This window comes from Erythrolamprus reginae, chromosome 1, assembly GCF_031021105.1.
Source record: "Erythrolamprus reginae isolate rEryReg1 chromosome 1, rEryReg1.hap1, whole genome shotgun sequence".
Classification (NCBI taxonomy): Eukaryota; Metazoa; Chordata; class Lepidosauria; order Squamata; family Dipsadidae; genus Erythrolamprus; species Erythrolamprus reginae.
The window spans coordinates 297776600-297848688 of NC_091950.1; the positions used below are offsets into that span (position 1 = coordinate 297776600).

General features: G+C 39.5%; 1 protein-coding gene and 1 long non-coding RNA gene across 2 annotated transcripts; one reads left to right on the top strand and one right to left on the bottom strand.

Moving 5' to 3' along the window:
* Nucleotides 1-1381: 1381 nt before the first annotated feature.
* Nucleotides 1382-53374, bottom strand: SEC63 (SEC63 homolog, protein translocation regulator). The gene is made up of 21 exons (XM_070733308.1): nt 52915-53374; nt 38413-38512; nt 37282-37396; nt 32478-32590; nt 31786-31847; nt 30662-30720; nt 29470-29520; nt 28636-28744; nt 27177-27271; nt 26568-26700; nt 25407-25499; nt 21874-22028; nt 20058-20205; nt 17760-17842; nt 15833-15892; nt 13568-13738; nt 12340-12495; nt 11545-11646; nt 8447-8545; nt 5488-5592; nt 1382-2330 (listed from the first exon to the last, which is right to left on the bottom strand). The coding sequence occupies exons 1-21, from the start codon at nt 53036-53038 to the stop codon at nt 2187-2189; spliced, it is 2277 nt and encodes a 758-aa protein (XP_070589409.1). The 5' UTR covers nt 53039-53374; the 3' UTR covers nt 1382-2186.
* A 75-nt stretch (nt 53375-53449) lies between these two features.
* LOC139157007 (uncharacterized) lies at nt 53450-60476 on the top strand. Its single transcript, XR_011557401.1, has 2 exons — nt 53450-53538; nt 60143-60476. It is a non-coding gene; the product is annotated as an uncharacterized lncRNA (long non-coding RNA).
* The last annotated feature ends 11613 nt before the right edge of the window (nt 60477-72089 follow it).

Here is a 72089-nt window from a genome sequence, read left to right on the forward strand (position 1 = left end):
CTCCCCACCTTTTCAAGTCCTGTTTTCTCCCAAGAGATTCCTAGAGAGGCCCCACAGAGGCTTTTCCCTGCCTTTTCCGGTTACAGTTTCGGAGGATCAGGTTTGTAAGTAGAAAATGGTTCTTGAGAAGAAGCAAAAAAATCTTGAACACCCGTTTCTTATCTAGAAAAGTTCGTAAGTAGAGGCATTCTTGGGTAGAAGTACCACTCTGTTTCCAGCTAGCCATACTCTTACTGGGTTAGCAACAAAGCAGTGTTGCTTGAATCACAGCAGCACCTATGACTTATCTTAAAAACATATGCAGTGTTTGTCAAACATGGCTAATTGATAATTGTGAGAGCGTTAATAGAAAAATAAACAGGACTGTAGGGTGGAATAAAATGAAAAACTTGGAAGAAAACTCTAGCAAATCATTTCCCTGCTTCCCAGAAAAATATGTTTTTTCTACAAACAACCATTGTAGATATCTGGAATCATATTTGACTTGCGAGAAATTTCATCTTTTGGGCTATTCTAGGCTTTAGATACAATAAATAATTTACTGCTCAAACTATGTTGGAAAACATTTTGTTGGCAGCAGTGTTTCCAAAAGGAAAATACTTTTATTACAGTTCGATATTCTGAATGGGATGAGCTGAAAAAGCAAAACACTGCCTCTCTGTGACAAATCTTTCTGTATAATACTTGAATGTTACATAATTATAATGTTGTGGATGGCAGTTTACTATATTACAATCAAAGTTTTAAACTCCAAACTTACCATGCCAACAGTTGCTTTTCTTAATAAAACATTTTCACATGCAGGATGTTTTTAAATTTTATTTGCAACTACTGCAATTACAAAGAGAAATATCCATGTAAGTTTGCATTGAAAGTGACAACTCTATTATTTCATAAACAGGGTCACAAATAAAGGAGCCGCTCATTTGGCCTGTGGCTGGTTTCTGTTCTATGAAAAGCTTCCTGCATGATTTCTTTTGTCAAGAGTTTAACAGTATTTTAGTTCTTTGATGTTTAATTATAAAAAAAATATGTCTACATGATTGACATCTGAATGTATTTCTACAGTTTCTAACCACATCAATAATTGTATTTATTTATTACGTGGGAAGAAACAGTAGAATTTATTGCAAGATTTTGCTTCTTCACAGAAAAAAATGTGATCTATATTTAATCAAAAACTATGTTGGAAACATAGTCCACATTAATATTCTCAGTAGAGAGGAAAAACGAACTACTGTATTACAATGCATACTTTTATCAAATTTAATCCAGTTTATTTTGAATGGTTCTGAATAAATACAAAAAACATCTTAGTGTGTCTGTGTGTCTGATTTAAAAGGCTTCTGACAAAATAAAGTAGACTGAAAACCAAGAATTATATATTTGATATCTTTATATTTAGAAAAGGATATTGCCATTGCTTGATATAACATATGGTCCCCAAACTCTTAATATACATACAGGTTTATCAAAAGAAATACTGTATGATTTGCTAGATAGTAGGTGCTTAGACACATTTTTAGCCATTGAGAAATATAGATTTATAACCTGCATGAGAATTAGGGGTAAACAACCCCCCCCCCCCCCTCCATTAAAGGTAGATTTACGTCTCAAAAAATAAGCCTGTGTGTATGACAATATGGAATGTAGCCCTCTCAGGGTAAGGTACCAAGTCCAAAGCAAACAAAATAGACTGAAAGCTATAAGCAATCTTAGCTCAATGTTCTTAACATCACTGGAAAAGCTCTCGCAGATTTTCCCAACATAGAAACTTCAAGTGGATGTTAATTTCAACAGAACTTGTAAAATAAATTGCCTAATATAAAATGTTGGTTTAATGATTGCTTCCATTTAATAATAGCATCTGTTTACTATACTGGACCAAAAGTTGATCAAACAATGTAGCCCACACTTCTGGACATTTAGAATAAAAAAGCTTTTATTTTCAGTTGAAATAAATGCATCCTTTACTTAAAGGCTGTGAAGAGCCTTAAGCAACTCTCAGGTTATATATTCAACTGACTGACAGACCTCCACTGGGAAATTATATCAAGTAAGTATTCATAATTGGTAAAAAGAAACTTGAAAAAAAAAATCTTCGGTTCATCTGCACTGTTTTCATCTTTTCCCGGGACACATTTTTGAAGAGATATCCTGTATCACAAGTTCATTCGTCATAATATTTAGTCATCTTCTTCTTCCTCCTCTTCTTCTTCCTCAAAACTGTCTTCAAAACCTTCACTGTCTTCCTGGTCTTCATCTCCCTCTATCGCTGTATCCCACTGTGGGTGGTTTTCTGGCACAGGTTTTGCTTCGTGGACTTCCAGCTGCAAAGAGTTCAAGTGATTGGAGAAGGGAGGGAAGCAGGAAGGGGGGAAATATAATTTAAATGTTATCATTTGGGGGAAGCTATTAAAGTTTCTCTACATAATATTACAAATTAATTCAAGAGCACTCTAAGGTAAGCAGTAAACTGCAAAATATTTTGCATATATAATAAGTAGTTAAGGAAGTTGTTGTGCCAGTTTCCGTATTAATCAATTTTTTAAAAATCAGACATAGCTTGTGTATTTGTGAATCAAAATACCCAGAAAAAAATTCCTTGTCTCTCAGAAGACTATTATTTAATATCGAAGTTACTTCTAAATCAGAGCTGTTCAATATCACAGGTACCAAAAGGTTTAAAATGGCTGTTCTCAGACAAGAATCACTAATCCCCTCAGAGAGGGTCCGCAACTTGGGCGTCCTCCTTGATCTACAGCTCACATTAGAGAAACATCTTTCAGCTGTGGCGAGGGGGGCGTTTGCCCAGGTTCGCCTGGTGCACCAGTTGCGGCCCTATCTGGACCGGGAGTCCCTGCTCAAAATCACTCATGCCCTCATCACCTCGAGGCTCGACTACTGTAACGCTCTCTACATGGGGCTACCTTTGAAGAGTGTTCGGAAACTTCAGGTCGTGCAGAATGCAGCTGCGAGAGCAATCATGGGCTTCCCCAGGTATGCCCCTGTTACACCAACACTCCGCAGTCTGCATTGGTTGTCGATCAGTTTCCAGTCACAATTCAAAGTGTTGGTTATGACCTACAAAGCCCTTCATGGCATCGGATCAGAATATCTCCGGGACCGCCTTCTGCCGCACGAATCCCAGCGACTAGTTAGGTCTCACAGAGTTGGTCTTCTCCGGGTCCCGTCAACTAAACAATGTCGTTTGGCAGGACCCAGGGGAAGAGCCTTCTCTGTGGCGGCCCCAACCCTTTGGAACCAACTCCCCCCAGATATCAGAGTTGCCCCCACCCTCCTTGCCTTTCGTAAGCTCCTTAAAACCCACCTCTGTCATCAGGGGGAATTGAGACTTTCCTTTCCCCCTAGGCTTATAAAGTTTATGCATGGTATGTCTGCATGTATGATTGGTTTCTTAAATTGGGGTTTTAAAATTAAGTTAAATATTAGATTTGTTTATATTGTCTTATTATTGTTGTTAGCCGCCCCGAGTCTATGGAGAGGGGCGGCATACAAATCTGATAGATAGATAGATAGATAGATAGATAGATAGATAGATAGATAGATAGATAGATAGATAAATAAATAATTTAACTACAGGTATTTATTTATTTATTTATTTATTTGACTTCTATGCCGCCCCTTCTCTGGGGACTCGGGGCGCTTCACAATATATAATAAGCAATATACAATACCTTGGATCCCATTAATTAATTAAAAGTCTAAAAAAAAACCAAAAGCCATAAAAAACAGCCATTCCATTCGCTCAGCATTCTCTCAACAGATTCAACATATTCCTCTACTTATGACCACAATCGGACATTATGTGAATCACTGCAGCCATTTAAGTGAATCATGCAGTTGTCAAGGGACTCTGATTTCCCCCATTGACTCTGCTGGTCGGAAGTCCTTTGGGAAGGCCACCAATAGAGAGCATATGTCCTGGGACACAACAGCTGGTATATATATGCTAATTCTGATCGCATGACCAATGGTCATAAGTGTGAGGACCAGTTTTTAGTGTTTTTAATGACACTATGACTTCAAGCAGTTGTTAAATTAATGGTTGTAAACTGAGGGTCACAGGTATTTTGTCTTATTCCAGCCACCTTTATTATCAAACAGGAATTCAATGCTATGTGTGTGCACACGCTACAGATGATTTATATTGCTGATATTATATTGCATCGGACCAGAATATCTCCGAGACCGCCTCCTGCCGCACGAATCCCAGCGACCGATTAGGTCCCACAGAGTGGGCCTTCTCCGGGTCCCGTCAACTAAACAATGCCGGTTGGCGGGTCCCAGGGGAAGAGCCTTCTCTGTGGCGGCGGCGGCTCTCTGAAACCAACTCCCCCCGGAGATTAGAACTGCCCCTACTCTTCCTGCCTTCCGAAAACTCCTTAAGACTCACCTTTGCCGTCAGGCATGGGGAAACTAAACATCTCCCCTGGGCATGTTAATTTATACATGGTATGCTTGTGTGTGTGTTTGCTATTACATGGGGTTTTTCTTAAATCGTTAAATATTTTAATTAATTGGATTGTTGTGACTGTTTTTACTTGTTGTGAGCCGCCCCGAGTCTTCGGAGAGGGGCGGCATACAAGTCCAACTAATAAATAAATAAAATAAATATTGCTGATCCCTGCCTCACAAATTAAGATTGTTCAGTCCCTGCTCTTAGGGTTTAAGCTTATTTTTCCCCCAATTAAAATATTCAAATAAACTCCACATTATAGTCCTCTAATTACAACATAGAATTATGGTCCTAAGCCATGTCAGGTCATCATGTGACTATGATCCATTTTATAACCTTTTTCAAAAAGGCGTGGTTAAGCAAATGTCACAGTTGCTAAGTGAAAATCACAGTCAAGTTAAAAATGACAGTTAAGTACGGTATTTTTTCACCAGAAATGGGAAATAAAACTCCTGTTTCTGGCCAAACCCACACTGTAAATGGTCATATGACTGCAGAACTCCCAAGCAGCCAGGGCAACAAGAAAACAGAGTCATATGTAGCTCTGGAAAAGTTTATCATAACTTCAAACTGTCATTAAGCAACCAATCATAAACACCAATTCAAACTGTCATTAAGCAACCAATCATAAATTGAGGACTACCTGTATAGGACAATTTGTAGGTACAAGAGGTAAAAGTCTGCAGTTGTTAGTACACACAGCAACACAAGTTCTGCTAAACTTGTAAAATCCTATCCAATTCTCAAACCCATAACTGAGGTTAGTTGGGGGAAAGATCAGAAGCAATGTGAGAAAATATTAGTTTACTGATACTTAGTAGATACTTGGAACAAACTTCCAGCAGACGTGGTTGGTAAATCCACAGTAATATGCCTGGGATATACATATATCCATCCTAAGATAAAATCCATCCTAAGATAAAATACAGGAAAGGGCAGACTAGATGGACCATGAGGTCTTTTTCTGCCGTCAATCTTCTATGATTCTATCTGTGTGAGAAACCTACCTTTAATGGTTTAATCTGATCCAAGCCCATGTAGGAATCCGATCTTAAATAAACGGTATATTGGTAGTTCCCAGGTTTACCCGGTGCAGGAAATTTTAGTTCTACCTGGAAAAACATGTAATCACGTAGCTCAAGTTATAAAAAGCAGAAAAATGAAACGACTTCAGTAAAACAAACAGTATATAACTTTAGAAAGTGCTAGGCTTCAATCTTTCTCGTGCTGAATTGATTAGACTCAACGAGCTATGTACTGTGGCTTAACAAATGTACTTTCTCAAACATAGCAAGAACTGAGGAAAAACCTTTTTTTTGGCCCCCCAAAAAAAAGGTTTGAAAAAAAATGTACTGACAGCCCTGAATATCAAATGTGCTAAATCTGTATAGTTGTTCTCCAATTGCAACAAATTCCAAGTGATCTGTTAGTATAAAATACCTCATTTCTCAATGTTACACAGCGTTAAATTAGGCTTTTGTTATGCAGCAGCTAAAACCTGCAGAAGGAAAAAGGTCTCCCTTAGAATGACTATCTAATTTCTCTGTCAGTACTGGCTAAGTAGCTAAAGAGAGCTTCAGCTCTGACTGAGAAGCTACGAGTCAGGCAGGGTCTAGACCCGTGATGGTGAGCCTACGGCATGCGTGTCACAAGTGGCACGTGGAGCCCTCTCCGCAGGCACGCAAGCCTTTGACCAGCTCAACTCTACCGTGAATGTACCAGTGCCGCCTTTTGGCCAGATGATTTTCGGGTCAGACAAGCTCAGCTTTCCCCTCACTTCCTGCAGCCTGTGTCTTCCCAGATCTCTGGAAGTTCCACCCCAGTGCTATTTGGGCATGCAAGGCTTTCCCCCTTCCAAGCCCCATTTGGGGAAAGGGGCTTTCCCCCCTTCCCAGCACCGTTTGGGGAAAGGGGCTTTCCCCCCTTCCAAGCCCCGTTTGGGGGAAGGGGCTTTCCTCCCTTCCAAGCCCCGTTTGGGGGAAGGGGCTTTCCTCCCTTCCAAGCCCCGTTTGGGGAAAGGGGCTTTCCCCCCTTCCCAGCTCTGTTAGGGGGAAAGAGCTTTCCCCCCTTCCCAGCTCCGTTCGGGGGAAAGAGCTTTCCCCCCTTCCCAGCTCCATTTGGGGGAAGGGGCTTTCCCCCCTTTCCAGCTCCATTTGGGGGAAGGGGCTTTCCCCCTACCCAGCTCCATTTGGGGGAAGGGGCTTTCCACCCTACCCAGCTCCCTTTGGGGGAAGGGGCTTTCCCTGCTTCTCAGCTCCGTTTGGGGGAAGGGGCTTTCCCCCTACCCAGCTCCATTTGGGGGAAGGAGCTTTCCACCCTACCCAGCTCCCTTTGGGGGAACGGGCTTTCCCCCCTACCCAGCTCCCTTTGGGGGAAGGGGCTTTCCCCCCTTCCCAGCTCCCTTTGGGGGAAGGGGCTTTCCCCCCTTCCCAGCTCCGTTTGGGGGAAGGGGCTTTCCCCCCTTCCCAGCTCCGTTTGGGGGAAGGGGCTTTCCCCCCCTACCCAGCTCCGTTTGGGGGAAAGGGCTTTCCCCCCTACCCAGCTCCCTTTGGGGGAAGGGGCTTCCCCCCCTTCCCAGCTCCGTTTGGGGGAAGGGGCTTTCCCCCCCTACCCAGCTCCGTTTGGGGGAAAGGGCTTTCCCCCCTACCCAGCTCCGTTTGGGGGAAGGGGCTTCCCCCCCTTCACAGCTCCGTTTGGGGGAAGGGGCTTTCCCCCCCTTCCCAGCTCCATTTGGGGGAAGGGGCTTTCCCCCTACCCAGCTCCGTTTGGGGGAACGGGCTTTCCACCCTACCCAGCTCCCTTTGGGGGAAGGGGCTTTCTCTCCTTCCCAGCTCCCTTTGGGGGAAGGGGCTTTCCCCCCCTACCCAGCTCCGTTTGGGGGAAGGGGCTTTCCCCCCTACCCAGCTCCCTTTGGGGGAAGGGGCTTTCCCCCCTACCCAGCTCCCTTTGGGGGAAGGGGCTTTCTCTCCTTCCCAGCTCCCTTTGGGGTAAGGGGTTTCCCCCCTTCCCAGCTCCGTTTGGGGGAAGGGCTTTCCCCCTACCCAGTTTCGTTTGGGGGAAGGGGCATTCCCCCCTTCCCAGCTCCATTTGGGGGAAAGGGCTTTCCCCCTACCCAGCTCCCTTTGGGGGAAGGGGCTTTCTCTCCTTCCCAGCTCCCTTTGGGGAAAGTGGCTTTCTCTCCTTCCCAGCTCCCTTTGGGGAAAGGGGCTTTCTCTCCTTCCCAGCTCCCTTTGGGGAAAGGGGCTTTCCCCCCTTCCCATCTCCGTTTGGGGGAAGGGCTTTTCCCCTCTCCCATCCCTGTTTTGGGATGAGAGGCCAAAATGGGGGGGGGTCTCCACGCATGCATGCACACATGTGCAGGGGGCAGGATGTGTGGGAGGGGCATTGTATTATGTGTGTGGACACTTGCACAAATGCAACAGTGCACGCGCACACACTTTCGGCACCTGAGGGGCAGAAAAGTTCACCATCACTGGTTTAGACTCTAGGAAAAGCAGAAGCGGAGACAATAATTGAGATTCACAGGAGTGAGATGGGGACAGCAGAGCATACAACACATAGCTCCATATTGCCTACTTTTATTAGCCAAAAAGAGGGCAAACCCCAACCCTCCCAACCCATCCCACTTTTTAAAAAGTAGAAATAAATGAAATACTAACAGCAGCTAGGATTACTTTTTCACAGTCTTGGAAAAATGAAGAAACATCGCAAGGTGGAGATATTAAAAAGATATTATACTGTACAGAAATGGATAAACTTACATTGAAAATCAAACAGAAAGAAGACACAGATTATTATCAAACAGGAAACCTATTTTACCAATGACTGGGAAAAAGGGGTGGATGAATAAGAAAGGCATTTGCATTGTTAAGCAATTTAAATACCCAAACAACACAATGTTTATTAAGCACTAAGAAATCAAAATAAAATTTATTTTTTTAAAAAGAAATGGATGAAATACTTCACCTCTTCTTGGTCTTTTAGTGTACAGACATGATATGGCATTGATATTAGTGTTTGTTCCTTCCTATCTGCTATATATAGCCACCACCACTCCTGTTTTTCCTATTAAGGAGAGGGAAGGAAGAGACATCAGAGATTACAATCCTGATCTGATATTCATCAACAAAATCTGGAATTGAACTTTTGGAATAGGAACTGCAAGTTGACTCATTCCAAGAGAAATTGGAAAGAGGAATTTGTCAAATTAGGTTCTGTTAGCTTCACTGTGACTCCATCTCATATAAAGCAAACTGTGGCCAAAGAATCAAAGATTTCTCTTTTGACAATTTTTTGGCACATTACTCTTTGACCGGGGTGGGGTGGATAGTTAAAATCTACTTACCTCTCCTACCTGTTCGGAAGTGCTTTTGATTTTTCACCCGCAGAGGGTGAAAAAAGAAAATGGCGGCCTCCAGGCAGGTGGGCGGAGCCTCACGCTTCCGCCACTACTGCTTTCCAAACTACACCTCCCGCTGCTAGCATATGCCCGAACCAGGCTGAACGGGTAGCATTTCACCCCTGGGACATGCCCTTGGGATTATCCAGTTCAAACCTCTACCTAGTCCTAGTGCAATATTCTGTTACTGTGGAATGCTGAATACATCCGGGGGGGAAAAAACTGGAATGGAAGTGAAGACAATTGCCAGACTTGAACCATATTCTGTATAAGAACACAGAATCTGACATCCTAACTAGATGTACCGGCGTTAACAAATGAAAATGTACTCTAATGTTTTCTCGCACAGTCCTAGTTGTTTCTTTCTCTTTATTTATTATTTATTTATTAATCAGATTTGTATGCCGCCCCTCTCCGCAGACTCGGGGCGGCTCACAGCAATAATAATACAATGTAAACAAATCTAATATTTAAGTTAATTTAAAACCCCAATTTGGAAACCAATCATACATACTAGCATACCATGCATAGATTTTATAAGCCTAGGGGGAGGGAAAGTATCAATTCCCCCATGCCTGATGACAAAGGTGGGTTTTAAGGAGCTTACGAAAGGCTAGGGGGGTGGGAGCAACTCTAATATCTGGGGGGAGTTGGTTCCAAAGGGTCGGGGCCACCACAGAGAAGGCTCTTCCCCTGGGTCCCGCCAAACAACATTGTTTAGTTGACGGGACCTGGAGAAGGCCAACTCTGTGGGACCTAACTGGTGTCTGAAGCAAAACTCAACAGGACAAGATCAACTTCCAACAGTCATTGAAATAGGCTGAATGGAAAGATTAGTCATAATTTTGAGAAAATGCATATCATGCTTCCGGGTATCAGACATGTGACCCTATGTAGACAGAGATTTAGTGGTGGGTTGCTATTGGTGCGGTAGGTGGACTCCACGCCAGTAGTGGCCGCCAAATTGCGCAATTTGCGTGCAACTGCTCTGATGCCGGTCCTTCGGGTACCGCTATCTTTTTTCTTGACAAAAAAGACTTTTGGTCTTTTTTGCTTCCCTGTGATGCGGCACACGCTACAGAGAGATTTTGGTGATTTTTTGCTTCTGCACATGCGCGGAAGCAAAAAAATCACCAAAATCTTGTGCGTACACGCATATCCTCACAGGATTTTGGCGTGTTTTTGCTTCCTGCCCATGCGCGGAAGCAAAATCACGCTGGGGATGCACTATGCACGCACGCGAGAATCCTCATGCTCTACACGCTGCACAACGGTAGCAGCAGGTAAGAGAAATCTGTCCCTGCAGAAATTGCATTACAACAAAATAAAACTTTTCTTGGTGAATTGTATTCCAGAAAGTAAAACTTTAAACATCAAAGCATATATTGGGTTAAACTGGATCTGCATTCATCAAGTGGGCAATGTTCCTCAGGCACTAATTGGAGTCATGCTAGAGAATCAATATGCACATGTGACAAGTTGAACATTAAAACAATCTTCATTTTTTAAATGACTGATTAAATAAAAATTCCTCTAAGTTATCTCAATATTGAATCTAAAAGGAAGATACAGGAAATCGGAAATCCAGCCTTATTAACTCCCAATTTGAATGGTTTATCAACCACAGCACACAGCCTATTCACTGTGATTTTACAACTATAGATAAAGAAACCAAAAAGGGAAAGGCACCTCTCAAGATACAAAAAAGAATCATCCACAATAGCAAGACCACTGCCCGATTTAAAGCAGTTTTATGCAATCATTATTTCTTCAAAAATAGCCATATATCTAGGTTCACATTTTAGAAGAAATTCCTCCTCCCTTCGGTATTCAGATGCTTACGAGAACATGGAAACAAAGAAATGAACTGTGTAGATTAATTACATCAGCTTATGAGCACGAACTAAGGTGTATTGTTAAAATTTGGTTTAATATTCTGCCAAAAACACACAATAGAAAACTAAAAAAACCCATCAAAATGATGGGAAACTTGACAGATTATAGTTTCTTCCTTAATACAGTGCTCCCTCACTTTTTGCGGGGGATGTGTTCCAAGACCGCCCGCGAAAGTTGAATTTCCGCAAAGTAGAGATGCGGAAGTAAATACACTATTTTTGGCTATGAACAGTATCACAAGCCTTCCCTTAACACTTTAAACCCCTAAATTGCAATTTTCCATTCCCTTAGCAACCATTCAGATTATTACTCACGTTTATTTATTAAAGTTTATTTTTTAAAAATGTATTAAAGGCAGACAAAAGTTTGGCGATGACATATGACGTCATCGGGTGGGAAAAACCGTGGTATAGGGAAAAAATCCGCGAAGTATTTTTTAATTAATATTTTTGAAAAACCGTGGTATAGCCATTTCGCGAAGTTCGAACCTGCGAAAATTGAGGGACTACTGTATTAACAAAATATACTGGGTATGCTCTCGGTATAATGTTCTTCCACATTCTAGTGAATATGGAAATGCATAAAACAGTATAGCTATTCATAAGAACAGCCACAGGTTTTGCACAATTCCAAGCACTAAGCTAGTTAAGACTCAGAAGGTATTACTGAGGAATTAAATGTTTAAGGCCCAAACAGAAACTGTTCTGAAATTTTGCATTCACTTCACCCTCGGTTCATCTCAAGCTTATTTAGCTATCTTTTTGCTGACCTCAGGAAAGTAGAGAGAGTAAACGGCGTGAGTTATTTTTGACTTGGTTTCCAGGAGAGCCCGTTCTTTTCGTTGTATACTCTGTTGTAATTCTTGCCATTCCTAGTAGAAAAAGAAAAGTATTCTGTTTATTTGTGTCTTCCTTAAGAAAATAACTTTTCTGCAGATTGGGAAGAATATGTAAATTAAAATAGGAATGCAATGCATTTGTATCTTAATAATAATTTGGAATGGCAAAGAGAAAAGGAGGGGCAGAGGGGACATGATAGCTGTATATAGGTATATGAGGGGTTGCCACAGAGAGGAGGGAGCCACTCTATTCTCCAGAGCACCAGAGGGCCGGACGAGGAACTATGGCTGGAAGCTGACCGAGGAGAGATTCAACCTAGAAGTAAGGAAGAACTTCCTGACGGTCAGAGTGATCAACCAGTGGAACAACCTGCCTGCGGAGGTTGTGAACTCCCCAACTCTGGACACTTTCAAGAGGAGATTGGACTGCCATTTGGCTGAGGTGCTTTAGGATTCCTGCTCAGGCAGGGGGTTGGACTTAATGACCTGCATGGTCCCTTTCAACTCTAACAATAAATTAAAAAATAAAAATAAAAACCTACCAATTTTAAAATGCATTTTGCCGATTTCATTGTATACATAAAAACTTTTGGATGGTTTACTATAATAGGACAGAAGTACACATTACAGAGAAAGAAGGTTACATACTTTACAAAGACTTTCTAATTCCATGTTTTATCTAATTTTATTAACTATTTCTGCAACAGATAAAAAAAGAAATCTTACAGCTTCATCATCTTTGCTCTGCTTTTCATCTGGTTCTCTGTCAGAATCTCGGTCACTGCCGTCATCTTTCTCACTTAAGGATTCCCGATTGGTGTCATCTTCTTCAGATTCACTTCCTTTATCAGAAACATCGTAATCGTCATCCTTGACAATTTCCTAAATTTAAAAAGCGTAACTTTTTTACATTCAGACATGTTCACAGCTTTAATTCATCACAGGTGGCAAATTGTAGCCAATGTTGATTCATCAATTATAAAAGCTAAGCAGCATCAAACCTGATTAGTACTAGGATGCAGAGACAAATGACAACCCAGAAGAAGCCAGTGTCAAACTACCTCCCCCTTCTTTTCCTAGCAATAATACAGATGCATCTACGTAATCACTGAAAGTTGAACTTCAGTCAAAGGATGCTTTGTCTTTGATCTATTAGATCAGGGGTGTTAAAACTCAAGGGTCGGATCCGGCCTGTGGGGTGCTTAGATCTGGCCCGCAGGGCTGCCCTGGAAACAGCAAAGGACCAGTCCGCGGTGCCTCTGCCAGCGAAAACAGAGCTTGGGAGGGCTGCGGGTGGCACTCCCAAGCTTCGTTTTCACTGGCAGAGGATTGCAGGAGGCCATCACAGTCAAAAATAGAACTCGGGACCACCACAGGCGCCCCCGACACAAGTGATGTGGAGCTGACCATGCCCACCCTGACACGCCCACCTTGGTCCTCCAAGGTCAAACACAACACTGATGTGGCCCTCAATGGAATTTAAAAATATGTAGTTTTTAGGAGCCTCCTTGTTAGCTTGCTTTGGATAATCTCAAACAGCAAAATTTAAGATATTCTCAATAATAATAATAACAACAACAACATCAACAGCAATGGCATGCTACCAAATGATACTGTACTTAAGGAAGAAGGATATGTTACAGCCTTTTGTAAAATGACAATAAAATAAGGAACCTCTTCCCTTCATTACTTATCAGGATTTCATAATGCTCAGCTACTGTATTCCACAGGCTACAGTCAACTACTATGAAATTTAGCCCATGAGTTCTAAACAGAGGTGTTAGGTCTCATAAAAATCAAATTATTTTGCAGCTTACAATCCACACATAATTTTGCTAATGGTATCGTTCTCCATTTTTCATTAAACTACAAACTGGTCCACAGTTTCTCTGGGATTTAAATATTTCAACACGCCTGTGTATAAAACCCCCAATCCATTCCGATTGACACATACATTCCCAGCAACCCCATTAGCTTGTTTTTGCTTCAGCTGCTTTGTTGGTAGCAAAGGAGCAGGAGCCGGCTTCTTTTTCACAAGTTTTTTCTTCTTTGATTTGGAAGTCTTCTTTGCTCCTTTGTTCTTCTGCTGCCATCCTTTATTCTTCGATTTATTAAGGTCTCCTTGCTGCAAAGGTAGTAACATTTAAAATAGTTCAGTCCTTGAGCCACCCGAGTGCTTTAAGTATCAAAACACAAATTAATGCAGACCTTTTTATCTCAGGCATTGGTGGAGAAAAGGAACTGACAAGGGTGTCGCTAATGTCTATGGGCATCTCGAGAGGGGATAGCTGGCTCTCCAGAAGCTGCCTCACAGTTATCACAACACCAGCAAAGCCCCACCTGGCTATCATTTCATGTATCTTTAACATGCAACTATCTAAACTCAAACTCAACCCAGACAAGACGGAGCGGCTGTGGGTCTTGCCTCCCAAGGACAATTCCATCTTGTCCGTCCATTACCCTGGGGGGGGGGGGAACTACTGACCCCCTCAGAGAGGGTTCGCAACATGGGCGTCCTCCTCGATCCACAGCTGACATTGGAACATCATCTTTTGGCTGAGGCGAGAAGGGCGTTTGCCCAGGTTCGCCTGGTGCACCAGTTGCGGCCCTACTTGGACAGGGAGTCATTACTCAAGGTCACTCATGCCCTCATCACCTCGAGGTTCGATTACTGCAACGCTCTCTACATGGGGCTACCTTTGAAAAGTGTTCGGAAACTTCAGATCGTGCAGAACGCAGCCACGAGAGCCATCGTGGGGCTTCCAAGATTCGCCCATGTTTCCTCAACACTCCGTGGCCTGCACTGGCTGACGATCAGTTTCCGGGCACAATTCAAAGTGTTGGTAATGACCTTTAAAGCAGTGTTTCCCAACCTTGGCAACTTGAAGAGATCTGGACTTCAACTCCCAGAATTTCCCAGCCAGCATTTGCTGTCTGGGGAATTCTGGGAGTTGAAGTCCAGATCGCTTCAAGTTGCCAAGGTTGGGAAACACTGCTTTAAAGCCCTGCATGGCATTGGACCAGAATACCTCCGGAACCGCCTGCTACTGCACGAATCCCAGCGACCGATAAGGTCCCACAGAGTTGGCCTTCTCCGAGTTCCGTCGACTAAACAATGTCGTTTGGCGGGCCCCAGGGGAAGAGACTTCTCTGTGGCGGCCCCAGCCCTCTGGAACCCCAGCCCTCTGGAACCAACTCCGAGTCTTCGGAGAGGGGCGGCATACAAATCTAAGTAATAAATAAATAAATAAACTCCCCCCCAGAGATTAGGATTGCCCCCACCCCACCCCTGTCTTTCATAAACTACTCAACACTCATTTATACCGCCAGGCATGGGGGAGTTGAGATATTCCTTCCCCCTAGGCCATTACAAGATATGCATGGTATGTCTGTGTGTATGTTTGGTTTTATAATAAGGGTTTTTAGTTGTTTTATTAATTGGATTGTCACATGTTGTTTTTATCATTGTTGTTAGCCGCCTCGAGTCTACGGAGTGGGGCGGAATACAAATCCAATAAATTATTATTATCTTCTCAGCAAAAGCAGCTCAAATACTTTACACAAAGTTTATATTATAAACCAGCAGAGTCCACAATTACCAGGCTACAGACCAATCCGTAACCTGTAGGGAACTGGTCTGCATAGATCAGGAGTAGGCAAAGTTGGCTCTTCTATGACTTGTGGACTTCAACTCCCAGAATTCCTGAGCCAATCATGCTAGCTCAAGGATTCTGGGAGTTGAAGTCCACATGTCATAGAAGAGCCAACTTTGCCTACCCATGGCATAGATGAAGCTGAGTGACAGAGCAGCAAGCAAAGTCTCCAACTATTCCCTCACCCTGGTTAGTAGGAAAATTGTTCCCACAAAACTGATCTCTGGTACCAAAAAAGTTGGGGACTGCCTGTTGTAAGGATAGAAATAGGATTAAATTAATGTTCCAAATTAATTAGCTTGTTTGTTTGTTTGTTTGTTTGTTTGTTTGTTTGTTTGTTTGTTTGTTTGGTTGTTTGGTTGGTTGGTTGGTTGGTTGGTTGGTTGGTTGGTTGGTTTGTATGCCGCCCTTCTCTGAGGTTTTACCTTCCAACGGTTAAAGTGATCGTAAGTTATTTGGCAATCTTACAATTTAGCAACAGGACTCATTTCAAAGAAGAAACCTTGACGGTTACTAAACTTCAAGAAATTACAACGCAACCATCCACACCTAAGTTTTGAACTTACGCCATCCTCTGCAGGCTGTTCTTCAGCTGAACAGGTTGACTGTTCCTTCTCAAACACGTCCTGAATAAAGGGAGAAATAAATTGCCTTAATCTCTCTGTAGCAACATGAAAACTTGATCGATTTAAACATGAATGAAGAACAGAAAGTGAAACAATCATTCATATTTCTCAAGATAAAGAATCCAGTTATTAATAGAGGGCAGTTTCAATCAGTCTTGGTGGAAAGACTTTGGGCTCCTTCAGTATTTTTAAATTTAATAGCAAATAACTTTTGAAAGCAAATATGTAAATGGAAGAATTAAGGAACTGCGCATGTGGCTTAGATTAAGAGTTGGTTTGAAAAGTCAAAACTACATTTGCAGATGTCTTTGGAGGTTCTCACTCATCCCAGTCATAATTGTCTCAAAAGTATATTTTGAGAAAGCACCTTTGAGACATTCATTCTTTTTACGTATTTATTGAATTTTTATGCTGCCCATATCTCACATAAGGTGACTCTGGACAGATTAAAAAAAAATTATTTCTTTCTTTTGTTTAATTTAAAATGAAGGAGAAGGTATCTTCATTATCACTGTTGTAAAGGAACTGCTAGGGTATCATACAGGTAGATCTACTGAAGATCAGAGATCTACTTTTTGACCCTATGTGAAGATGAATGAGTGTTACATCTCCCAGCTGATAAACGCACGTCTGCAAATTATTGCTATTTTAAAAAGACAGAATTATTTCATTTAAAAAGTCAAGAAGCACAACACTGTATATCCTTCTCATAGTGATCTGCATTTCCAAAAAGGCATATAACAGTATCCACTTTCCACAAAGTGAAAAGTGAATATAAAATATTTTGTTCTAATGCTAAGCAAAAAAATATTTTAGAGATGTGACTTATAAGGGAGAGGGGAAAGACTGCATAGCTCTTTTTTAATCAAGAGAAGTGTCTTTATACCTAGCATTGAATTACCTATTTAGCACAAATACTTGTAATTTTTTTCTTGGATTCCGAACCCATCCCAAATCACCTTTGATAATGCAAGAGCTGCGTGTGTGCCCTGTTGAGCTATGGCAGATTGATAATTATCAAACCATAGTCCATGGTTCCGTAAAAAAACGACCCAGAAATACTTAAGACAGATGGGGTAGAGAAGGGGTGTCAAACTCAAGGCCTGGGGGGCAGATCTGGCCGTGGGGTACTTAGTTTGGGCCTGCGGAGCCTCCCTGGAAACAAGGAAGGACCGGCCCATGGGGCTTCTGCCAATGAAAATGGTCTCCCGAGCTCCATTTTCACTGACAGAGGGTTGCAGTGCTTAGGCTACCATAGGCGCCTTCAACCCGAGCAACCCTGACCTGGCCACACCCACCCCAGTCCCCCAAGGTCAAATATAACCCCGATGCAGCCCTCCATGAAATCGAGTCTGACACCCCTCGGGTAGTCTAGGAGAGCTAAGGACTAAATTATTAAGCCCTTCCCAAACTATTTAGTGGAAACCTGATTGCAGTATTATTCTATCTGGAACCAGGCCACAAATAACATTAGATTCTGTTTCACATTTTAAGAGAATCAGATGGTTTTGGGGGGGCCCTAGTTGAACTATACGGCATAATATATTTGGTCTCTTGTAATCATTTATACATTTCCAGTTCTTGTCCCATGGAAACAAAGCTTCAGATTTGGCACAAATCAGATTGAGCTATCTTCGGAGTCATTCAACTGGGATCTAGAGCAAAATCCTGTAACCAGTAGGTATGTCTAATTTGAAACAGAGGGCATGCTTTGAGTCTCCCTTCGTATACCACCTAAAAAAAGCCACATGTGAGGATTTTGGCAAGAACTTGGGGAATTTCACAACCCTGTGCAGTTTGTTTCTTGATGCATTCAAGAAATAAATAAATAAACCCAAGAACAGTGCGTACCAATATAAATACTTACTGCCATTGTCTGTCTTGTCAAGGTGACCAAAACTGTGACTAGCGATCCTACAGTGATGTTATTACTGTCTTCATCATCCAAAACTGAAATAAAGGTTCCCCAATTATATAGCTTTCTTGTGAATAGGTTTTACTCAACTTTTAAATGCATGACTCAAAAAAAGCTAATTTTTTGCAGCTTGAGCTCTCATCTGGATTTTATCCAACCACCTCATTTAATGATAAAACTCAAAAGACCTTAAAAGATATATCACAAGCAGCTGCAGATTGAAGGACAAAGGAAGAATGCCAGACTATATAAGAAGAGAGGCTTTTGATAGCTGCTCAAAGACAAATTTTGTATATATTCAATTTCTGCTTCAAAGACTCCTCTTTTTTTTAAAAAAAGTTTTAAAATGCATACTTTTGAATAAAGGTGTGTAAAATGTTCCAAATCTGGACTCTGTCATATTTGAACCATCTCTGTTTTCAGGCTTGAAATAGTTGCTTTGCACTCAGAGCAGTTTTGCATTCAAAACGTGGTGTTTCAATACTTGAGCCAGGTATTTTGAATGCCAAACATTCTGATTTCAAAATGTTATGTGCACTCCTATTTTGGGACTAAAGGACTTTTAGATAGCTTGATGTATAATTTTAAAAAAAATAACAAAAGAATTTAAACCTATATTTTTAGTACTGTATGGCCCTGGCATCGTCTGATGACTGCCAGATATCCAGGACTGCTGCACTGATTATACCTGCCATATAAACTGGCATCAGATTTTTAAAAATCCAACCTATCTGATGGGAAACAGATTGGAAAAGGCTGGTGTGAATAACAGTCTAAGTTGCAAATGAATAGTAAAATAAAGCAAATATAACCCCAGTGAATAGTAAAATAAAGCAAAGATAACCCATCAAGTCACATAAATGGAAAGGGCAGCATGGAGTTAGAGATCATTCCTTAATTTAACTTGTTAGAAAATCATACCACTTCTTTAAAAACAAATCTTTAAAAAGTAACATTAAGAGCTTCAATTAAGCAAAGGTATAAACAGGTTTAATGGATTAAAGAAAAAACGTTCAAACAAAATGTCCCTTTCTTTTTAAAATTATAAAATTTCCTCACCAGAACTCTTTTAACAAGGGGGTGGTATCTTCAAATAATACTGATCAACATCTACAGTACATCATACATACTTAGGTTTAAAAATGACTACTTCACATTTAGATCAAGCAAACATATTTTAATGCGTACGTTTTTTTAAAAACCCAATAAAGTTTGATGTGTTAATCCTGGGAAATAAAGAATCCTTGCTTCAGCTCATTATGTGAGGAAGATGCATGATCAAAACAGGGGTATGCATGCATGTGTTCATGCTGAACATAATGTACATATCCACCTCCCCAATACCTATTCCAAAATTAAGAAAAATAAAGAAGCTCAAGAACAGAAAATAACCCCCAGAACAAAATGTTTAAGGTTTCTACTTAAATCAGTGTACAAGCAGTGAATTACTACAAATGCAATGTTATGTATGACTGATTTATAACCTATATCAGGCTGGTATTAATTCAGTCTATTCCTGAAAGCAGCTCAGGCAAGAGGTTGTCTACACACCAGCTGGCATTAATTGAATACGGCTGTGTCAATTTTTGCTATGCTTTTATATGAGAAAACACTTATTAAGCTGTGGTCTTCCATCACAGTTGCAGTACACAGAATATTTCATTCTGAACCATTGGGAATATGAAACTTTGCAACATTCTCATTTCAAATACAAAACTGTTGTCTTAATATCCTTCTAAATCAGAGCTGTCAAAGTCGTGGGCCGCACGCGTCACACACTGGGCAAGCTCACTTCTGGTTTAGCGAAGGGGGGAAAGTTGCAATATGTCACATGACGATACAAGTTTGACACCCCTGTTCTAAATTAGTCAAGCTTGAATACCATCGGCTAGGAAGCATTTTGTACTGGGAACAGCATTTTCAAGCTTGAAGCTCTTCTGCGGTGCTTAGAGTAGCCTGTTCCATGGCCAGAGTGGTTTCTTATTTGCAAATAGGGCAATTTGAGAAATTCCAACCTTGAAACATTTTTCACAGCCCTTGTCCAGACTTATACATATTAACCTGTCAACATGGCAGCTTATTATGTCCTCTTTATTTGACCCTCAAATCTAAGAAAGCCAATGCAGGAGATCTCAAAATTCCTAAGGGATTAACAGTGTAAATTCATTATTACTATTATTATTAAACATATAGCATTAATTTGATAATAGGAATCCTGATCAACTCACTAAGATAGCACACACCACCTACCCTGGGGTTTTATATCCACGGTGATATGTGGAAAACTGCCAAGGGCAGCCATAACTTCTTCATATTTTTCATCTTCAAGAAAGTGTAGCAAATTGCGACGATCTGAGGCTTTCAAACTCACCAAGTCTTGGATAGATTTAATTTTGTACTGTTTTCATAAAACAAAACATACGTTTCTAAGTATTGGACATGGATGATCAAGTACATGAGCTGTATCAAACATCAAGTTTGCTTTTATTTAATTATTATAGAAACATATAAAAAAATACATTGAATCATTATATATAATTCTGTGGAAACTGAGCAATGTTTAATTAATTAAACATAAGGGTCAACTGGATAATCACCAAGATCAAGAGACAGGAAGGTGGGAAATGAATATTGCTTTTTCCTTTTTCCTACCCACACTTCCCTAGTCAACTCAATAACTAGTCTCAAATTGTCAAACTTCAATCTACTTTATATTCCACCTTTGCATCTATTCAGAAATGCCATTTGCTAAAAAGCTAAGCATCACCGGTTGACAGTAAATTTCCATTATAAAAGGCTGTGCTGCATTCTAGCATTCAAAGTCAGGTTAATGTCATATGGCTGGTGATAGTTTTAGCCGAATGAGTGATTAGTAGCTCTGAGACCCTTAACAAGTACAGGCACTCCTAAACTTATGACAGATTGCTGAAGGACGAACTACAAAAAAGCTTTTTACGACATCTCAAAGTTATGACTGTCTTCTCTTCTCTCTCTCTCTCTCTTTTCCTCTCTCTCTCACACACAGATGGAGAGGGCAGGAGAGAGGGGGAAAAGGAGGAGAGGGAGAGAGAGGGAGAGAGAGAAAAATAATTGCATTTCAGGCACTTTGCAACTGGCTTGCATTTACGATTGGCTGCAACATCCCACAATGGTGTGACAAATTTTGGGGGGCCACGTTCCAGCAGAACACAGCAAAAACTGCCCCAGTTTTGCTGGATTCATTTAACAACCAAGTGTTTCACTAAACCACCACTTGATTTAACAACCATAGTGAGGAATGTCATAAGAACAGCCATAAAATCAAGTCTGCAAACCTGCCTCAACTTACAACTGCCAACAACTTGCAACCAAAATTCCAGGCTCCACTGTGGCCTTAAATTGAGGACTGCCTGTAGATGTTTGCTTTTCAGGATTTGGACCAACAGTTATTGCAGATTTTTCATAAAATTACTTCAAAATATAATCCTTTTTGACGAAATTCTGTATGAATTTTTTTTTTATCCTAACTTTTTATTGTATAAGTAAGTCAAGGCAGCAAATATACGTAATGTTTCTATTTTCCCCATAGTAACAACTTAGAAACATAGAAACATAGAAGATTGAAGGCAGAAAAAGACCTCATGGTCCATCTAGTCTGCCCTTATACTATTTTTTGTATTTCATCTTAGGATGGATATATGTTTATCCCAGGCATGTTTAAACTCAGTTACTGTGGATTTACCTACCACGTCTGCTGGAAGCTTGTTCCAAGCATCTACTACTCTTTCAGTAAAATAATATTTTCTCATGTTGCTTTTGATCTTTCCCCCAACTAACTTCAGATTGAATCCCCTTGTTCTTGTGAACTTTGTGAAATGGATTGTGCTGAGAGAATATGACTGCCCCAAGGTCACGCGGGTGGCATTCATGCCTAAAGTGGGACCAGAACTCATACTGTCCTAGTTTCCAGGCCAGTTCCATAACCGTTACACCAAACAATCAAGTGTCTCAAAGAATAAACATGTTCCAGAATGTGGTCAGATCAAATGAGTTCTAGGAAGCTACAGATTATCCCAGTGTCTTCTACCTTTTTATGATTAGACACCCTTCTGAGGTTATCTTCTTCAATGTGTGGGAGTTGAAGGAATGGAGACTTAAACTGCTGAAGCCCTTGGACAGTCATCTGACAAAGTTTCATGCAGTTTTCCAAAGACGCCAAAGAGGGAGCACGGAATTCTCTTTCTGAGGGAGAAACACAGGGAAAAATATTTGTACTCAATTGTCACTATTAATTAGCAATATACAGTACAGACAGCCCTCAAACTATAAGGGTAACCAGTACCAAAATTTCCACAGCTAAGCAATGCAGTCATAAAGCACAATGTCATGTGATCACACTGTTTGTAATTAAGCAAGGAGCCTGCCTCACTGAGCCATCACTTCCTTGCCATTTCCTGCCAACTTCCAACAACCAAAGTTGTTGTTGCTGTTGTTGTTGTTGTTATTATTATTATTATTATTATTATTATTATTATTATTATTACGAAGCGGTCAACGAAGCGGTGGAAGTGATGTGCCGGTGCCTGGAGGCTGTTGGGGCCTGGATGGGTGTCAACAGACTCAAGCTCAACCCGGATAAGACGGAGTGGCTGTGGGTTCTGCCTCCCAAGGACAATCCCATCTGTCCGTCCATCACCCTGGGGGGGGAATTATTGACCCCCTCAGAGAGGGTCCGCAACTTGGGCGTCCTCCTTGATCCACAGCTCACATTAGAACAACATCTTTCAGCTGTGGCGAGGGGGGCGTTTGCCCAGGTTCGCCTGGTGCACCAGTTGCGGCCCTATCTGGACCGGGACTCATTGCTCACAGTCACTCATGCCCTCATCACCTCGAGGTTCGACTACTGTAATGCTCTCTACATGGGGCTACCTTTGAAAAGTGTTCGGAAACTTCAGATCGTGCAAAATGCAGCTGCGAGAGCAGTCATGGGCCTACCTAGGTATGCCCATGTTTCACCATCACTCCGCAGTCTGCATTGGTTGCCGATCAATTTCCGGTCACAATTCAAAGTGTTGGTTATGACCTTTAAAGCCCTTCATGGCATCGGACCAGAATATCTCCGAGACCGCCTCCTGCCGCACGAATCCCAGCGACCGATTAGGTCCCACAGAGTGGGCCTTCTCCGGGTCCCGTCAACTAAACAATGTCGGTTGGCGGGCCCCAGGGGAAGAGCCTTCTCTGTGGCGGCCCCGGCCCTCTGGAACCAACTCCCCCCGGAGATTAGAACTGCCCCTACTCTTCCTGCCTTCCGTAAACTCCTTAAAACCCACCTTTGCTGTCAGGCATGGGGGAACTGAAACATCTCCCCCTGGGCACGTTTAATTTATGCATGGTATGTCTGTGTGTGTGACTGTTAGCATATGGGGTTTTTTAAATATTTAAATATTTTAAATTTGTCTGATTGCTTATGATTTGTTTTTACATGTTGTGAGCCGCCCCGAGTCTTCGGAGAGGGGCGGCATACAAATCTAAGTAATAAATAAATAAATAAATAAATAAATAAATATTAATTAGATTTATATGCCGCCCCTCTTCCTAGACTCGGGGCGGCTCACAGCAATAATAAGAACAATATACGGTAACAAATCTAATAATTATAGTAATAATTGCTGCGAGAGCAATCATGGGCTTTCCCAAATATGCCCATGTTACACCAACACTCCGCAGTCTGCATTGGTTGCCGATCAGTTTCCGGTCACAATTCAAAGTGTTGGTTATGACCTATAAAGCCCTTCATGGCACCGGACCAGATTATCTCCGGGACCACCTTCTGCTGCACAAATCCCAGCGACCAGTTAGGTCCCACAGAATGGGTTTTCTCCAGGTCCCGTCAACTAAACAATGTCGTCTGGCAAGACCCAGGGGAAGAGCCTTCTCTGTGGTGGCCCCGGCCCTCTGAAACCAACTCCCCCCAGAGATTAGATTTGCCCCCACCCTCCTTGCCTTTCATAAGTTTCTTAAAACCCACCTCTGCTGTCAGGCATGGGGGAATTGAGATATTCTTTCCCCCTAGGCCTTTACAATTTACGCATGGTATGTTTGTATGTATGTTTGGTTTTATAATAAGGGTTTTTAAAAACGTTTTTTAGTATTGGATTGTTACATGCTGTTTTTTATCACTGTTGTTAGCCGCCCCGAGTCTACGGAGAGGGGCGGCATACAAATCCAATTAATAATAATAATAATAATAATAATAATAATAATAATAATAATAATATAATTAAAAAACTAAAAAAAACCTTATTTAAAATAAAACATACACTCAAACATACCATGCACAAAATGTATAGGCCGGGGGAGATGTCTCAATTCCCCCATGCCTGACGGCAGAGGTGGGTCTTAAGAAGTTTACGAAAGGCAAGGAGGGTGGGTGCAATCCTAATCTCCGGGGGGAGCTGGTTCCAAAGTTGGTGGGGAAGCTGCCCGAAAATTGAAAATCCCAGGCAATTTACAAACAAGTCAGCCAGTGAAGAAGGGGGGAGAGGCTGCTGCCAACTGCGCGAGAGTAAGCAAGTGACCAGGACGAGTGTGGAAATGGCCAAGGGATTGGCATGAACATGTCAGGGTCTGGAGGGAGGTGAGTGATTGGCCTGGAGGTGCAGCACAAGGGCGAGGTTCAGAGAGAGAGCGTGAGGTTGTGTGGGTTCCCATATGGCTAGGGGAGGCTTACCCAAGCAACTGGTGACCTTCCCTGCTAATTTCCCCATCGACTCTGCCTGCGGGAAGGCAGCAGGGAAGATCACACATTACAATCATATGACGCTGCAACCATCTTATATGCCACCCAGTTACCAAGCTCCCACATCAGGATCAAGTGACTGCAGGAGCGCCAAGACTGACGGAATTTCAAGGACTAGTCGTAACCGCCCATTCCCTTCAGCATCTTTGCAATGTCAATTTCAAGACGTAGCCTTAACCACCACTCAATTCTGCATCATTGCAATATCAGTTCCAAGGACTAGCCCTAACCACCACTCCTTCAACATCATTGTGACATCAAATGGTCGCTGAACAATTTGTCATTCACTGAGGGCTACCTACCCTGGAACTGTTACACAACTAGCTACTTTTATTGTGAGCCGCTCCGAGTCTAATAAATAAACATATCTAATAAATAATAAAATAATAAATAATAATACTTCAGTGAAAATGGTAAATGGACTTGGAGAAGGAATAACCTTAATACTATCGGATCCCGTTCTAGTTTAAGATTGCCTAAATATAATTTAATTTCAGCTTAATTTGAAACATGGAAAACCTGTGATGCATCCAGAAATGTATCTGCCTTTAAAATAGTCCACGTTGGAATCTATAGTGCAGTCAAACACCACACAGGAAACATTTTATGAGATCTTTGTATTACCTCATAAAATGTTTTATAATTTTATGTCATGCGTTTTATAAAAAATTGCCAAATTTCAGTTCCACGGAGGTAATATTCTGTAAATTAGACCATTTGATGTACCTTGATTTAAAACATGTTGCACCGTTTCACCCAGTTAAAAGTTACAGGAAAGAGAATATTAGTAGTACAGGGGTAGTATATTCAAATGGACTTACCTTCCCGGCTACGTGCCATGAGTATTAATTGGCAGATTACATTTACAATTTCTTGAAGCAAGGCAGGGCACTTTTTTAAGACAAACTGTTGATCTACAAGAAAAGGGGGGAAAACCTGAACAATTCTGTGCATAAAGAGAATGCTATACATGATTGTAGTATTTCCTTTCTTATTACCGGTATATAGCTACCAAAAGACCTGCCATATGCATTCAATAAGCTCCAAATGGCATCATACAAGCAAGCTTCTGTTTGTGCAAAAGTTTAAATTTAAGTTTAAGTTTTACTAGATTTGTATGCCACCCCTCTCCGAAGACCCAGGGCGGTTCACAACAACAGCAATACAATATACAAAGTACAAATCCAATATAAGTTAAAAGCAATTTAAAACCCATAAATATTAAAAAACGATAATTACTACACAATCATACCATTCTCATATATTACAGTCAGAAAAAAGGTGGTGCTGCGGGGGACAAGATAGTCATCCCATCTTCCCTCCCCCTTCACATACCTACTGCAACTATCTCAAAATCCGCCCTGAAGGGTTATTCAATCCTCTAGAGCAGTGGTTATCAACGTTGATATTTGTCCGTTATCATCCGTTATTACCACAGACCCCCTTTAAATACCATAGACAATGGCCACGGACCACCAAGACTTAAGATTTAAATCATAATATTTCTTCAAGTTTTCTTCAAGGGTCGCGGGGAGGGTCTCCTCTATGGCGGCACCAGCTCTCTGGAACCAGTTACTTTCTGAGATCCGTATGCCTCCACCCTACTGGCCTTCTGGAAAGCCTTAAAGACCTGGCTCTGCCAGCAAGCATGGGACAGTTGACTGGGTAGTTCATCTTCTGGATCCAGCCACAAAAGATATATATGATTTTATTAATCCGGTTTTTAATTGTCTTTTAAACTGTTTTTAGATGTTGAATTTCTGTTGTAAACTCCTTGGGGAGTTTGTCAACATATAAATTAAATTAATAAATCATCATAATAAATGTGATGAAGGCACAATTTAAGACTCCAGTCCCTTTTGTGAACTTAAAAAAACAAACAAGTTCTTTGCCATCAAAACAAATGCTAGCTCATACGAAATGAGTATGAAACTTAAAATTCAACTAGATAATTTCATATACTTGTTCATGGTTTCCAATACCTTGTTCAAGTGTCTCAGGAACCTTCATTCTGGAAAGATGACATAATAAGAGCACTCTGGCTTTCAAGCTATATGGACAAGTAAGTGGAGGTTCATTTTTCTTCAAATTAATGCTGCCAATTTCTCTGATAAGCTGAAAATGGAAAAGAAAAAAAGATAATGCAACTGTAGGAGACAGGTAGGCCTTGACATATGATGATAATGGAGCCTGCCCATTACAATAATAAGTTGTGATGGTCGTACAATAAGTCATTACATATCCAACCTGATTTTACCTTGGGGTTTTTTTTGAGTTGTTAAGCAAATCACCATAGTTAAGTGAATTTGTCATCATTAAGTGAATTTGCAATGATTAAGTAAATCCACTGTTCACTATGGGAGATTTTTGCCGAAAACCAAAAGTTGGACGCTACTAAGTGCCACAAAAGCAAAATGACTGCCGAGCATCTGAAATATGATCATGTGACGGGGGGGGAGTGCAACCACTGGAACTTTGGAATCAAGTTGTAAGAACCTTTTGGGGGCAGGGTCCATCATAACTTCAAATGGTCACAAGTCAAGGACTATTTGATATCAACACCCAAAGAAAAAACTTCACTAATAACAAACCTGGGGTATTTGAATATTGTCTACAGGTCTGCTTGTTGCATCTTTATTATACTGAGGATCAAATTCAGAAGCCCCTGCCAAAACCATTATAAGTCCTGCAGAGAAAATGAAATAAATATAAATATGTAAAAAGAATTAAGACATATAAAAAAACTTTATCAAACTCTGCCCCAGAAAAAAAAATATTTACCATTTTCTCTTCAGAGGCACATCAATGAAAAATAACTAAGCATAATTCAAATATCTTAGGATCACTCTTTCACTAAAGAAGCAAGGCCTAAACCTAACTACCTTAGACAACTATTTTCATGAATAAGTATTCAGAAATCTTATAATGAGACTTTCTCCATGGTAGCTAAGTACGTTACACTGATTTATGAAACAAAATGGATGGCAATTAAAAGAAATATAAGCTAACATTCTGTCTCTGTTACCATCCTTTTCATATCAATATATGTTGTCTTCATAGGCAACATTAATACCCCATTATTCTTCATTAATATAAAGTTATATGAGTACAGTAGAACAAGGTTCTCCAACCTTGTCAAATTTAAGACTTGTGGACTTCAAGCTGGCTGAGAATTTAAGTCCACCACAAGTATTAAAGTTGACAAGGTTGGAGACCCCTGAGCTAGAATGCCTATAATAGGTATCTTCTTTACATTTACTTGTGAATAATTTAGCCTGTTTAATTTTCTTTCAGTTGGGATCTCATATTTCATTTTTAAACCTGAAGATTATTTGAAAGCCAGCTATGATGTTAGCATCCATACAGAATTATTTCCATCTAATCATGAAGCTACTAAAAACTAAATGCACTGCTCTATCCAGAGAACTGTGTTAGTAGGAGGTAAGAGGGGTTGGCCTTACCCCAGAAATGTGAGAAAGAACTGGAATTGCACTGCATAACAACAACTTTGGATTTTAGCATGACTTTTCAATATTCTAAAGCAGGAATGGACAACTTTTTTTTAGTTTGTGAGAAACACTTCCTCCTCCTGCTGTGCCTGGAAGCTATAAGAACATGGCTGATGATTTTATGATATCATTACAGCCACCATGGCAAAGCTAATATTTCTGTAACTTTTAGAGTTGGGGGAAAGAGGGTGTTAAAGGTTCCTTGTGTCTTTGTATCCTACTTGTACCAAGTGCTGGAGGAAGAGGGTTCTCATGACTGATTCTCCCCATGACAACACAATAGAATGTACACAGAATTTTCCTAGGAAGAGGAAAATTTCATAAGGCGAAATGTAATTTAACCAATTCTGCCTTAAATGTTACAGCTCATTCATACATCCAGGAATTTAATCCCACATTCTTTTCAAGAAATCTAGCAGCATACGACAGAAAACTTAGTGCATAAAGTTTAAACGTTCTGCAGAATGCAGATCTAACTCTAAAGAACAACAAAGGAAGCACAAAATTATATTTTAGAATTAAACCGGTTTAAAATGCTTACTTTTCATATCCATATTTCTGGTTTTATAAACAAAATAGGTATAAATTTGTGTTGTACGGATGAGGATCTGGTCTCCGCTGTAACGAATTGATCGATACCACCAAGAACCCTAAATCATTTAAAACAAAAATATTGATATTAACGATACATAAATACAGTGAATATACTGCTATTTTCTAAAGTTTTGAACCTTTGTGATTTCAAGAGCATAATTTCTGTGAAAGCAATAAATTCCAAAAACTCTAGCAGTTTCAAAAATTGAAAGATACAAAGAATCTGTGTTGCATAAAAGTTTTGTATCATGTAGTACAGTGCAAAGGGGCAGGAAAAACAGGAAACAAAATTATTGCAAAGAAAATGCAATAAAGTTAAAATGCATAAAAGGCATAATAGTTTCAGTCAATGCTGCTCAGCAGAGAACTGAGCACCTATTTTCATACTTCAACATCTATGTTAAAGAAGTTTCCAAAACACATTTTCCTGTATTTTGGTGTAAATTGCATAGTGCAGCAATACAGAACATTTCCTTGTGGATTTCAAAATGTCTGAACACTCAGAATTCCAATTCTAGTCCTTTTATTTTAACCAGCAATAAAACCAAGATGGCATATGAACAATCTTTTAAAAATTGGAAATCTTAGAGACCAAATAATCCTGGACATACTTAAAATTTGCTACACAAATTTGGCACACTGATATGTAAATGTAAATTCCCAGATTAGAAAATTATCATCATAAAGTTGGGATGGTTGAGTTTGTGAAAGCAAGATTTGGTATATTTTATATTTGTATAGTATATAAATGTACTTTTCACCCTTGATTTAAAATACTTACGACAACCACTGGAAGAATAACCATAAATGCTAATCCATAAACCAGCAAAACCTAGGAAATATCAAAAGAAATATCAGAAATATTGTAATAAAATCAGAAATGCACACATAGGTAAATACTTCTTTTTGTATATAAAAACTTAATTACTGAAAGAAAATTTTCAGGAACAAAATAGGCAATGAAGTCATATTTTAAAAGACTCCAATATTTTCCTCTCTAGATTTCCAATTGGATAAAGAGAAACTATTTTTCTTAACAAATGTTTAACCAGTGAAGATAAAAACAAAGAACATTCTTTGTAATAATGATAAAGGTTATAATAACATATGTCAACAAATATCACTTTAATATTATATTACAACAAGAAGCCAATTGCCAGTACAGCTGTATTTAGTTTGCAGCGTTATTTTGATTTTCAAAAATATATTAGTGTCTCTAGTGGAGAAGGTATCTGGCATAATGTGTGTGTGTGTGTGTGAGAGAGAGAGAGAGAGAGAGAGAGAGAGAGAGAAAGAGAGAGAGAGAGAGAGATGAGAACAAATATCATATTACTTGAAGCATTTTTGTTTAAATCTTGCAATATAGATAATACCAGTGTTTCTCAACTTTAAAAACCTTAATCATTTTAAGATGAATGAACTTCCAGAATTTCCCAGCTGGCATGTTTACTGGGGAATTCTAGGAGTTGAAATCCACCCATCTTAAAACAATCAAGGTTGAGAACCACCAGATTAGATTGTTCTTAAATAATCTCAGGATAATATACAACATCTCAAACTAAATATCCAGGGTGGGGGAGGGGGGATTCCCAGCAATTCAGGTATTTTTATGTTCACTGCAGCAGGGCAATAGGAACTTAATGTGTTTACAGGACGTGTTTCAATGTGTTTACAGAAATCTGAAACTTGCAGAACAGTGTAAGAAAAATCAAGTTATCATTGGAATCTGATAGATTACCTTGGCTCCCAGAAATAAAAGCCTCCTAAACTCATCATAACTCAATCATAGGCAAAGTGCACTTTTTAAAGTGCCATTAAAAACTGAAGCAAGCCCAGAACTGGACTAAATGCAAACTTTCCCAAAGCTGGCAATAGTTGACTGTCATTTTTCTCTAAATGACTGTTTTAAAAAAAATCCTATCAACTTCATTAAGGTTTTCATTTTAATATAGCCAAACTGGGAGTTGCTTTACCAAAATAGAATTCTTCTGATCCACAATCCAAGCTGGCAGTGCAATTCCAAATCTTGTGGCTGCAAGAAACATGGAAAAATAAGTTATAAAATATGGCAATATAATTTATATGCATACATTTCTTCAACTTTTTATTTAAAAAAGAAAAACTTTATTTTTAAAAAATAAGATCTATCTATGGTGCACATGTGGATGCAGAACTAACTACAGGAATAATATTGAGAGACAACCTTGTGAGATCACTTTTAAAGAAACATCCCTAGACCCTTGGCAATTTTAAAACTTATGGACTTCTACTCCCAGCATAGCTGGCTGGAGAATTCTGGGAGTTGAAGTCCATAAATCTTAAAGTTGCCAAGTTTGAAGACCCCTGCCCTGGAAGGATGTAAGTACAACTGCAAATATTATGTTCTTGATGAAGATATACAAACTGAATAGATTATGCATACCCAGTTTGGCTTTATCTTCTAAATAACTGGATAGCTTACTACGAAGAGTAACTTTATGGCAAGTTCATCATGCTGCTGAGGCCAACTCAGGACAACACAACAATGCATTAACCTTGACTTTCATGCCTATGTAAACAACCTCCCATCAACTGACCCATAGGGAATGGAAGCTCTATAATTATTCCAAGAAAAGCTGGTGGTTGGTTTGGAAATATCAGCAGCTATGAATTTACAATAGATATGACACTGAAACTGAAATATTCTAAATTCTCCAGAATGTTCTCATAAATTGTGACCTGGTAACGTTCAGAATTCAGTCTGATTTTGCATGTATGTAAGAACTGCTGTTCCCATGTAGAAAGCAAAAATGTAAATTAGACAAATTAGACAACATTTCTATGCAGGATTATAATCTAACAAGTCAATAAATATATTAAAGGTTTGAGAAGCTGGATCGCTGGATAACAGGATTCATTGACGTGAATTCACTGAACACTGGAATGAGGCATGAGCAATACTGAAGTTAACATCATAAATATGTCACTACAAAGATAAATGACATTACTGTAGAAACACAGTATACAAAATGAAAACTGTTGCTGATAGAATAAATCACAAAGCAAAAGTGAAGCTATTACATAAATTATGATCTGGAAAAATAAACTATATAATTACCCTGTGGCCCATCAGGGCTGCCATATTCTTCCCAGTTTTTTCGAGCTTCTTCATCCGTTAAACTACAAAATAAGAGGCACAATTGTGTTAGAAAGATTGTTTCAAAGGTTAAGTGCAACAACATTTTCTTTCCTTGCTCAAAGCAAAGCTTTAAAACTTGCCACATCAAAACTTAAAATCCCCTCTGGATGATCCATATCAAAATAGCACAGCAGATAGACATGGCTGAGTATACATATACATACAAGGACAGCATGCAACAATTTCATCAAGGTGGGGCCATTACCAACAATAACTTATGTTGATAACAATCAAATAGAACAAGAAAGGAGAAAATGCAGTTTGAAATGGGAGTGAGCCAACATTATCCCCAATGATGAAAAGGCTCCCTTGAGGTCTAAATGAGCACTTCTGATGACCAAAGGGAGAAAATAATTTATAATAAACTGATTTTCTCTTCCTCTGAAGCTTTTATATCCCTATACATGATTAGGAGACCTTAGATCTTTGCTTGTTTTATAAACCAGAATCACAAATCATATACAGTATTTAGAAGAAAACAAAATCAATTCTGCATCGTAACAACTGCTGTCAGTAGACAAACTGGCTGAAGCATATAGAAAATTGTATTAGTGTATATTCATGTTGCTTCAATAACATTCCCCCCAAAAAACAGAACTCAAGAAACTTACGCTGCATAAGCCTTAGCAATATTCATAAATTTAACTTCATCGCCACCTTTATCTGGATGGTGTATCAGCGATAACAAACGATATTGCTTTTTAATTTCTGATATTGATGCACCCTATTAAAATAAGAGGTTCAAATTAATTGTTTGAAGTACATAAGGTATGCGATCTCCTTCATTTACCTGAAAGTAACTTCCACTGAACTCAGTACACCTTGTTTCTGATTATTCATAACAAGCTTCTGATTATTCATAACAAACATACTAATAATATACTACTAGTTTCATAGCCCACTTCCAATTCATCATTACACCCATCATTTGAGATATCTACAACTTATTATAATCCTTAGAAAGCCAGTAAAACAACAGGGATCCAACCACATGTTCAATTTCTGGCATTCAGGTAAGAACTCAATTTGGAATTGGAATAATAAATAGGAGCTGCTTCATGGCTTACCTTGATTCTTTTGTGCATTGTTTAATTTCACAATGGCAGTCTGTCACAAACAATTTTAAAACTTGAAAGCCTGTTTAACATTTCATTCATTAACTTAGGCAAAACAAATTGGCAAATTCCAAGTGAAATTGGAATTTGAGCTCTGAAAAATACCCTAAATCTGCCTTTTCCCACATTCCTTATACAGTACCCTTATACCACTGTTGGTCAGCTTCTGATCCAGTTCTACAAGGACTCTTTACCTTCTTATGTTCATACGCACAAATGGAAAAATAATAAAGAGCCATATTATTGAACAATATTTTATAGTTCACGTTTGCCTCTTCTTCAATATTAGGGAGGCCTTGTATTTTATTTTTTTCTGGTATTTTATTATTCTTTTGTTTGTCAACCACAAAATGCAAACTTTGAGTTTCAAATAACACTGATTTCATAGAAACATAGAAACATAGAAGACTGACGGCAGAAAAAGACCTCATGGTCCATCTAGTCTGCCCTTATACTAATTCCTGTATTTTATCTTAGGATGGATATATGTTTATCCCAGGCATGTTTAAATTCAGTTACTGTGGATTTACCAGCCACATCTGTGGAAGTTTGTTCCAAGGATCTACTATTCTTTCAGTAAAATAATATTTTCTCACGTTGCTTTTGATCTTTCCCCCAACTAACTTCAGATTGTGTCCCCTTGTTCTTGTGTTCACTTTCCTATTAAAAACACTTCCCTCCTGAACCTTATTTAATCCTTTAACATATTTAAATGTTTCGATCATGTCCCCCCTTTTCCTTCTGTCCTCCAGACTATACAGATTGAGTTTGTTAAGCCTTTCCTGATACGTTTTATGCTTAAGACCTTCCACCATTCTTATAGCCCGTCTTTGGACCCATTCAATTTTGTCAATTTCGTTGTTTTGGGTGACATCCAGTATTGGGTTCCTGGGGGGACGGTGCACCAGTAGCGGAAATGGAGCTGTGTATGCAGTTCCGAGTGGCCAGCGGGCGGGCACGTCGGAGTGAAATTTGGCTTCTGTACATTTGCAGGAAGCAAAATCTTGAGAGAGGATACTGGCAATTTTTGGCAATTTTTTGCTTCCGCGCATCCGCAGAAGCAAAAAACCCCACCAAAATCTCACAAGTGTGTGCGTCCCCTCGTGAGATTTTGCCCCCTGTGCATGCGCAGAAGCAAAATCTTGCTTGGCTGTACTTGCACACCCGCTGGAGACACAGAGCGGCATGCAGAGCGTGCCAGTAGCAACATGTGCTGGCAACCCTTTACTGGTGACATCTGGGGGAAAAATTCAGGTGCTCAGGCATGAAAATGTGCCACTCAAACGCTATACTTTTCCGTACACGTTGGGAAAAAAATAGAGGGAACATTGCTTGCCACCTCCTTCTGCTTTCCCCATTGACTTTGCTTGTTGAAAGCCAGCACAAATGGCGATCATGTGGCCATTTATTTACTTATTTATTAGATTTGTATACCGCCCCTTCTCCAAGGACTCGGAGCGGCTAACAACAAGAAACAATACAAATCCAATACTTAAAACAAATTAAAACCCTTAATATAAAAAAAATCATACATCTCATACAGACCATACATAAAGCGGAAACAGCCTAGGGGAATCAATTTCCCCATGCCTGATGGCAGAGGTGGGTTTTGAGGAGTTTGTGAAAGGCAAGGAGGATGGGGGCAGTCCTAATCTCCGGGGGGAGTTGATTCCAGACGGTCGGGGCCGCCACAGAGAAGGCTCTTCCCCTGGGTCCCGCCAGACGACATTGTTTCGTCGACGGGACCCGGAGAAGGCCAACTCTGTGGGACCAACATTGGCCATGGGCTGTTGTAACCGATAGAAATCCAGTTTGATTCCTGAGTGCCCAGATCTGAATCATGCAACCCCGGGGCTCCTGCGATGGGTATAAGTGTGCAAGTGCAGACCAATTGTAAGCTATATTCTTTTCTTCAGAGCCACTGTAAACCAGTGGTTGTTCAGTAAGCAGTACATATAGTCCTGTCAACTAAAGCTCTGACAGTCCCAAAATAGATTTAATCCAATGGAAATACGATCCCTCTAATCTGCTGCTGTTGTTAACACTGCTTTCTTTAAAGTTTATACAGCAAATTTTAAATTCCATCTAGTAAGTCCCAAGGATTGAGAATTTTTTAAAAGTATGTATAAATGCAACTTTTAAAAAAGGAAAAATTCTGCAAATGTTTAAATAACTATCAAATTGTTTGATGGCCTCTATTCCTACATAAATGTAGGAAGTCGGGAACATAGACAAAACTGAATTCGATGGACCTGTACCTATTAAAAACGTATCATTTAAATAAACAATTCCATACATTGCTATTATGTTGCTATTATGTATTCGGTATTTTTTAATTTTGCATTATGTTTTTATTGTTGTAAGCCACTCTGAGTCCACGAGGAGAAGGGTGGCGTATAAATTTAATAAATAAATAAATAAATTTTCAAAAAGATTATATATACAAGTTTGCTTTCCATTATCAAATAATTTTGGTGATCAGCATATGAAATTACACAATTGTAAAACTATAACTAGTTATTTTCTTTCTATTTTCGGCAGTATTTTTATCCTGATGATTCCTCTAATTAGCAAAGAGGATGTGATGAAGCAACCCCAACGATTTTATATTGTTGTGCTGTTGTCTGTCAACTTCCTTTTTTCCCTTCCTATTGTCCCCCCTTTTTATTATCTTGGAGTGTTCCCCAATTTCCTGTTAACATGGAAGAAAGGTTTACTTCCTCATATTACAACTGGAGGTGCAAAGAAGTCTTTATGTGGACAGACACAACTGAATGCCATTTATAATTTCAGAGACATGCATCATTACTTCATAGAAGGATATTTTTTGAGACAAACTTTTAAAAATATATTTCATTTATAAGGCATTTTCTTTAAGCCAGAAGAGCATTTCTATGATTTTATTACCAAATGGCATTATTTAGTAAATACAGTTAGCATATTTATATCATTTTATGAAATAGTGCCAGATATTCAATGTAGTTTCAAACAAATGCCTTGGTCAAAAGTTCAAAATGTGACTACCTCCAAAATGAAATACAGTGATACCTCATCTTACAAACCCCTCGTCATACAAACTTTTCGAGATACAAACCCGGGGTTTAAGACTTTTTTGCCTCTTCTTCCAAACTATTTTCACCTTACAAACCCAAGCCGGCGCCACTGGGATGCCCCGCCTCTGTATTTCTGTTGCCAGCGAAGCGCCCGTTTTTGCGCTGCTGGGATTCCCCTGAGGCTCTTCTCCATGGGAAACACCACCTCCGGACTTCTGTGTTTTTGCGATGCTTCAGGGGAATCCCAGCAGCACAAAAACGGGCGCTTCGCTGGCAACGGAAGTCTGGAGGTGGGGTTTCCCAGCGAGGGGAGCCTCAGTGAAATCGCAGCATCACAAAAACACGGAAGTCCGGAGGTGGGGTTTCGAGGACTTCCGTGTTTTCACGATGCTGGAATTTCCCATGGAGGGGAGCCTCAGGGGAATCCCAGCAGCACAAAAACGGGCGCTTCGGCTGGCAAAAGGGGTGAGTTTTGGGCTTGCACGTATTAATCGCTTTTCCATTGATTCCTATGGGAAACATTGTTTCGTCTACAAACTTTTCACCTTACAAACCTCGTCCCGGAACCAGTTAAGTTCGGAAGATGAGGTATCTCTGTACTTAAAATGTAATATATCATTTATTTCTAGTCTTATCTTCTATGACTTTCAAATTAAAAAAAATAAGCATTTCTCTGCTGGCTGAATGCTGCCTGTCGTCATGAGAAAAACCTAACTGACATTTCCTTCCTTCCCTTTTCCATGTCTCCCTAAGTAGTCTTTTGAAGGTTTGTGGAGTGAGGAATAGACATATAGACTTAGAATCAGTAGTGGGCTGTAGCCGGTATAGCACAATACAGCATCCCAGTAGTGAGAATCAAGCTGCGAGCACAGCTTCAGCTGACCATTAGGTGGGCGTGTGCGTCGGTGTGAGATTTAGCTTCTCCACATGCGCCGGAAGCGAAATATCATATGAGGATGCGTGAGCGACGTTTCGGCAATTTTGGGCTTCCATGCATGTGCATACGCAGAAGCAAAAATATCAGTGAAAATCACCAAAATCTTGCTCGCACACGCATCCTTATGTGAGATTTGGCTTCCGGCGCACCCGCAGAAGCTGGATCTCATGCGCACCAGTCATCGGGAGCATTCTGGGAGCGCCAGCGACGAGGAGCCCTTCACTGCTTTGAATGTGATATTCCACAGAGGGCCCTCATGAAATATTTAGTGTCAAATTTAGTTTAAATAATGAAAAATGGTGCTACTTACTGGGTCCAACTGTAGTATTTCATAAGGATTGTATTCTTGATATTCTCGGTCTGTTTTGGATACTTTGTAAGCAAGAAACAAAAACAGTGCCCATCCAGCAAGCAAAACACCTTTTCTGTAAAATTGAATGTGAAAGAAAGCAATTTTAAATAATTAAATTTTTGGAAAGATATCCCATACAATCAGAATATTCAGGTACATTTAAAGAAGAGTTAACATCATAGGAAACAGTAACCAAAATAATCATTAGCCATCTTTCAAAACCAAAGGAATTACACTATACAAGTATGTCTACTGCTTTCTGCCAATATTCTATAGCTCCATCCAGTATTTATAATGGGCACAGAGCTTAACTGATGAGTCTTAAAATAATAAAAAACATACATGTGGTCCTAAACTTACAACCTCAACTGAGCCCCAAATCTCTGTTCCTAAGCAAGGCAGTTGTTAAACGAGTTGTGCCTCATTTTATCACTGTAGTTGTTAAATGAAATATTCAGTTTTTAAGCAAATCTGGCTTTCTCCATTGATTTTGCTAGTCAGGTTACAAAGGATGATCCTGGGATGCCAAGCGCCTAAATTTTGAACACATGACTATGGGGATTCTGCAACAGTCATAAGTATGAAAGCCAGACATATCCCTTTTTCTTCAATTCTGCTGTAATTTCAAATGGTCACTAAATTAATGGTTGTTACGTCAAGGCTACCTGTATACCCAACAATTCTCCATAAGATAAGTTGCTTGATGGGTTGGATTTTTGTTGTTGTTCAGTGAAATTTCCCACTTCCCGCTGAGGAATCCTCAGCCTATAAAGAATTCTAGGGTTTCCACAATATAAATGCATCACATACATATCTTTCTTTCCCTCCCCCAAAGCAGGAAGAATTGTGAATCCCCAAACAACTGCATTTTGGATGCTCAATGGATTATTTCATTATCTGAAATTCAATCCATGACTTGGGAATCATTTTCAGTGTCTTTACAATCAAAACTTAATTAACATCTAGGAGTTATTGTTAAAATGCTGATCTTATTGTTTTTCTAAATATTTTATAATGTTGAAATAATTTGCTTTTATTAAAATTCTTTTTTTCAAAAATCCCATAAAATAGAAATCCTGTTATACTTACTTTATTGTAGGAATTATATTCTGCTGGGGCTTTAACAATCGCAATCGATACCACAGGCATCTTCCATAAACTTTTCTTAAATTCTTTAAACGAATTTGATCTGGGGAAGACAATTTTACTATTTATTAAAAATAAAGCATCTTACACATCAGGCTTTCTTTTTCAAGCTGTTCAAAGCTGAAAAGAAAAACTTTGCAATACTACCTATTGAGTAGGGATGTCAAACTCAAGGCTTGGGGGCTGGATTCAGCCTTGAAATAACAACGGATTGGTCCGCAGTTCCTCTGCCAGCAAAAATGGAGTTGGTGAAGGCTGTGCATGGGTCCCTACCCCACTACAAGCTCCATTTTATGCTGACAAAGGATTGCTGGAGCCTGTCCCAGCCGAAAACGGAGTTCAGAAGCCTGTTTTCACTAGTACAGCGCTCAGGCCATCACAGGCTCTCCCTGACACAAGTGATGTCATGCTAGCCACACCCACTCTGACCACACCCACTCTGGCCATACCCACCCTGGCCACCCACCCCAGTGATCAAACACACCACTGATGCAGCCGTCAATGTAATTGAGTTTGACACCCCTGCTGTAGAGGCAAGTATTTCATCTTTTCTCCCAGCATCATTTATCTTCTACTATACAAGTGAACAGAATATAGTATAAGGGCAGACTAGATGGACCATGAGGTCTTTTTCTGCCGCCAATCTTCCATGTTCCATGTTCCATGTTTCCATGTTTCAATATCATCCATCTATTTTCTGAACTAGCTTCCCAAACATCCTTCTTTACTTTTCAGAAGTCATTAACATAATATAAGGTAAAAATCCCACCTACATATTAATTTAGGCACAACCCAACTTAGCTTTCAAACCTATATAAGGTTAGCCAGGTGATGCACCTGCTAACACAAATATTTTAAGAGTTCCCCCCCCACTCCAAAAAAAAGAGAGTATAGAGAAGTGATGTTGGCTTGGTAGTAGGAACATTGAGCAACATATACCTTTCACTCAATACAAGTAGTCCTCAACTTACAACAGTTTATCCAGTGACAGTGTTCAAAGTTTCAATGGCATTAAAAAAAGTGATTTATGGCCATTTTTCACACTTATAATCGCTGCAGCATCCCTGGGATTACATGATCAAAGTTCAGGTGCTTACCAACTGGTTCCTATTTATTACGGTTGCCATGAACTAGGGTCATGTCATCAGTTTTTGTGGCCTTCTGACAAGCAAAGTCAATGTGGAAGACATATTCACTTATCAACTATGTTATTGACTTAACAAACACAATAATTCACTAACAACTGTGGCAAGAAATGTCGTAAGAGGGAACAAAACTCACTTAACAAATCTTTCACTTATCAACATAAATTTTGGTCTCAACTGTGGTTGTTAACTTGAGGACTACCTATATTGATTGTGTTGCAACACTGGCAATCAAAATTGTCTGTTATAATTTAGTGGGTATTAAGATTGTATCCTTCTGTTCAGATAAGGGACTTAGTAGTCCTATCTCCATGAACAGGAAAGTGATTTTTAGCAATTCCCCTTCTATATAGCTTGTACTCCAAGTCCAAAAGTTGGAGGATCATTCAGTATATTATGGAAGAGGCACGTCATCTGTGAAACCTATCATTCCTCTTTCTTTGTTAGTGAATTGATTAGATCAAAACTCTTAATCAATGTACTACAATGTAATCTATTCACAGAAAGGCACTGCCACATTTGGTCTATAATTTACAGATCTCCAAAACTTAACATGTTTAACATTTAACAGAAATGTTGCTCCTAAGATGAGAGTGTGAGAAGAGAGATGGAAAGCTGACTCACCAGGATCCCTAGTTTCTGCAACACCATTATGGTTTACCCACTACAATATAATATTGTTTCTACATTCAAAGTTACAAGCCAGAGTTTATACTTTTTATCAAAAATCTCAGACAAACCCGGAAAATGCTACATGCAAGTCAAAAGCTCTGCCAACTAAATTATACTGCCAACAAGCTATTCTTTTCATAATTAAAAAAAACAAATGAACTAGATTTTATTCACCATCTGTAAGATTGGTGAAATATATTCTTTATAGAAACAAGAACAGGTTTTTTCCGAACGCCATCACTCTACTAAACAAATAATTTCCTCAACACTGTTAGACTTTCTACTAAATCTGCACTTCTATTCTATTAGTTTTTCTCATCATTGCTATCACCCATTTCCTCCCATGTTGACTGTATGACTGTAACTTGTTGCTTATATCCTAAGATTTTTATTAATATTGCTTCTTCATTGCTTATTTGACCCCTATGACAATCATTAAGTGTCGTACCACATGATTCTTGACAAATGTATATTTTATTTTATGTACGCTGAGAGCATATGCACCAAGACAAATTCCTTGTGTGTCCAATCACACTTGGCCAATAAAATTCTATTCTATTCTATTCTGTTCTATTTTAAAGAAATTATTTTTCAGATAATTTTTAAAGAAAAGGGAATAAGAAACAAATGGGAATTACTTCTGAATATGCAATAGAGTTTTATTTTTTTTACTCTAACATGAAGTAAGAACCTACAAATACCAGGGGAAAAGCAAGCAGTCCTCTATTGAAATTTAGACCGTTATTGTGGTATTGTGGTACTACTTAATCTTGCATCATCTCAATTTGTAACAATCCCACAGTGTTTAGTGAACCTTATTCATATATAAGCATACTCAGAACTGTGCATTACCTTTCTTTCTTATGATGCAATTTATAATAAATTGTAATAATAAATTGCACTGTAATAATAAAAAAGAATGTGCAGAATTCTTATTTTATCCTCATTAGTTTTCTATTTTCTGTTTTCCCTTGTTATAGTTTTATCATTCCATTAACTGTGTACAATTACAATTCTATTAACTGTGAAATCTTTATACTTACATTTTTTCCAGCAGATTTTTTTCTAAAAGTGTTAACACACTCATCTAAAATCTGATAAAACCTTTTAAAGCACAAACAAAAACAAAAAGGTAGCTGACTAGAATAATTGTGACTTAGTTTGCTATTGTATACATCAACATAATTACTTCTAAGTTTAAAAATAAAGTCACAGAATAGTGCTTTTAAATCCCAAGTCAATTGTATTAATTCCACTAATAAATAGGTGTCACTTTAATCTTAGTGGTTGTCACTGGCTCACAGAGAAAAATGAAATGAAAATTTGGTCATAAAACATATTAAATTAGCATGCAATTAACTGATTTGGCAGGTGCCATGTTGCCACTCTCTGCAATGAAAAATGAAATGTGGAGCAAGAGACTGGGAAAGAGATGAGATACCTTCCCCAAAAATCAGTAACTGGAAGATGACCTGAATGTGTTCTTTTGCAGGTTTGAAAGGAAGCTATAGACACCTATCTTCACAACCTCCATCCCAGGCACACCAACAATAGCCAAACCTCCTACAACTGACCCCATCCCATTGGGTTCACAACCTCTGGTGATCACAGAAAAGGAAGTGCAAGATCTATTTCACAGACAGAATCCAGAAAAGGCTCCAGGCCCAGACAAGATAACTCCTTCTTGCTTAAAAGTCTGTGCTGACCAATTGGCCCCAAACTTCACCCAGATCTTCAACAAATCACTAGAGATGTGTTATGTTCCTTCTTACTTCAAATGTTCTACTATCATCTCAGTGCCGAAGAATCCCTCCATCAAGGAATTGAAGGACTACAAACCAGTTGCTCTAACATCTATAGTTATAAAAACCATTGAAAGGCTAGTAATATCCCACTTGAAAATCATCAAGCTATATACAGTTCTACAGAGGAATTACTGAATCTGTCATCTGCACCTCTATAACTATCTGGTTCGGTTGTGCAACCCAACAAGACAGACATAGACATCAGAGGGTAATCAAAACTGCAGAAAAAACAATTACTACCTTGCTTTCCATTGAGGACCTGTATATTGCACGAGTCAAAAGCAGGACCATGAAAATATTTACTGATCCCCTTGCATCCTGGACATAAATTGTTTCAACTTCTACCCTCAAATGATGCTATAGAGCAGTGATCACCAACCAGTGGTCCATGGACCATTGGTGGTCCGTGAGAAAATTTTGATGGTCCGCAGAATTTTGGTGGTCCGCAGAAAAATTATTTGCATTTTTTATATTGCACTGAATATTATTTATCTTTTTTAAAAAATCCTATTAGTGGTCCACGGGATTTAAGATTATGAATTTAGTGGTTCTTGAGATCCAAAAGGTTGGTGACCCCTGCTATAGAGCACTGGATACCAAGACAAATAGACACACGTACAGTTGTTTCCCAAACACCATCACTCTGCTAGACAAATAATTCCCTCCATATTGTCAAACTATTCACTAAGGCTGCATTACTATTACTATTACTATTAGTTTTCTCATCATTCCTATCAACCATCTCCTCCCACTTATGATTGTATGACTGTAATTTGTTGCTTGTACCCTTATGATTAATATTAATCTTGTTTCCTGACTGCTTATTTGTACCCTATGACTATCATTAAGTGTTGTACCTGATGATTCTTGACAAATGTATCTTTTCTTTTATGTACACTGAGAGCATATGCACCAATGACAAATTCCTTGTGTGTCCAATCACACTTGGCCAATAAAGAATTGAGTGGTGTTGGTGATTCTATTCTATTCTATTCTCCATCATGATTTTCTGTAAACATGAGTTCCCTTAATAGTGTTGTTTCCACACATTGCATTTTAATTGCCTAAAACATTTATAATAGCAGCCACATTTATAGAACACTATGATTATTATATGAATACATTGTAACTGCATGCACTTTGCTTTCCTCTCATCCACCAATATTGCTTCAAGAAGATCAGAAACTTGTTTCTACTTATAACTGAAAAATTATACCAAAATTTAAATTTGGTTAGCCTAAATCATACTTTACTGAAAGAAACGCATTTAGAAACATAATTTATGAAAGTGGCTTGTTATTGTAAGAAATTAAGATAACTGGTTACCTGGGGTCCACCAGGTTACAATGAATCAGAAATAACTGAATATATAATCAATGTAAAAGTGAGATTATTGAGTAACTATTTTAACACATCCTTCTTTAAAATACATAGTGTTAAGTTTTTCAAATGCTAAAAAGCTGGCACTGTAGTCTGAATTGACTGTCATCCAGTTAGAGAAGTATCAACTTATCTTCAATGTAATAATTACTCTTCTGAGGTAGGTATCTTTCTTTCCCCATACCTGATTTCACAGATATACAATAAAATGTCTCTTAGCAGGTAGCAAGGTTAATTTAGCCAGTGTCATTTAGGCTTGGAAGTTAAATAGAGTCTGTCTTAGAAGTCCTGTTGCCAGACCTGTTCCCTATATTGCAGGGATGTCAAACTCAAAGCCCAGGGGCTGAACCTAGCCCGCGGGGTGCTTAGATCTGGAAATACCCTGTTTCCCCGAAAATAAGTCACCCCTGAAAGTAAGACGTAGGAGAGATTTTGTAGAATTGCCTAATATAAGGCATCCCCCGAAAGTAAGACGTAGGAGACGTTTCGTTTCTCAGCATTCCCAAACAGAACATATAGAATAGAATAGAATAGAATTTTATTGGCCAAGTGTGATTGGACACACAAGGAATTTGTCTTGGTGCATATGCTCTCAGCGTACATAAAAGAAAAAGATACATTTGTCAAGAATAACACTGCTGTCCATAAATTGCATCCCAAAACGCTGCATCAATCAGATTTAAAACACATCCAACACGCCTCCAACATGCGGCTGCATGTTTGGATGCGTTTTTTCTGCAGCAGGATACAGGATATAATTCATTGGGGAAAAATAAGACATCCCCTGAAAATAAGACATAGCACATCTTTGGGAGCAAAAATTAATATAAGACACTGTCTTATTTTCGGGGAAACACGGTAGCAAAGGACCAGCCTGCGGTGCCTCTACCAGCTCTGTTTTTGCTGACAGGGGCTTGCAGGAGGTAGTTGCAGCCAAAAATGGAGCTTGCGACAGTTGTGGGTGGCCCTGCTGAGTTCCTTTTTCACTGGCAGAGGGTCTCAACTGAAAATGGAGCTCGGGAGCCCATTTTCACTGGCAGAGTGCTTAGGCCCCCATAGGTGTCCCTGACATGAGTGATGTCCTGCCACTCTGGTGATGCCCACTCTGCCCACCCCCCAAAGTCAAACATAACTCTGATACGGCCCTCAATGAAATTGAGTTTGACACTCTTGCTATATTGGGAAGTGAAATACACACGTACACAATAGGGGAATACAATGGCATTTGTATTCCTTGTTGTTACCAATAAGTCTACCGGAATGCAATCTTGGTTTCTGATGAAATCATCAGAAAGTTGAAACCCTTACTTTACAATAAAATATTGTATACTATTTATTTCAAAGGATGTACTTCAAAAATTAAAGAATCACGTGCCAAATAGATTCCATATAACACATTAAACTATAATTTAGGATGTGTACATCAATATTTTATGGCTTACTAAGCTAACAATAAAATTTTGAAAACTCTACTCATTTTAACCAGTAGAACAGAGAGCTATTTTATTTTAACTACCACAATCATTTAAAACAGGAAGGCAGACCCTAGACTACTATTTTGGCTGTAACAAACTGATTCAATATTAATAAACATCCCTGGACTTTACGAGTGCAACATTTCTTCTTCCATATGTGAGACAAAAAGTTCTTGTGGAGAGGAGCAGAGATTAAATCGAATTCAAGGAAATATTGTAAGGATTAAGAATAAGAATCTACTGTATTTCTAATGTGTTTAAAACAACTATGGTTAAAATTTATGCCAGAATATTCTAAGTATGGGGTCTAGAAGATATAGTTTTCATTAGGAAGTGATCAGATGGTTATTTCTTAATTAGGCTAATAAAATATGTTTAAATACTGAACTATAAATATGGAACATGTAGCATTTGCATTTGTAATATATCTCTCTCTCTAAATTCAACCTCAAATGTCTGACATCTGTTTTCAAAGAATATGCAAAATACACAGAAATACAAATTCGGATTTGAAGGCTGACATTAATAGCTAGCTGCAACAAGAAGGCATCATCTGTTTAATCTGGTACATTCTTGCCACTGCCACTACCCATCCTAATACAAAGATAGAGTCACCTTTCAGCAAGATGGTAGGCATAATTATTCTTGAAAGGAGCTATTTAGATATGTACACAGACATAACTACAGTAGGTAAACTAGACATAGTTTTGCACAGATTTTTCTATTTTACCAACTATACCTGTTGCAAACAAAACTAATTATAACCATGGATGTCTGAACTGAATTTAAGTTAGATTGTTGAACCTCACTTTGTCCAGTGCTAACTCACATGATGTTTGAAAAGTGCAATTTTCAAACAGTCTTATGAAGCATGCACCTGTACTGCCTTCTCATTTGCATTTATTCCTTTTTTTTTCTTTTTTTCAGTGGTGTCCAGTTGTCAGAAACTGCCTAGACGAGTTTCTGTTGTTTTCTTGGCAAGATTTTGCAACAGTGGTTTGCCATTGCGTCCTTCCTATGGCTGGAAGAAAATTATTGGTCCAAAGTTACTCAAGTTGCTTTCTGCCTACGACAGGACTAGAATTTACAGCCTCTCAGTTTCTAACCTAATGTTATAACCACTACAAGAAACTGGCTCCACACTGACTCTACTACATTTATAAACCTTTCAAGGTGCTCATTTATCTATCCATATGCTACTGAAATTCTCATTTCCAGAATTTTAGCCACGCAAAATGATGTATCACCATTTTTTAAACTAAGTTACCTGAAATGGGTTAACATATCCCAAATTCAGGACCCATGACACCTGCAGAATTGAAACTTAGCAAATTTTATAAACCATTTTATGACATAAAGATTATAGTAAAACAGTGAATGACAACATATAAAATGTCATAACATATTCCCTGTGCTGATGTTTGATTGTGCTATACAGTTCGGCATGGGCTATTTTCAAGGTAGATACATCTCTGAATGTACTGCAAGTTTTTCAGTGAAGGCAATACATTAGAAATTGTGTCACTGTTAAAGACACAGAAGAATCTCATGAGCAAATATCTCTGAAAGAATGATGCAATGGGTCACAGGTTGCCTAGTTGTCATTAAAAGATTTAGCAGCTTTGGGCCAGGTTTGTTACCCTGTTTCCCCCCCCCAAAAAATAAGGCACCCCCCTGATAATAAACCCAATTGGGGCTTTTGAGTGCATGCCAAGAGCTTATTTCAGGATTCAAAAAATATGAGGTCTTATTTGGGGGAAAACATGGTAAATAACTTCTGATTGCCTTTTGCTAGTTGATTTGTTATGTTCAGCTCATTGTATAATTGTTCAAAAATTACATAGTAACCAACTTTTCACAGCAAATTAAGGGATGGAATCTGCATGCAAAAATAAGGTTAAGATATCAAAATAGAAGTGCCATATGTATTCAAAACAATAAAACCTATTCAGACCCAAGAGAAACATTTTTAAAGTAGGCAGGAATAAATGAGGCCTCTTAAAACTCAGATCATTTTTGTTAAATCCAGAAAAAAAAAGTATATAAAAATTGTTGCAAATCTTGTCAACCATTATACCATTTAAAGCACTGCAAAAACAGACAAATAGTACTGAGAGCTGTAGTAATGGTATCAAATCAGTGTTAAAAGATAAAAGAGATTATAATTCAGACAATATTTAGGAGTAAGATCATGTTTAAATATTCTTGGTGCTGATATTATTAAAAAGGATGTAACAGGTCAAGGTAACAGAGTTGGAAGGGATCTTGGAGGTCATCTAGTCCAATCCCCTGCTCACGCAGGAGACCTGTTCTAGGGATTCAAACCGCCAAACTGCTAACCTTCCTGATCAACAAGCTCAGTGTCTTAGCCACTGAGCCACTTAATCAGGTATAACTACTTCATATTACCTCAACGCAATAATCACTCCAAACTTTATACAAGAAAAACATGTTTTTCTTACATATTAAGGAAAAAACTCTACAAAATAATTTTATGTATTAGGAAACAAAAGAATTTTATAAAATCATCCTATATGTAATCTAGAAGAAAAAACTGCACAAAAAACAATTGCTGCCAATCTGCCTTCCATTGAGGATCTGTATACTGCACGAATCAAAAACAGGGCTGTGAAAATATTTACTGACTCCTCACATCCTGGACATAAACTGTTTCAACTCCTACCCTTAAAACGTCACTACAGGGCATTGCACCAACAGGAAAACTAGAGACAAGAACAGTTTTTTTCCTGAACGCCACCACTCTGCTAAACAACACTGTCAAACTATTTACTAAGTGTGCACTACTATTACTACTAGTTTTTTCTCATCATTCCTATCACCCACTTCCTTCTACTTGTGACTGTATGACTGTAACTTGTTGCTTGTATCCTTAAGATTTTTATTAATATTGATTGCTTCCTGATTGCTTACTTGACCCCTATGACAATCATTAAGTATTGTATCTCATGATTCTTGACAAATGTACCTTTTCTTTTATGTACACTGAGAGCATATGCACCAAAGACAAATTCTAAAATAAAGTATTCTATTCTATTCTACAAATACTAAATTCTTTATTCTCAAATATCCATTCTATTTTTATACCAAGACAAAATGTCAAACATAAAATATCTGATAGTTACTAAGTCCACTTATCCCCAAGAATTTACCCAATTATCTCGCAATGAGAAGTATAAATACCGTATTCTTCAGAGTATAAGACACACCTTATTCCTCCCTAAAAGAGGCTGATAATTAGGGTGAGTCTTATACTCTGAATGTAGATTTTTCCCCCCAGCCCTAACTAGCTGCTAACAATCTTCCCAGCTCTTACCTCGCAGGCTCTTTCATTGTGTCTCTCTGCAAAGAATGGTTTCCAAGCCCTAAGTCTTTGCAGGGTTTTTTCATTACTCTAACTTGCTTTGAGTAAGTTTCTTTCCAACCCTAACCAGGTACTAACGAGGTTCTCAGCTCTTATGGGCTTGGAAGCTCTTTCATTGTTATTTTGTGGGAAGACGATTTTCCAAACCTTGTCTTTGATTTTTTTTTTCATTCTCTATTTGCTCCAAATGTTTCTTTCCAGCCCTAACCAAGTGCTAACAATGTTCCAAGCTTTTACCAGCTTGCAAGCTCTTTCATTGTTACTCTCTGCAGTGAAGAATGTTTTCCAAGCCCTAAGTCTTTGCAGAGGTTTTTTTCCATTGCTCTGCTTGCTCAGACTGTTTCTTCCCAGGTGCTAATGATGTTTCCAGCTCTTACTGGCTTGCAAGCTCTTTCATTGTTAGTCTCTCACAATACATTTTTGAGACTAAGGACACCAGCCAGGTGAATACCTGGTAAGCAGATTCTTTTCCCTATTTTCATCCCCAAAAACTAAGGTGCGTCTTATATTCCGGGGCATCTTATACTCCGAAAAATACAGTAACTTCAATTATAAACAGTGAAAATTGCTTCTTATATGGTCAGCTGAACATTGGGATTCCATGGCAGAGACAAAATATGCCCCAATTTCTTGAGATTCCAATACATTTCACAGATGTTTTTCTGTATGTACAAAAGCTATAGTGGAAGAAAGGTTAATATCCAAATGCCGTTCTATAAAAATCATTGGGGGGAAAAACAAATTGTCTAGATTACTATGACTACAACCTCATGCTTTCAAGTCATGATCATTTGATTAATATTTTTGCTCCTTAACTCTATAATACTTAAAATCAATAATAGGAATCTTTTCCTTTCAACATAAAATCTGGTAATTCCCCTTCAAACCAAAAGTATACAGTGTTTCCTGGGCAAAGTTTATAATCTTCATACAGATGTCTGTTTTCCATTATCAATACAAAGCCATCAACCTTAGTCAGAATTACTTTTGAAGTTTGTTGGGAAAAGTTGGCATATACCTGTTCAATACACATACATCCATGTTCTTTTTCATTCATATGCACTTTTATTTACTGTAACAAATAGTAATTATTCTTTGCAAGGTTGTAAGCTAGGGAATTTTTAATATTTCTGAATCAAATCACAAAACAAGGTAATATCATTACCCGGTAGGTAACGATAAATTATGATATGTGGAAGGTCTTCTATTTAGGTATGAAAAATCAAGGGTATAAGTCCAGAACTGGGGATGCTTGATGATGGCAATTTGTGTGAAAATGGTCTAAGGGTGACTACCAGATAAAAATGAGTAAGCGATGCATTAGATCAGTGTTTCCCAACCTTGGCCACTTGAAGATCTTTGGACTTCAACTCCCAGAATTCCCCAGCCAGCATTCGCTGGCTGGGGAATTCTGGGAGTTGAAGTCCAAAGATCTTCAAGTGGCCAAGGTTGGGAAACACTGCATTAGATTTTATGTCCAGTTTATGTCATTCGACCCTAGTCAGACAGCACTGGGATTACAGTTTTCCTTTCTTCGCAGGTTAAAGCTGGAGAAAATTCAAAAGAAAGCTATCAAGGTGTTAAAAGGCCTAGAAATTAAGCTTTCCAAGGAACTAGACACGCTGAGTTGGCAAAAGAGATTAAAGGGAATCATGATAATGATCTACAAATACCTAAAAGGAGGTCATGCGCAAATGGCACAAGGCTGTTCTGTGTTGGAAAACATGGCAAGGGCCAACAGACTGAAATGAAGAGACGATTCTGGCTAAATGTTAAAATGAACTACGAACTATGTTAAGCAGAGAGACAGTCTCCGCTTCCACGGAGGAGGTTGGACTGGAGACTAACAATCACCTGTTTGGGATTTCTGCGGAGAGCAGGAGGAAGCATGGGTTGTCCTCGACTTGTGACCACCACTGAGCCCAGAATTTAGGTTGCTAAGTGAGAGAGTAAGAGAGCTTGGCCCCATTTTATGATATTTCTTGCCACATTTATGATGTGAATCGCTGCAGTTGTTTACATGAATAAAACTATTGTGTGAATCTGATTTTCCCATCAACGTTAGGTGGTCGCAAAAGGGGGAAATCACATGACTCCAGAGCACAGCAACCAGTCATACATGTGACTTTGTTGTCAAACATCCAAATGTAAATCCTGTTGACCGTGGGGCAAGGGCCAGGAGTATGGAAAGAATGGTCATGAGTTTAAGTATAAATTTGAGCATTCAAATTTATACTTAAATGTTGCAAGTTGAGGACTACCTGTACAAGCCTCTTTATACTTAAACGTTGCAAGTTGAGGACTACCTGTACAAGCCTCTTTATACTTAAACGTTGCAAGTTGAGGACTACCTGTACAAGCCTCTTTATACTTAAACGTTGCAAGTTGAGGACTACCTGTACAAGCCTCTTGATAATTAAATGTTGCAAGTTGAGGACTACCTGTACAAGCCTCTTTATACTTAAATGTTGCAAGTTGAGGACTACCTGTACAAGCCTCTTTATACTTAAACGTTGCAAGTTGAGGACTACCTGTACAAGCCTCTTTATACTTAAACGTTGCAAGTTGAGGACTACCTGTACAAGCCTCTTTATACTTAAATGTTGCAAGTTGAGGACTACCTGTACAAGCCTCTTTATACTTAAATGTTGCAAGTTGAGGACTACCTGTACAAGCCTCTTTATACTTAAACGTTGCAAGTTGAGGACTACCTGTACAAGCCTCTTTACATTGTGGGATCCCTCTTAGGTGTAGGTCCTGCTCTTTCCCTCCCTCAATAGATACTTAACATGAGAACCAGGGGCTCAATTAACCATGGCTGCACCAAGAACTAACCCAACCAGCACAAAGAGGTAAGAGAGGAGACCTACAAGGCATTACTCCAAGCGGAGCCAGAACTTCTCTACCAGAATAGAAAGATAATAGGAATAGGAATATGGAATAGGAATAGAGCAGTGATGGTGAACCTTATTTTCCTTGGGTGCCGAAAGAACATGTGTGCGCGCTATTGTGCATGTGCAAGTGCCCACATTTATAATTCAATGCCTGGGGGGGGGCAGATTCCCCCACCCCATGGAGGCCCTCTGGAGGCTGGAAACAGCCTGTTTCCCAACTTCTGGTGGGCCCAGTAGGCTCGTGTTTTGCCTTCCCCAGGCTCCAAAGGCTTCCCTAGAACCAGGGGAGGGTAAAAACGGCCTCCCCCATCCCCCCTGGAGGCTCTCTGGAAGCCAAAAACACCCTCTCAGAGCCTCTGTGCAAGCCAAAAATCACCTGGCCAGCACACACATGCATATTGGAGTTGAGCTACAGCAACGGCTTGAGTGCCAGCAGATATGGTTTCGCGTGCCACCTCTGGTACCCATGCCATAGGTTCTCCATCACTGGAATAGAGGATAGGATAGGATATGAATAAATAGGAATGGATAGGAATAGATAGGATAGCAATGGATGGGGATGGGGATGGGGAGGGCAGGGGACGGCAGGGGAGGGAAGGGATGGGAAGGGAAGGAAAAGAAAAGAAAAGAAAAAAATCTTTATTGGCCAAGTGTGACTGTACACACAAGGAATTTTTCTTTGGTGCATATGCTCTCAGTATACATAAAAGAAAATATGAGGTACAACACTTAATGATTGTCATAGGAGTCAAATAAGCCATCAGGAAGCAATCAATATTACTAAAGGTTGTAAGGATAGAAGCAACAAGTTACAGGTCTTACAATAGAATAGAAGTATAGAATACAGTATAGAATAGGAATTTTATTGGCCAAGCGTGATTGGACACACAAGGAATTTGTCTCGGTGCATATGCTCTCAGCGTACATGAAAGAAAAAGATACATTTGTCAAGAATCATGCGGTACAACCCTTAATGATTGTCATAGGGGTCAAATAAGCAATGAAGAAACAATCAATATTAATTAAAATCTTAGGATACAAGCAACAAGTTACAGTCATACAGTCCTAAGTGGGAAGAGATGGGTGATAGGAATGATGAGAAGAAACTAATAGTAATAGTAATGCAGACTTAGTAAATAGTTGACAGTGTTGAGGGAATTATTTGTTTAGCACAGTGATGCCGTTTGGGGGGGGAACCCTGTTTTTGTGTGTAGTTGTCTTAGCGCTAACTTTGGCAACTTGAAGGTATCTGGACTTCTGGGAGTTGAAGTCCAAATATCTTCAAGTTGCCAAGGTTGGGAAACATTGTCTTAGAGAATAGAATAGAATTCTTTATTGGCCGAGTGGGGTTGGACACACATGGTGCACATGCTCTCAGTGTGCATAAAAGGTAAGTGTGTCAAGAATAAGGTACAACGCTTAACGATACTAAACTAGATACTAACTTAGATATTTAACCTGATATTTCCCACCTGCTCGGACGGGGCAGGAAGAACCGGCACCCGGGGAGGTTGGGGAAGGAAGCTAGGGCCCACGGGCCCGGCATGCTCGGCGGGGAAGAGGGCAACCACCACCCACCGGCGTCCCTTTCGCAGAGGAAGGAGAGCGAAAAGGGGAGGCAAGTCCGTGGCGCCGGGCCTGCCACCACTGCCGCCCTCCCCCGAATGGAAACGCCGACATGCAGGCACTCACCGGCGTGCTGGTCCCGCGGCCACAGGTAGTAGGTGGCGGGGATAAGGATGAGGGCTACGAAGCTGGTGAGGAAGTAGAAGAAAGTGTTGCCGCTGTCATCGTACTGGAACTGCTGGCCGGCCATGGCTGCCCGCACGCCCCGCCCCCCCGCTCGCCTTCCGTGCTCGCTCCTTCAAGCAGCCCCAGCGGCGGCCTCTTGCAAGGATCCCGCGAGAATGAGGACGGGGGGAAGGAGGGAGGGACGAGGAGGAGGAGGAGGAGCGGGAAGAGCCAGCACCCTCTTCTCGCTGGCTCGCCCCGCCGGCCGCTCTCGGCGCCAGCTCACGCTTTTGCGTCCCCGCCCCGCCCCCTCGCGCTCGCCTCCGGGCGAAGCCAAACACTCCTCGCGAAAAGGAAGGCGACGTGTCACTGCGCAAGCGCCATCGCAACCATTGTGACGTCGCAGGCGGGCGAAGGGGCCCTTCCGGGTCCTCGGCCGGTCCCGAGTAGGAGTGGCTGAGCCCGACGGGTTCTCCCTTCTCCCTATTGGCTGGCTGGGGGGAAGAGTCCGGCGGGAGAGTTCGAAAAGAATGCCGGAGCAGGTGTGATTGCTTGCAAGTGACGTCATAATAGTGGGTGGAGAAGGTATGGGGTTTTTTTAAGTTTCTTTCCAAACCTACTTGCGAGATTCCCCCCCCCATATAAACCTTGTTTTATCTTTGTATACTACCAATACGTACTTGACCAAATAAATAAATAAAATTATCGAGTCTCTGTAACAGAGGTATTCTTTAGAAATTTCTAGATATTTTTATTATTTATTAAATCAATTTGTATGCCGCCCATCTCCTTAGGGACTCTAGGCGGCTTACAACAAACGTGAAAACATAGAAATACGATTAAAAGCTCTAAAAAATAAGGGGCGTGCATCAGCGCTGTGCCTACCGTCCCTGTCTACTGTCCTATTGTCCTCTTTTATCGTTACTTTTTACTTCTCGTATGTTTATACAAACTACTATCCTTTACATGTTTGACCAATAAATAAATAATTTTAAAAATTTAAATCCAACAATTCAAGTTCATTAACAAAGCTAAAATCATGTAACTTAATGGTTACAAATACTGAACCCCATCACTGTAACTGGCAGGAAAATCCACTATTCTGCAAAAAAATTGAAGGGAGAGCAAAAAACATTGCTTCTGCCAATAAAAACTATAATGCAACACATGTGGCAGCCTAAGGAAAGAAGAGCAAGAAAGTCCTTTTCTAAAATGCTACAATATCACAAACACATCCCTCTTAACCACTTGTTCCCCTCCCCTCCTCACATACAATAATGTAAATCTTTTAAGACAGAAGAAAGGCATTCTGTGGATCTTGGTTCTGGATGGTTCATCTTCTACCATTGGTAGAAGACGAGCTACTTTTTTTTCCTGAAACCCACTTGGTGACAGTGAAAATGTTCTGCAATTGAATCAAATTCCCAATCTGTTCTTATGATTTATGTTGGTTGCTTTTAATATCTTGTGACTATCACTGAGTGCTGTATCTTATTTATGATGATTGTATGATCATGATTTATCACTTGTTGCCTGTATGTAAAGCTTATGCACCCAAGACAAATTCCTTGTGTGTCCAACCACACTTTGGTCTATAAAGAATTCTATTTGCTGCATCCGGTTCTTTAGAGTTGCACAATATGTCATTAAGAAACTACAAAGGCTGGTTTCTCACAGCAGTAGTACCTATTAGCTAATTCCATTTTATTAGTCCACATTAATTATATCATTTCAGTCCCACAGTATTGTGAGTTAAACTCTACTTGGTTGGGGTTACAGTGAAAATGGTTTACTGGTTTACTAACCATTCGGGCTAAATTGTGTGTATAACAATATTAAGCCTCAAGCAGGCCCTGTTTTAACAATGTAATCTAAAAAAAAATCTCTGTTTCATTGTCTCCATTTTGTTCCTTTGATTCCAAAGAATGCTTGTTTACAAGTTAGTAGGGAAAAGGAGCTGCTGAGGAAACAAGGTCAAAAGCGCCCCACAACCTGGTCAAACAGCTGATCAGCTATTCAGAGTAACATTATAAATCTAGAAACTCCGCTCTCTTAAAATCTAGGTTTTGGGGGGGGAAATCATTTCTCACATTTTGGAAGGCATTTTTTTTCCTGTCCTGCTCACCAGCTCTTTTGCAAGCTTGTTTAAACTACACCCAAGGGTGTTTTTTCAAGAGGCAACTACACTTTCTAGGTTTACTTTGAAGATGTTGCACTTCTCATCCAAGAAGCTTCTTCAGATCTAACAACTGTTTTGACTACAGTTCAGGATTCTTTGAAGCTTCAAATTTGTTTCCAACCAATACCATAACTACTACTTGTACAAAGTTAAAGTGAACACCATATTTTATTTGTCAGCAAAAATCCTGGTCTTGCTTTCCCACACTTAACATGTTTAATTCAGAGATGTGTTCCTCCAGTTTTGGAGCGGTTCTATAGAACCGGTAATAACTTGATGGCCTGGGTCTCTAGAACTGGCAGTGACCCAGACCTGCCACCAGGGGTGAAATGCTCCCCGTTCACCCATGACTGTCAGTCAGAAAGCCAGTTGTGAAGGCAGTGGGAGGCTCCGCCCACCCCTCGGACGCCACCATTTACATTTAACAACTGACAGGCATGAGCGAACCAGGAGCATTTCACTCCTGCCTGCCACGCCCCTGAGCTGGTTCTCCCGTTGGATGCCGCCATCTTGTTTCTTTTTAAGAACTGCACCTGCATGCATATGCCTGTGAAGCATGTATATAACTAGTTGGGCTTTCCAATATATAACTTAAGCCACATGGCGTACCCCTGAGGGAACCAGTAGCGGGAGAATCCAGAACCCACCCCAGCTTTCATTTTTACTACTTTATTTATTGTACTAAAACTATGGTTTGATGAACCATGATTTACTGAATAAGCCACCATTGGGAGGATTTATGTGCCTGGTTTTTTTTGTTTTTGTTTTAATATATATATATTGGGATTGTTTTATGAAATTACTAATTTTAAATTGTAATTAGATTGGTGGGCATTGGATTTTTATTATGTACTGTTTTTTATTATTGTTGTGAGCCGCCCCGAGTTTGCGGAGAGGGGCGGCATATAAATCCAATAAATCTAATCTAATCTAATTTATACAAACATGCTATGTCACAACAAAAACAACTATAATATTGTCTAGCACAATGACTGTACCCCTGTCTGTCCAAAGGAGTGAAAGTAAAGGAGAGTACAATTTGTTTAGTATTTGTCATTGAGAAAGAAAATAGCATTATCTGTAACTAACACACAGTATTTAAGAGGCTATCGGGGAATAAGGCAATTTATTGCCTTTTTCCACAACGTTAACTAAATTAATGAGGTATGCTTAGTATTTTGTGGAAGCATCTGAAAACGGGCAATTGACCAAGTCAACTAACTTCCAAAGACTTTAAATTTAAGCCAAAACAGCATGTCATTGATAAACTTAAATTAAATTTAATTACATGTAAGCTTATGTGGTCAGTTGTACCATGGGATCATCTGAATCCAATCTGCTTTACGTAGTTCATCCTTGGGAGTGGGGGGAAGCTAGAATAAAGAATTGAAAAGCAAGTCTCTTTGTTATCAAACTCATTATAAGGCCTGGTAGCACAAAATGTAGTCCCAAAGTCTGGCTGAGGTGGCCAAAACTTGCCTGAAAAACTGGAAGAAAATGAAGACCCATGAAGTTTTGATAGTCTTCTCTCGGGGATCAGTAGATGGAAGAGTAGAACTCTATTTCCTAAGGTGTATCTTCTGACCAGTATAATTGCATTGCCAGTACTCCTTCAGTAAGACATTATATTAGGTAGGTTAAGGATGTTCTAGGACCAGAACCATTAGAAAGATCTATCATTGGGATCATATCTACTTCTCTATGCTGAGAGCAGTGGAGGAGACATCTTCAAAGTCTTTGCTATCTCTATCTTAGCGAACATAGGACTTTTCTTTGCTACATCTCCATTTTGATCACCCTCCTCTAATATTCTTTTCAGATACTGTTCCCAGAACTAAATATTACTTGAAATGGGATCTGATCAATGTGGACTAGAGTGTAAGTTATTTTGTGTGGTCTGGACTTCAGACTCCTGTTAATGCATCCTAAATGTCCAACTGGGCCACCCAAATGAGGCAATTATACAAACACACACACAAGCTTGAAAATAGGCAAAAGGTTTCTTTATGTACAAATGGGCTGCAAGCCTCAGCGACTGCATGAGAAATGCTGGTTTATCAGTCCAAGGGTCAGAGTTAATCACTCAAGCCAGCAACAGAAGTCTTTCTGGTTTACATCAGCCAATTACTCACTGCTTGAGTGTTAGAATCTTCAAAGGTGTCCAAAGGAAAAGCAAAAACACAAGTGTCAATGTCTCTCTCAAAATCTGAACGGTAAATTCCCACACCACCCTATGCAAGCCACCCCTTTTTAACTCTGCAGCTGCATCTTTGATTCCTGACAGCTGTGACTTAGAATCTCTTTCTGCGTCTGCACAGTTGCTCCTGACATCCCAGCATTCTACTGACCCGAACATTGAGGATGGGATCATTCATCATCTCTTCCTCATCTGACTCAGATGAGACTATAACTGGAGATCTTACAGGCCCTACTGACCTCTGTGCCTCTCCAGCCCCTTCCAAATCCCTGCCTCCTTCTTGTTCACTGTCTGGCTCCTCATTAAGCCAGACAGGTCTTCTTTGATCTGACCGACCGGCCCCTCTGAGGCAAAATCAGTGGCCAGAGGAGCTGGCCTTGAGCCAACCAAAACAGTGCCTTCCGTCCCCTGTCCTATTGCTCTCCTATATCTCCTATACCTTTCTTCTATTCCTATATCTCTTCTTCTATTCTTTCATTCATATGTTCTATTACTATACCTTCTTTTCTATTATCTCTTAAATATATTTTACTATGAATATCTCCTCTATAACCTTCATCATATATTTTACTATGTTTATATAGATATATACCCACTAAAACCCTCATTGTGTATTGGACAAAATAAATAAATAAAATAAGAAAATTGCTTTTAATTGTTGCATTGCATTATTAGCTTGTATTTAACTTGTGATTACTCTAACACCTGAATCTGTTTCATTCCTGTCAAGATAGGTTCTCCATATCCTCAATTTTACTCTTCCCCCTCCCCCCTCCACTTTTTTTTTGTCTTCCCAGATGTAGGAGTTTAGATCTCTTTCTATTCAATTTCACCTTGTAGTGTTTCGTCAGTTCATTGTTCAAGACTGTCTGGATCTTTACCAGTGGGCATTGTTATTGTCAGATTGTTATCAATCCCCGCGCAGTGGAAGGGCACATGAATCTAGTTTGTCATGCGTTAATAGTTAGGGTAAAACGTTTGTCAAAGAAAGCAGCATTGCAAGAGAAATCTGTTGTGGTGGCATGGTTTATTTATTTATTTATTTTATTTATTTATTGGATTTGTATGCCGCCCCTCTCCGTAGACTGGGGAGGCTAACAACAGTAATAGAAACAGCATGTAACAATCCAATACTAAAACAACTAAAAAAAAACCCTTATTATAAAACCAAACATACATACAAACATACCATGCATAAAATTGTAAAGGCCTAGGGGGAAAGAATATCTCAGTTCCCCCATGCCTGGCGGCAGAGATGGGTTTTAAGAAGCTTACAAAAGGCAAGGAGGGTGGGGGCAATTCTAATCTCTGGGGGGAGTTGGTTCCAGAGGGCCGGGGCCGCCACAGAGAAGGCTCTACCACTGTTGACAGGACCCGGAGAAGGCCCACTCTGTGGGACCTAACTGCTCGCTGGGATTTGTGCGGCAGAAGGCGGTCCCTGAGATAATCTGGTCCGGTGCCATGAAGGGCTTTATAGGTCATAACCAACACTTTGAATTGTGACCGGAAACTGATGGGCAACCAATGCAGACTGCGGAGTGTTGGTGTAACATGGGCATATTTGGGTTAGAAGGATTAGAGCCAAATTAATTGGAATCTTTCTTTCTTTTCACACTGCTGGCTTTTTTGCATCTCCTTCTCTAATATTTGCTTTCTTCCAAATATTGCAGGTGGTCTGAGAAGGGACTATACTGCTTATAGTGCTAGGATATAAATTCCCAATGAGTGTAGTGGAAAGAAGGTAACCTTTTAAGGACCACAGTGTACATTTAAAAAAGCAGAAGTATTTTGACTAATTCTACAGCATCAGTCTTGCTTCTCTATTTCAGATTTTCAGAAACTGTTTGTGATCAGCAGATGGCAGCCTAACTACACTCTTGATGCCATTGCTGTTGTCAGCAAGGTCAAAGAAGTTTCCCTTCTCTAAATCAGCAATGGATACCTTAAATGCTTATATTTCTCCTAAAAGAAATATTAATGCTGTTTTATTTTATGCTCAGGTCTATTCAAATAGATCAGGGGTCCTCGAACTTAGCAACTTTAAGATTTTTGGACTTCAACTCCCAGAATTCTCTAGACAGCATAGAGAATTCTGGGAGTTCAAGTCCACAAGTCTAAAAGTTGCCAAGTTTGAAGACCTCTGAAACAGATCATCACATCAATGCGCTCACAATTGCCAAACTGGTTTCCATGATACACACACTTCATTCTCATAGAAAAAGCTGACTTTCATAGTTTCCTTTGCCATTTTTGCCATTTGTATCTAAATAGGTTCATGACTGGATTTGTACAAAACATTACAGTAAATAAAATATAGGTTGGAATTGTTTTGTTGTGTACTGTAGGAAACCAAACCAGCTCTTTTGCTACACTAAGGCTTTAACTTTTCTATCTTTACAAATGGGCAATACACAGGTTGCACTGAGAACCTACTAATGGTAAAATTCCACATTATAGTTACAAATAAATTGATGCTGTAAGCATTTTTGAGACCCATTAATACTTTATTTTATTTATTTATTTTATTTATTTATTTTGTCCAATACACAATGAGGGTTTTAATGGGTATATATATATACATAGTAAAATACATGATGAAGGTTATAGAGGAGATACTCATAGTAAAATATATCTATGAAAGAATAGAAAAGAAGATATAGTAATAGAACATATCAATGAAAGAATAGAAGAAGAGATATAGGAATAGAAGAAAGGTATAGGAGATATAGGAGAGCAATAGGACAGGGGACGGAAGGCACTCTAGTGCACTTGTACTCGCCCCTTACCTCTTTTACGGATTCCTTTTTCTATAGGCTAGAACTGGAAAATGAAGACCCAACCAAGAAGAAAGGAAGAACAACCCACATTCATGTTATTGTAAAAAAAAAAAACCTACATAGATGTATCTCTGAATTAATGAAGAACTTAATCCTTACTTAGACACTTGAATCTGACCATTCCCAGTCTTTGCTCCACAGACAGGCCAAGATTTGATTGCCAGAATTCCCAACTGAGAAAACTCCCGCCAGACTGAAGACTCTGAAGGCTGTCATTTCAAACTTTTGAATTATGAGATTGAGGAAATTTGCACTAATAGACAACTGGTGTGTTCTATTTGCCAATAAATGGCCAGCTGCAGTCACAGAATTCACATTCTTCTAAACACAGAATTGTTTAGAAAATAGCAAAATCTTCTGAAATGTGCTAAAGGATAAACAAAGTAAAGGGGACTCCTTAGCAACTACAGTCAGTGAGATATTCTATTTTAAAATAATGAAAATAAACATAGTACTATAGTGAAATATTGGAGAAAGAAAATGTACACAAATATGCTTACTTTAGCAGTGCTTATGAGTTTTATATAATTTAAATAATTCCAAATATTTATTGAGATTTTCTCAAATTTTATACAGTAATCAGTCAACATAATTGACTGTCAAATACAGTAATACCTCATCTTACAAACTTAATTGGTTTCGAAACAAGGTTCGTAAGGTGAAAAGTTCGTAAGACAAAACAATGTTTCCCATAGGAATCAATGGAAACCCCACTTCCGGCCTTCCATTGCCAGCAAAGCACCCGTTTTTGCACTGCTGGGATTTCCCTGAGGCTCCCCTCCATGGGAAACCCCACCTCCGGACTTCCGTGTTTTTGTAATGCTGCAGGGGAATCCCAGCAGTGCAAAAACGGGTGCTTTGCTGGCAATGGAAGGCCGGAAGTGGGGTTTCCCAGTGAGGGGAGCCTCTGGACTTGCGTGTTTTTGTGATGCTGTGATTTCGCTGAGGCTCCCCTCGCTGGGAAACCCCACCTCCGGACTTCTGTTGCCAGTGAAGCAAAGTCTGGAGGCAGTGCATCCCAGTGACGGCGGCTTGGGTTTGTAAGATGAAAATAGTTTGGAAGAAGAGGCAAAAAAATCTTAAACCCCAGGTTTGCATCTCAAAAAGTTTGTATGATGAGGGGTTTGTAAGATGAGGTATCACTGTATAAGGCATATTTCTAAGGAAAAATACCAATGGATTTACTAAGGAGAAAAGAATCAAATTTCTCTTCCATCTAAACGTTAAAATTCCTCATGTTAGTGGCATACATATGGCATATATGCACACACGCTGTATCTTCATATGTTGCAAGCATATATGATTTGGACAACATGAGCTGACTGTAGATCTGTAGGTCAGCTGTTCAAATCTCATCACCGGCTCAAGGTTGACTCAGCCTTCCATCCTTCCGAGGTGGGTAAAATGAGGACCCGGATTGTGGGGGCAATATGCTGGCTCTGTTAAAAAGTGCTATTGCTAACATGTTGTAAGCCGCCCTGAGTCTAAGGTGAAGGGTGGCATAAAAATTGAATAAATAAATAAATGTGCTAGTGACAAATATATTGACATGCAGGGTAGTCTCCAATGAGACATCCTGACTTACATAGAATAGCATGAGTACACTAGGAATAAAACTGGGCTTTAGTTATGCTTATTGCATAGTGGCTGAAATCTGCCAGTCATTACTCGCACCGCTTTTACACCAAGTGCAGCATGTCGTAGCACAAGCAGGGCCAAGAAATAATTAGAGAACAGACGAGATATAGAGTTACAAAACAAGTTAAACCATGGGAAAAAGATCTCCCAACTATTAAGGAAAATACAGAGGTTTTGCTCACACCTGCAAAACATTTGTACTCGGTTACATGCTCCAACTATAGATGGGCCTTTTCCAGGGCTTGCTTTAAAGCTTTCCCTTCTGACATTTTGGAAAGCAGCTTCTAAAACATCCCACAATTGCAAAGGCAATACTTATATAGATCAAGCATCACTGAGCTTATGAATTTTTTCCCCCTAGATTGGGCTTTTTATACAATTTTTAAAAAAATCTTCCAATTTGCACTGAAAAAAAAGTACGATAGAGATACCACTGTATTAGAAAGTAGATTAATTTCCTAACAGAATGAATGGAAGAAAAGACATAAGAAAACAGGGTGGGGAAGGAATTTTCAAACAGGTTATGAACTTATGAACTTAATTCATTATGTGACCAGGTTCTTAAGTAGAAAAGTTTGTAAGAAGAAGCAATTTTTCCCACAGGAATCAATGTAAAAACAAATAATGTGTGCGATTGGGGAAACCACAAGGAGGGTGGAGGCCCTGTTTCCTCCCAGGAGATTCCTAGAGAGGCTCCAGAAGCTTCTCCCCACCTTTTCCAGCCTTGTTTCCTCCCAGGAAATTCTAAGAGGCCCCACGGAGGCTTCTCCCTGCTTTTTCCGGTTACAGTTTTGGAGACTCGGGTTTGTAAGTGGAAAATGGTTCTTGAGAAGAGGCAAAAAAAATCTTGAATACCCGGTTCTTATCTAGAAACGTTCGTAAGTAGAGGCGTTCTTAGGTAGAGGTACCACTGTAATGCTATAGAGCATTGGTTCTCAACCTTTTCTTCATCATAGAGCCCCTTTAAATACCTTTTGTGGCCACGGAACATGGTCAGGGCCCCTCAAATCTTGCTTAACTCAAGATTTAAATTATAACATTTTTTCAAACCTTTGTGGACCCATTGTGACAACATCACAGCCCCGGGGGTCCATGGACCACAGGTTGATAATCACTTTTATAGAATAACAGAGAAATGGGTGGAATTATGAAAACCTGAAATAGAAGACTTCATGAGAGAGAGAGAGAGAGAGGGAGAGGGAGAGAGAGAGAGAGAGAGAGAGAGATTCATTGAGGATGAAACATACTAGTAGTACATGATAAAGAGAAATGTGGTCAAAGAGTATGGAAAACGCATATTAATGGAAATGAAATGCTGTTGGGAAAGTCAGGAGAAGAGCTAAAGACGGAACCTCCAGCAAAGAGAATGGGATCAAAAATAAGGGTGATCAATGATTTCGTAGGGAAAAAAACAAGGCATTGCTAATTGGTTTTAGAGTTTGTATGGGCCTTCTAGTGATGTATTGAAGAATGGAATTGAGGCAAACTCTGGAAAGATTAGTAACCAAAAAAAATGACTAAAGAAGAAGACAAATGTTGTAAAACATAAGAAAAAAACTCTAGTTTCAGATATAGCTAGTGGATCAGTTCAAATATGGATGTGGTTTGCTTATGGAGTGATTTTGTGACTTGTTAAATATGTATGGAGACTGCATCTCGGTGCGTCACGACTGAAAGAAAGCTATTGTTCTCTATACAAATAGAAAGAGGAACACAATAATTATAAGGTGGGGGGGGGCGTTAGTTTGCTAAATATACCTGGGCGCTTGTTTGGCAGAATGTTGTTCAAAATGAAACAAAGTATGAGAATGAGTACAATTTGAGAAATGCAATGTTTGTTGTGCAGAGGGTGTACAAACCAGGTTTTGTTCTGCAGAATGTAATGTATGAATCTGAGGCTGTGTACCTGTATGTATATAGTTGAAGATTGGTTATTGAATGCAATAAGCCAGTGTTTACTAACCTTGGCAACTTGAAGATATCTGGACTTCAACTCCCAGAATTCCTCAGCCAGCATTCGCTGGCTGGGGAATTCTGGGAGTTGAAGTCTAAATATCTTCAAGTTGCCAAGGTTGGGAAACACTGCATTAGAGAACAATTTTGCTATAATTTTAATAGTATCTTCAGATTAGGGAACTGAACTGTTAGTGTGATAACAATACCGACTTCTTAATTGACAATAAGCTAAACTGACTCCTCAAAGGAAATCTGATTATAGGATTCCTCTAATGAATAAGGTGCTTTGTTTCTGGGTAAAACATATGCTTTGGATATATTGCTAGGAGAAAAAGAAATCCCCCCCATCAAGGAAACATGTGCTGCTGAAGAAAAGAGCTTATTATTATACCTGTGAGAGGTCAAAGTCTGCAGGCCCCTAGCTTATGGTATTATGGCAGATTACAAGAACATTCTGTTGCATTAGTCAGAATGTTTCCAGACATCAAGAGCAGGAAGCTGTGCACTAACAAATTAGCCTTGCTTTGACTTTTCCCCCTTTAGGTCTTGTGACGGGTCAGCTGTTGATGGCATCCTCCTGCCCATTCACAAGATCACATGGTAGAACCTCTTTCATTGAGCAGTTGAGGGCTTTGAAATGAGGAACCATCTAGCAAATAGCTGACGGAGCACACACTTTTGCTAGACCAAAACCACAGGCGCCCATCACTGGCCCTAAGGGGAAAAAGGAAGGAGCAAAATAATTGTGCCACATTACTTTCTTTGGGAAACAAAATACAGTGGTGCCTCTACCTAAGAACCCCTCTAATTACAAAATTTTCTAGCTAAGAACTGGGTGTTCAAGATTTTGGGCCTTCTCCAGGTCCCGTCAACTAAACAATGTCGTTTGGCGGGACCCAGGGGAAGAGCCTTCTCTGTGGCTGCCCCAGCCCTCTGGAACCAACTCCACCCAGAGATTAGAATTGCCCCCACCCTCCTCGTCTTTCGTAAGCTTCTTAAAACCCATCTCTGCCGCCAGGCATGGGGGAACTGAGATATTCCTTCCCTCTAGGCCTTTACAATTTATGCATGGTATGTTTGTATGTATGTTTGGTTTTATAATAAGGGTTTTTTAGTTGTTTTAGTATTGGATTGTTACATGCTGTTTTTTATCACTGTTGTTAGCCGCCCCGAGTCTACAGAGAGGGGCAGCATACAAATCCAATAAATAAATGAATGAATGAATGAATGAATGAATGAATGAATGAATGAATGAATGAATGAATAAATAAATAAATAAATACCTTTTTTGCCTCTTCTTAAGAACCATTTTCCACTTACAAACCCAAGGCTCCGAAACTGTAACCGGAAAAGGCAGGGAGAAGCCTCCGTGAGGCCTCTCTAAGAATCTCCTGGGAGGAAACAGGGCTGTAAAAGGCAGGGGGAAGCCCCTGTGGGGCCTGTCTAGGAATCTCCTGGGAGGAAACAGAGCTGGAAAAGGCTGGGAGAAGCCTCTGTGGGGCCTCTCTAGGAATCTCCTGGGAGGAAAGAGAGCCAGAAAAGTGGGGAGAAGCCTCCATGGGGCTCTCTAGGAATTTCCTGGGGGGGGGGAAACAGGGCCTCCAGCCTCCTTGTGGTTTCTCCAATCGCATGCATTATTTGCTTTTACATTGATTCCTATGGGAGAAATTGATTCTTCTTACAAATGTTTCTACTTAAGAACCTGTTCACGGAATGAATTAAGTTCATAAGTAGAGGTACCTCTGTATTCCAGCAAGAGAAAGATGAGAATGAAACAACAATAAAAGCAGACATGACAGAGGAAAGAAAGAAAACATAAAACAGCATACACCTCCAGCTGTATAATGTGCTAGATCAGTTGTTTAACATTAAGTGAGAACCACTGCGAAGCTTCGTTTACAGATCACATTAAGCCATTAAATGTTTGATTTTAGTTTAGGCTTTCTGGGAGAACTATCCGTCTGGTTCAGTTCCAAACCAGGAGAAAGACACTGGAAACATGGAGGCAGATTGGAAAGATGGTTTAGTGGTGTTGCTTTTTCACGCCTTTGAAACCAAAGCAGAGCAACTTATGTGTGTGTGTCTCCCTTCATTGGAAGAAGAAGGGGTGTGAAGTTTCTCCACAGCTGTGGGCTAAGTACTTAATGACTGCTTAAGGGAAATTGTACAGACTACCCGGTTGTTTTGGGACGAGTGCTCTTTGCAATACAAAATGAGTGCTTAGTTTATTTTGACTTTTGTGATAAAGAACATTGTTTTGAATTTTCAAACGTGTGTGTGTGTCTGAAATTTGTATCCTTGAATTTTCGGGAGGCTCCTATCAGAGAGCCCTGCAGAACACAACCCAAACAAACCATACATAAAATGGATATGTAGAAGCAGTGTGAGCTGGAAATGGGAAGGAAATGGATGATTCTTGGAACAAGAAAACTATAAATTTTATAAAACAGTATGTGTTTTTGGCTGTGTTTTATTCAGGAACCTCTGAAGATGAAGACAAAGAAGCATTCAAGGAAATGAGAAGAATAATTCTGGGCAGATTGAAAATCATCAGTTTGCTCAAGATGAGTCAAACTCAAGTTCAGGGAATTGAGAAAGTGGAGCCATAGAATAGAATAGATGTGAACCTCTGTGTGTCAGCCATGTTTTGTTACCACCACCTCCCCAAACTCCATTTGTGAGTATTAAGTGGGCAGGGGGGAAACTGCATGAGGGAACAGCCTTGTACAATCAGCCTTTGGAGAGCAAACTATACTTATGGGATAAAAGTGGGCAGAATAGATAACCCCTTATCCTTTCCAGATAAAATCTGGGGGGGTTTAAAAAAAGTTTGTACAAAAAAATTCTCTCTCTCTCCCTCCCCTTCGCTCTATTTCTTTCTCCCTTCTTTCTCTCCTGTCCTTCCTCTTTCTTTCTTTCTCTCTCTCTCCATCCCTCTTTCTTTCTCTTCCTTCCTTCCTCTCTTTTTTGCTCTCTTTCTCTCTCCCTCCCTCTATGTCTCTCTCTCTCTCTCCTTCCCTCCCTCTCTTTCTCTCTCTCTTTCTTTCTCTTGTTCTCTTTCTCACTCTCTTGCTTTCTTTCTCTCTTGTTCTCTTTCTCTCTCTTGCTTTCTTTCTCTCTTGTTCTCTTTCTCTTTTTCTTTCTTTCTCTCTCTTGCTTTCTCTCTTGTTCTCTTTCTCTCTCTCTTGCTTTCTTTCTCTCTTGTTCTCTTTCTCTCTCTCTCGCTCTTTCTCTCTCTTGCTTTCTTTCTCTCTTGTTCTCTTTCTCTCTCTCTTGCTTTCTTTCTCTCTTTCTTTCTTTGTTTCTCTCTCTTTTGTTTTCTTTATCTCTGAGCTTCGCGGCACACCTGACCATGTCTTGCGGCACACTAGTGTGCCACGGCACACTGGTTGAAAAACACTGGTATAGGGAATATTCCACCTTCTCTGATTCAAATCCTTTCCAGGTTAGGGATGCAGCTTAGTTTGCTACCCATTTTTTTCCCTAGAGCTATTTCTAAATTAGCACTGCATTTACTGTGTTGATGTAAACCTCTCCTTACATTTGAAAAGCTAATTAAGATCTAAGGTTCAGTTCAATGACAGCAATATTGTAGCACCTGATCATGATAATGGCACCATTTGGTCCTATAACACCTCTTATTCCCAGCCCGTGACTTTTTATATGTTTCCGAGACGAGGTATTGAAAAAAAAAGCCATTGATATGATTCCTTAATAGATGAGAGGAAAAGGTTCACTTTATATTTAATCTCTTCCATGCTTTGCATTGCGTGAAATAAAACATTTTTAAAAAATAACTCTGCAGGTGTTGAAGCATAATGCTTTGAGAAAATTGTTATGTACCGTCATATACTTTTATTCCCCCTGTAGCACTCTAGTGTTTTTGCCTGAGTTTCCCATAATCTCTTTGGATTTCTGTTATGAAGTTATATGATTATAGACCAGGGTTGTCCAACCTTGACAACTTTAAGACCTACTTCAACTCCCAGAATTCCCCAGATTGGGGAATTCTGGGAGTTGAAGTTCAACAGGTCTTAAAGTTGCAAAGATTGGAACTTCCACTATAAAATCTGACCTTGTCATCAGCAGCTTAGAAGACAAGAACTTCCTGATGTCCCACTAATATCAGGAATGCTCTTGATATTTATTTATTTAATTTATTTATTGATTGATTGATTGATTGATTGATTGATTTTATTGATTTTGTCCAATACACAATGAGGGTTTTAGTGGGTATACACATAGTAAAATACATGATGAAGGTTATAGAGGAGATACTCATAGTAAAATATATCTAAGAAAGAATAGAAGAGAAGATATAGGAATAAAACATATCAATGAAAGAATAGAAGAAGAGATATAGGAATACAAAAAAGGTATAGGCGATATAGGAGAGCAATAGGAGGAATATTTATTTTATTTTATTTATTTGTCAAACAAGTATATTATTATTATTATTATTATTATTATTATTATTATTATTATTATTATTAATTAGATTTGTATGCCGCCCCTCTCCATAGACTCGGGGCGGCTTACAGCAATAATAAAAACAATGTATAACAAATCTAATATTTAAAATATTTAAATTATAGTGCATATTAAGATAACATAACGTAAGTAGAACATAGTAATAGAAAGGATAATAAGATAGTAGGACAGGGACATTAGGCACATAAGTGCACTTATATTGCCCAAGACCTTGTTAGTTCTGAGATGTGAAACCTATAAGAGTGTAACTATTCTGCCCAAACAAGAGCTAGAAGCTAACCTTTCTTGTTTCTTAAAGTTTAGAAGTGGTAGAGAGCATATTTCAGTCAGTGTGACAGTTACATAGCAAATGCCCCCAAAATTGCATGGTAATATCCTTGCAACTTAGCCTTCACATGTGTCCACTGACAGGTAGTTCTGCACCTATAGCAGAAAAAAGCGAAAGAGGCTATTCTGGGACTCCATCAACAACTACACAAACTAAAGAGTACTTCATCTATGTAAAAAGCCAATGCAAGATGTGGGGGGAGGGAGGAGGAAGATAGAGGGAGGGAGAGAGGGAGGGAAATGATATATTTTCTGTCTGTCTCCTTGCTTCATTCAATCGTATGATGAGTGAGAGTAATATTGGAAACTAGCCTGAAGCCCAAAGTTGAAAACAATATTAAGTTCTGCAGACATTGCTTTTGCATTATTTTTGAAGTAAGCACCGAAACAGAGGCAGAATGTACAATGTATGCTTCCAATTAAAATGTATGTATGCATAGTTAACTGTTCAATAAAGAAGCCTGTTTAAAATGTTTCCAGTTACACATTATATATGAATACTAGTGAATCAGAGTCACGCTGAGTGCTTTTATTTATTTATTTTTTATTATTAATCAGATTTGTATGCCGCCCCTCTCCGCAGACACGGGGCGGCTCACAGCAACAACAATACAATGTAAACAAATCTAATATTTAAGTTAATTTAAAAAACCCCCAGTTTAGAAACCAATCATACATACTAGCATACCATGCATAAATTTTATAAGCCTAGGGGGAGGGAAAATGTCAATTCCCCCATGCCTGACAACAGAGGTGGATTTTAAGGAGCTTACAAAAGGCTAGGAGGGTGGGGGCAACTCTGATATCTGGGGGGAGTTGGTTCCAAAGGGTTGGGGCCGCCACAGAGAAGGCTCTTCCCCTGGGTCCCGCCAAACGACATTGTTTAGTTGACGGGACCCAGAGAAGGCCAACTCTGTGGGACCTAACTGGTCGCTGGGATTCGTGCGGCAGAAGGCGGTCCGGGAGATATTCTGTACAAGCACTGGAATAAGAAGCTACAATAAGGCCTTTTTTCTCCCTTATTATTTCGTACACACTTTAGTTGGAGTCATGAATGGGGAAGTCTCTTCGTATCACCTGCCCTTAAGTCTCAGCCAAAGCTCAATTTTTGCAAGAGGAATATTGTAACCTATTTGCAATTCAAATTCTATTTGCTGAGCTTAAATAAAGACAGACTTCAAAGGTTGAGTCGTCTATTTGCACCGCAAGTATGTATTGAAACAGAATTTCCTTCCAAGTTATTTTAATATTTTTAAAATATCATTGTCTGGTGGGTAGTGCTGAAACCCAGAAGGCACCAGAATGCCTGGTGTCCAATCTCCTAAAAGGTTTCAGGACAGAAGAGTCTTTTGGAACTATTTGGGTAAGACTGCTTGGCTTTCCTATTCCCATTTTTTATAGTTTGCTACATATGAATAAAGATAATTTCCTTTTGTGTAAAAACATTTTTTCCAGTCACTTATGTATGAGAAGTTCCTCAATTACTCAGCAATGTTTCCTATGTGAGATTCTGAAAAGTGTATCTATTATTACTTAATTATTTAATATTAAAAATACAGGGACCTGTCCAGGCAATATTGCCTGGAATTAATACAGTGGTACCTCTACGTACAAACACCTCTACTTACGAACTTTTATAGTTAAGAACCGGGTGTTCAAGATTTTTTTTGCCTCTTCTCAAGAACCATTTTCCACTTACAAACCCAAGTCTCCGAAACTGTAACTGGAAAAGGCAGGGAGAAGCCTCCGTGGGGCCTCTCTAGGAATCTCCTGGGAGGAAACAGGGCCGGAAAAGTTGGGGAGAAGCCTCTGTGAGGCCTTTCTAGGAATCTCCTGGGAGGAAACAGGGCTGGAAAATATGGGGAGAAGCCTCCATGGGGCCTCTCTCGGAATCTCCTGGGAGGAAACAGAGCTTCCACCCTCCCTGTGGTTTCCCCAATCACACTTTATTTGCTTTTACATTGATTCCTAGGGGGAAAATTGCTTCCTCTAACAAACTTTTCTACTTAAAAACCTGGTCACAGAATGAATTAAATTCATAAGTAGAGGTACCACTGTACTGACCTGAAAGCCATTTCTATATATAACATGTACACGTGTGTGTAGAAAGATTGTAGCTACTTGTCTGTGTCAGTTGATCCTAAGATATATAAAGCTTCAACAGTCATATGCTGGACTATTTTTATTTAGGCCTGTGAAGTATTTTAGATTCCAGTTAAAATAGAATTTTGGAGCGTGCAGGGAAACACACATTAGATCTCTCCACAATTGCTGCATTTTTTCCTTGGAATTGCACAGCGCTCTCGTGCAATTGCTACACAAGCTCAGAAAAAGACAGATACCTGGCCCTATTAGTATTATGTATTTAAATAATTTATTCCTGACATTAAATGTAGATAATGGATTAAATATAATTCAAGCCTCAATAGCAATAAATTAAGGAAACGGCTTACGTATGGATCAATACATCACATTTTCAGTATGCATCCCTTCTGCAATTGAGCAATGCAACTTTTATTTCTAGGATAGTTGTTGTCCGACAATTTGGTGACAAGAGACCATTGAAGACTCTATTCAAAAAATGTGGAGACAAATGTTAACCACCATTAAATAAAGAATGTCAGTCAATCTCCAGTAAAAGATTATACAAATTGATGGTCATTGGGAGGACCAGAGGCAAAGAAAAAATGGTGTGCTTTCATGCAGAAAAATGAGAATCCAGGCCTTTTTTAATCGATCATCATAGCTGAGACTACAATGCACACATAAAACTTTTACAGAATATAAGAGATCAAAAAGAAGGGTGGTAGGAAACAGAATAATCAAATTAAATGTAGATAATACTACTTCCTTGCCTCTGCAAAACCTCTCAGTATTTTGTACATTAAGAGGGTTAAGAGTTAAGAGGATAAGCAGATTTGACATCAGTGAAAGAATACCCAGCTCGAAACAATACAAAGGCAGCTTAAATATCATGAATTAGCTAACTTGAGCTCCAGAATTGAGAAAGGAATGTTGGTCAAGTAAAGACAGAATGGGAACGTTTGCTTATATCATACAAATTTGTAAAGCATCAGCAAAATACAGGTTTATCTTCTGAGTATCCGATAAAAAGTTGTACAAAATTCAAGCCAAAACAATGAGGAAGCTGTCTGCCGTTTCCTGTCCCATTATTTATTTCTCATGTTCTACATTGGCTTGCAGTTATTCTCTCAAGCAGTATTTTTCAAACTTAGCAACCTTCAGATGTGAGGACTGCAACTACCAAAAAGTTGGCTGGGGAATTCTGGAAATTGAAATCCTCACATCTTAAAGTTGCCAAGGGTTAGAAACACTGCTCTAAAAACTAAAAAAAGATATTGGTCTTCACCCGCTCTCTGATCTTGTTCAGATGCCAAGGGTTTTTCTTCAGAGCCGAAAAGGTACCAAGAAAATATCATTTTCAAGTACTGCCCCCTGCTTGAGAAAGCTATTAGTAAAGTATCTTCTGCTAACATCAGGGGTGGGCTAC

Excerpts from the sequence above, each read along its gene's own strand:
- SEC63 (XM_070733308.1), bottom strand. The coding sequence starts at position 53,038 with ATGGCCGGCCAGCAGTTCCAGTACGATGACAGCGGCAACACTTTCTTC. Across the intron at positions 17,843-20,057 it reads CGTGGATATAAAACCCCAGG|TTTTGGATGATGAAGACAGT; the intron begins GTAGGTGGTGTG and ends CCTTTATTTCAG. Across the intron at positions 13,739-15,832 it reads AACAGCCTGCAGAGGATGGC|CAAGGAGACCTTAATAAATC; the intron begins GTAAGTTCAAAA and ends CTACCTTTGCAG.